The sequence below is a fragment of the Dendropsophus ebraccatus genome, chromosome 11 (assembly GCF_027789765.1).
Source record: "Dendropsophus ebraccatus isolate aDenEbr1 chromosome 11, aDenEbr1.pat, whole genome shotgun sequence".
Classification (NCBI taxonomy): Eukaryota; Metazoa; Chordata; class Amphibia; order Anura; family Hylidae; genus Dendropsophus; species Dendropsophus ebraccatus.
Genome location: NC_091464.1, coordinates 82,553,978 through 82,626,066, shown reverse-complemented (window position 1 = coordinate 82,626,066; position 72,089 = coordinate 82,553,978). Strand labels below are relative to the sequence as shown.

The following is a 72,089-nucleotide window of genomic DNA, read 5'->3' as shown; positions in this document are numbered from 1 at the left end:
TTATAGAGAGAACCCAATGATTTGAATGGCCCCCATGTAATGCTCTGTGAATTTTCAGTGAACGACTATTTGAGAACCTGTTGAAAGATCACGATGAACGATTTATCGTCCGTCGCTTGATCGTACACAGTGTTTACACAAGACGATTATTGATGTGATCGTTATGGTGAAAATTCTAACGATAATAGTTTCGTGTAAACGCATCATAACACTAAAGTTTTTACAAGTCAAACAAGTTATCCTGACTAAGTCATTGGACTCCATGTCATGTTATCCAGACCTCAAGCGCAGTGCCCGTTTGCCCAGGGGTGGGCTCCAACACCACACCTGTACACCGTGACAAACGCCCAAGTGACCCTACACCCGCACAGCAGCCACAACAACGCATAGCTACCCTGGCATATGGCAGGAGGACCTGAGACGTGATGTTCCAGGCCCACTCAGTCAGGTAGCGGCCATAGTGGGGTCCCAGCTCTGCGATTGACTGGCTGAGCCAATATAAAAAATAATGCGGAGATGACTCTCTGCCCTGCGTTCTGCATCTACTCCATACGGAGCAAGTGAAAACGAGTTCTTTAATAGGAGGCCTATTATTTGTCTGTGCATGGGTATTATACTGTAAAATATTCACATGCCATTTGTGATGGCTTTATAGTAATTTTACAATTACAGGCATCTAGTAAGTATATTATAATGAATGATTGTTCTCAGGACATAGTAGGTAAACAGTGTAATTTGTAACATCCTGTTTAACAAGAGCCGCTAAATGACTTGCATAGCCCAGAGCAGATAGAGCTCTTCAATGATTTATAATGAAATCGAAAATACATTTATACTCAGGCAAATAGACATGGGTTGTGAATTGATTCCGGTGAGGAGGGAAAATGTGGAACCCTGGCAATAAATCAGCTATATCCATGCTACAACATAGGAGGGTAATATCCGGCATGAGGGTCCTCGATGTATGGCAGGAAGGGCTGTAACAAGGAGGAGATGCTAAATTGGGACAGGTGCATTAAACGTAGCTGTAAAGACAATGAAGCAGGTGGGAGTTTCATGTATCAATCATTCTGCCCCGGATGGGAGAAGATTATACACATCGTCCAAGGGAGGATTATAATTTGATGATAGGAAATAAACTATTATATGACAGAAGTGTAGGCAGGTGGCATGAAGGGAAATAGAGGGAAAAACAATATCACATGTGATCCTACAGAAGCAGATAGCAAACCGGTAATGTTACTTATATATGAAAGATACTAGATACACACAGCAGTACAGGACATGTAGTATCACGCTATACTGTAGAGAGAAGATACTAGACACACACAGCAGCACAGGACATGTAGTATCACACTATACTGTAGAGAGGAGATACTAGACACACACAGCAGCACAGGACATGTAGTATCACACTATACTGTAAAGGAGATACTAGACACACACAGCAGTACAGGACATGTAGTATCACACTATACTGTAAAGGAGATACTAGACACACACAGCGGTACAGGACATGTAGTATCACACTATACTGTAGAAAGAAAATACAAGACACACACAGCAGTACAGGACATGTAGTATCACATTTTACTGTAGAGAGGAGATACTAGACACACACAGCAGTACAGGACATGTAGTATCACACTATACTGTAAAGGAGATACTAGACACACACAGCAGTACAGGACATGTAGTAACACACTATACTGTAGGGATGACCCTGAAAATGCTCTGGTCCTCTACATAGAAAGTAATGGACAGTCTCCAGTAGCTCAGTAGGCACCACTCTATCTATCTATCTATGCAGGACACACACAGCAGCTGTCATGTTTGACAGCTGTATCTAAATGTCCTAATTAGCAGGCACGGACGATCAGCCGCACCTGCTAATAGCCGTGGACCCGTGCTGCAGTAAGCAGCCGGGATTGCAGCAGTTCAGAGTGGGGCTGCAGGACATGCCGGTACGTCCTGCGGAGGGAAGGGGTTAAAGCAAATGTACTGATCAGCGATCAGCAAAAAGAAAAGTCCAACAGCACACTCATAAAGAGTCTCCATTGACATTGCCCCCTATAAAATTTGATTATGCAAAAAAGGGGTCTGTGGAGCCTCAGTTGCGAGTCTCAAAACACAGGAATAGCCAGATATCCCTCCAGGGAATGAAACCTGTTGCCAGGGGGGGCCTCCCAGTGGGGAGATCAAAACCACCCTGATATATAGCCCCTTTAGTCCCACTCTGGGACACAGGGAACCATCACAATACCAGGGTGGCCCCTTTTGCATCAAAGTCTAACTCTGTGGCGAGTATTGCAACATGACAAAGAATTACCAAAGCCAGGCATCCATCCACAGACAGCTGTTTTGGGGTATTTGCCTCTCATCAGTGTGGAGCAGGATTCTGGCTACTGGGGGCAATGAAAAGTAGACCAACAAATCACAGCAATCACTGAGCTGAGGGATATTAATATTTTATAGGGGGCAATATTTCAATGTAGACTCTTTAGGAGTACTGCGTTAAATTATTTTTACAGATCTGCCTGAGCTCAGTGATTGCTGTGATTTTCATCTATTTTTCATTTTTTCATTGCCCCCGTTAGCCAGAATCCTGCTTCACACTGATGAGGGGCAAATACCCCGAAACAGCTGTCTGTGGATGGACACATGGCTTTGGTAAGGATAGGAAGATAAATAGTTGTATATACACTATAACAACACTTAGCAATGCACAATATTAGCATCATAGAATAACTTTTTGAGTCTAGTAAGACACATAAAGTAGCTGTTATGTCCATAAGAAAGGGGGGAGCAGCAGACTGGAGTTTGTGCAGGTTCACTTAAAGGGATTTTCCAGAAACAGAAAAACATTGTTGCTTTCTCCTGTACACAGCACCACACCTGTCCTCTGTGTGTGTGTGTGTGTGTGTGTGTGTGTGTGTGTGTGTGTCTGTGTCTGTGGTAGTGAAGTTCAGTTCCACTAAAGTGAGAGGAGCAGAGCTGTAATACCCAACCCTCAGGCCAAAGGAGACCTCACCTAATATAACTTTTATTAGAACATATGAAAATATAAATAAAGATGAATGGTTTAAAAGGCGCTAAACCACCAATGCTCAATAGGAAGATGAATAGAGTATTGTCTGGAACTCCTCTCCCTAAATACTGTATATGTCAATCTTTTCTGCCACTAGCGGAGTCTGTAATACGCCGCTAGTCTAGAGAGCATGCTGGTGGATAGCTATATTAAAACTTTTTAACAGCCTCTGTAAAAAGGGTCTGTAAAAAAAGGTTTTACAGTTCTATGAGAGAGCTTTATTACATTTTGTGAGTTGTAATACCACACACAGTCTGAGGACAGGGGTGGTGCTGCTTGTGGCAGCCATTTAAAAAAAATCCTGGATAACTCTTGTAAGCAATATCCATATCCCAGAAATGAAACTGAATGTTCGCAACGTTATGTACAGTCATCCCAGCCATATATTCCTTGTGAAGAAAGGCAGTGGTCTCAGTAACTGACGTGTATGTAGTCTGTACAACTCTTATTTGTAGACAACAGGCAAAGAAGCTAAGATTGCTTAAAGGGAATCTGTCACTAGGTTTATGGTGCCTTAAATGAGATCAGCATAAAATAGTGACAGAAATGCTGTACAGATCGGTGTATTACTTACATCATTCTGTTCAGCCGTTCTTCTAATATGTAGGAGAATAGGATTCTTGCCACACCCCTCCCCGACCCTCTAGCTGCTGATTGACAGGTGACTGCCTATACACAGCATGGATAGATAACTGCCAATCAGCAGCTGGTGGGCGGAGTTTTCTGCTTCTCATGAATATCCAGGACTACTGGGCTCATGCATGGAGAGGACTACTTATTGTCCATGTTATTCAGGAGGAGATCCCTGGTTCAGCTGCACAGAACAATGTAAGTGATACATCATTCTGTTCAGCTTCTCTGTCACTAGTTTATGCTACTCATAGATAGGACACCATAAACCTACTACTGACTGAGTCTCTTTAAAAACAAACAGACCAATAAACAGTGAGTATTAAAGAAATGTAATTCGTTGGTTTAGATACAGGTATCAAAGCCAATTCTAATCAGTGGCGGCAAATTCACACCACATGCTAAACTTGAAGCCAAAGCCTTTATACTTGTCCTTCTTTTATGATCCATGCCTGGCTTTGTCTTCATAAACTGCATTAAAAAACCCGAACCTGAGAACACAGTCTATGATGACCCTATGAGGGTCCCTGGAGATGACTGCTGAGTAGTCGGTCCATGTCCATAACATCGGTCCAGTCTGTGCCACCCTGCTGGAAGTATATATTGCTTGTAATTTTATACCGTAATGGTTAAAACTAAATGTGATCATACTGTCTAGAACATCTCTTTGAGGATATCGTCATAAGTCAAGCGAGTGTTAAATGACATCAACCTGCTTAGTTTAATTACTTTCCATAACCCTGACATATAAAAAAAGGCTATAGCTATAGCACGGATTCATCCCATCATTGGAGGAGTAGAGCGGTGTTCCTGCCAGACCCTGCTTCACCCCTCAGCAAACTCATATAGATATAAGATTTATTGTGGCATGACAGATTGATGAGCTGATGCATGGAGCATGAAATGTGTTGCTGGGGCACTCCCTGAGCCCTCTCCCTGACTGATGACAGTGAGCAGTAATTATCAGTCGCCAGCACTAAATCACTGCTATGTCTACATAGCCCCGGGCACCGCTATCTCCAAGCACATTAACTCCATGATGAAGAGCTACCACTCGGCCATTACATATATACATTTATATTACATTCTATGCATAAAGTATTGTATAAGCTGTAATGGACAAATCACTAGTGTTATACCGTATACTCCTTATGGGTAAAACAATGATAACAAAAAAAGAGATGATCCTCTACCTATACTATATGTGATTAATCAAAAGGATGATCAGGAAATAGGAAAATATAGCTGCTTTTCCCCCCCAAAAAAATAGCACCCCACTTCTCAGGTTGTCAGGTTGTGTGTGGAATTACAACTTGGCCCATTTACTTTAAAGGATCGAAGCCAATATGCCACAAATAAACTGAAGAAAAGGAGTGGCCCTGTTAAAGGGAAAAAAGAAAAAAGCTGTTTTTTTTTTCTAATCCTGGATACGGAATGTGCCACCTAAATTCTCTTTCACTGATTAGAATCAGATCCTAAAACTTCTATTTTGTGACTAATTTTTTTTTATTTCTTTTTTTTTGTACATTGTCATTGCCTGAGCTGTTTTAACAGCATTTCATGACATACTTTACAGCAAGCCTCATGGACATAGACAACAATAGACAGATTCTGTCCCCTTGAGTTGAATGTGAGACATTACTGAGCGTACTCTGTGACCTGTGAAGAGGTCATTCCACGGGGAGGAGCTATTGTCTCCTCTATCTACTGGTGTCATATGACGCTGCAATGTTGTACAGAACATCCAGATGTTTTCACCATTCTTGATCTTCTGCGGCGTGGGGATAACTTTTGAGATGGGAAGACTCCTTTAATTTTTACAGCCATAAAATTAAATGCAATGACAATTTATGATTATATTTTCTTAAGTATTTTAGGCTTAAAATAAAAAAAAAAAAAACATTTTGAGGCTTTAACTTTTGCTACAGCCCATGAAACACCCAACATACGCCCAAGAAAACAACAGCAAAAAATAAAGTTAAAGAAAAGGTCAAAAACAACCATAAAGTAAAAAACTGCAGCTAATCTCTAATTTCTGTATAAAAAAGTAACTTTTTTTAGCTAAAAATGATGGTTTACGGCAGAGAGGGACCATATCCTAATAAACAAGTCAGTAAATAAAAAAGAAAGAAAAGGAGCAGCCATAAGATTTACGAATATATTATAGAAATAAAGATTTTATAAAAATGTTGAGTCAAAACTTTTCCATATTTCTCTCAATTTAGCCATATGCGGTCTTGTTCTACTGGAATGGATTGAGATTAAATTTTTGGGGTAGGAATAAAAAAAAAATAGCAATTATGCAATTTATTTTTTTATCTTTTGTAATACTTCATTTACTATTTTTATACAATGACAGCAATACAGTACAGCTATGTTTACCCAATAAAAATACTTAAAAAATAGTTTTTGTATTTGTTTTGTCTTGAGGGCCATACGCTCTGACAAGGCCTACTAGCTGTCCCACATTAGGTCCCCAGCTTCCAGGACAATTAATCAATACTCCAAGTATGCATTGCTGGAGGGCAATGGGGTAACAGAGGGGAGCCCCCTACCTTTCTTTAACCATTTAGATGCAAAGGCTATTACTGACTTCAGAATTTTACTGATAAACACCTGGGATTGGAGTTATCTCAGCTCCCAGCCACTAAAGCAGATGTAATATAATTCCAGAAATTTCTGTGTATATATGGCAGATATTGGAATAGGTTTACATTACATCTTCAGGTCAAATGCTAACAATGCATTTCGTGTGTACGTACAGCACATGTGCTGGAAAATGCTTCTGACATGTCCACCAAGCATGTCTATAGACTACAAATGTAGTTATAGCGGAGTTTTATGCACTGTTATTTTTTTTTTTACTTTTTTGTATTTTTTTTTAACAGGGGTATACACAGATACACATGCTAGACTTTATGTCTGGTGTATAGCCTTTCCCAGTGTAGTAATGAAACATACTGACTAAACCTAAGCCGCAAATGCATGTGTACATAGATATACTATGACACCTCGGACTGAATACAAGATACAGGTTTTACAGTATGTCGGGGAGAATAAAACGCCCTCATCTTACACAAAAGTGATGTAATCTTATATAAGTGGTCGCTGTATAATCTTATTATTCCTCCATGTCATACAGTCGCTGTGCTCATTACCCAGGGGTAGGTGTGAGAAGTTCAGGAATGATGTAACACTGGTAAAATGTAAAAATTATAAGCTGCATGGATGATGACTGCTACAAGAATCATCCTCCCTGAATGAGAGAGACCCCTGAAGAAGTGCTGCTGCTGCTGACGCTGTTCTTCAGAGGACGGGTCTTTATGACATGGCGTATAGGTCTGACAAGAGGGCCCTGAACCCTATCTCATTGGAGAGACAAGGACACGTGTAAAGATATCAGTAAAATTACATAAACCCATGAACGTAAAAAATGGAATTTAGTAACGCAGGCACCTCACCGGTACAATGGTTAAAACCTGATGAGAAAAAAAACGATATATTTTTTAATAAATTAACATTTTAATTGTAAATCTTCCCACAGTCCCATTTGCTTAGTTCTCCATGTAAAAGAATTCTTATCTTCAAGATAGGCCCCCAATTTTTGATCACCAGGGGTATGACTACTGGTACACGTGTTGATCAGCCACATCGCGACTACTGGAAGCTCCATAGCGTTCATTATAATTCCGTCCACCGCTACTTTAGGGTCTGCCCCTTCGTTCTAGTAAATGGGGGGGGTCTCAGCACCCGGACCCCAACTGATACAAACCTCTGACAGGTCGCCATGAAATGTGAGAAGTTTATTTAAATGATACATACCCTTTAATGGTGCGTTCACACCTACAGGATTTGCAGCTGATTTTCTGCAGCAGATTTCATTTAAATAACTGAACACAGCATCAAATCTGCTGCAGATCCTGTAGGTGTGAACGCACCCTAAAGGATGTTTCATGAAACCAGAATATTCAGCTACCAAACATTATGATAGTAAATCAATGTCTGCTGTACGGCTGTAAAAACCTGGAGGACCTTCCTCTAAGTGTGAGGATTCCATGATTTTTATCTAGGGTGGTAAAGACTGTAGTTTCCTATGACATTGCTGGAGGTCCTCAGCTACCTTGAGAGGGAAAATGTAGCCAGACACAATGTTGTTTATATATCATATATAGTGGTACCTTGGTATAAGAGCAGGGCCGTTTCTTGCACGGGGTGGGGCGGGCAACAGCATGGGGCGCCGACTGCTAGGGGGCGCTGGTGGCACCCCCGGGACCTCACACAGCCTGGCTTAGATAGCGCACGACGCGCCCCCACGCCCAGACCGTCACCCGGCCGCCCGCCCGCCGGTCTGCGCTTATCTCAGTTATCCCGCCCGCCCTGATTTGCCCCAGCTGCCCTGCGCCTCACCTACTGCCCGCACGCGCTCCTCCTATCCAATCAGCGCAGGGCGGGTGCGTGGGGCCGCTGCGGTGGGTGCGTGCACCAAGGCCGGCCGCAGTGGCTCCCCGCTCCCACCCTGCGCTGATTGGATTTGAAGAACACGTCGATTTGTCGGGCAGGCAGTAGGTGAAGCGCTACTACCGCTGCAGCACTCATCATGTTGGCACAGGTCGCAGGAGAAGGCAGCCATCTGATAAGTGGGGTACTGTGAGTGTGTGTGTATTGGGGGTCGGGGGGATAGTGTGTGTATGGGGTGTATGGGGGGTCAGGGGGGTAGTGTGTGCGTGTGTGTATGGGGGGTCAGGGGGGATAGTGTGTGTATGGGGGGGTCAGGGGGGATAGTGTGTGTATAGGGGGGTCAGGGGGGATAGTGTGTTTGTATGGGGGGCAGGGGGGATAGTGTGTGTATGGGGGGTCAGGGGGGATAGTGTGTGTATGGGGGGTCAGGGGGGATAATGTGTGTGTAGGGGGGGTCAGGGGGGATAGTGTGTGTATAGGGGGGTCAGGGGGGATAGTGTGTGCGTGTGTGTATGGGGGTCAGGGGGGATAGTGTGTTTGTATGGGGGGCAGGGGGGATAGTGTGTGTATGGGGGATAGTGTTTGTGCATGGGGGGTCAGGGGGATAGTGTGTGTGTGTGTGTGGGGGGGGGTAGTGTGTGTGTATGGGGGTCAGGGGGGTAGTGTGTGTGTGTATGGGGGGTCAGGGGGGATAGTGTGTGATTATGGGGGGTCAGGGGGGATAGTGTGTGTGTGTATGGGGGGGTCAGGGGGATAGTGTGTGTGTGTATGGGGGTCAGGGGGATAGTGTGTGTGTGTGTGTGTGTGTGTGTGTGTGTGTGTATGGGGGGGTCAGGAGGATAGTGTGTGTGTATGGGGGGTCAGGGGGGATAGTGTGTGTGTGTATGGGGGGGGTCAGGGGGGATAGTGTGTGGAAGAGGGGGGTCAGGGGGGATAGTGTGTGGAGGAGGGGGGTCAGGGGAGATAGTGTGTGCGTGTGTGTGGAAGGGGGGTCAAATGGCGTAGTGTGTATGTGGGGAGGGTCAGGTGGGGTAGTGTGTGTTGGGATGGTGGTCAGGTTAATTGCAGGCAGGAGGGCAACCTTATTAATATGGTGGGTACAGCAGGCGCATTATTACTTTATAGGAGGCACAGCAGAGGAGGCATTATTACTATATGGAGGGTACAGCAGGCGCATTATTACTATGTAGGATGTACAGCAGGGGACATTATTACTATGTATGTGCACAGCAGGGGACATTATTACTATATGGGGGCACATCAGGGACATTACTACTATTTGGAAGGCACACTGGAGGCATTATTACTATATGGGCGCACAGCAGGAGACATTATTACTATATGGTAGCACAGCAGTGGGCATTGTTACTATATGGGAACACAGCAGGGGATCCTATAGACATAAGTCAGTAGCTATGTGGGTTGCCCTAACACAAAAAAGTGGAAGTTGTTGTTAAAGTGCGGAGCCTAAAATGTTTGTCTGGCAGGTTCAGAAGAGACGAATTGTAGCTGGAAGAAAAAATCATGGTGGTCTAGGACGGATGAAGAGGAAAAGGAAAGTGACGCCTCAAATCAAAGAAGACATCACCTGTGAGTTACTGAATGACTTTTGAAAGGTTGGGTAACTGTGCCACAATACACACACTGCTTCTTTCTAGCGACAACCCAAATAAATCATTTCGGAAGAGGGGGGGCGCTTTTATCAAGATTCGCCCTGTAGTCAAAATTACCTGTATAAGAGTAACTTGGATTGAGGGCATTTTACAAGAAGAGCTCACAGTTTTTCAGAGCTCCCTGTACTGGGTGGGAGGGGGAGTGGGGGGGGGCATGGTCTCCATATTGTGGTCTACAGCACTGTACTTTGACCCAGAAAGTCTCCCTCACCTTCAAAATTATGTGTATAATGTGCCTACACTTACACTTAGCTATACACACTGCTGCTATAATGTGCCTGCATTCACACTCAGCCATTCACATTGCTATATACAAAATTTTCTGTTACTGTACTCCTGCACAGTTCTGTAATTTTCACGTCCTGATTGGTCCATGCTGAGCACACGCCACTTCACCATTGCTGTCATGAGACCACACAGACCTCTGACAGCAGCCCTGCTTCTGTGGTCTCCTACCACAGAAGTTACTATTGGTTACACCCTTCGTAAAAGCCTGTACTTATTGTGCTTAAGTGGTGATGAAGGTAGTGATAAAGTTTCGCCACTAGATGTTGCTGTATTAGATGTATGTAGTGAGATGCTGCATGGCTGAAGTGTGTAAAGGGTTATTGTTTGTTTGTGTGTCACATGGATCTGTGAACCTATGGGAATCTTTTCTTCTTCTCTCCTATCATCTCTCCCTTTACTTATTCTATTGCACTCTTCACCCACTCACAGCTGAGGAAGGAAGTCACATGGGTAGAGGAGGTGCATAGCTCTTTTGTGTTGGACATTGTAGAGGAAGGATGCAAGCAAGACAGCTCTCTACAGTGGTCCTCTCTTGGCCCTGGCCCTCTGCCAGGCCCCCTACTCTCAAGCAAGTCAGTCTTAGTCATTACCCCGTATGGGTAGGAAGCAGGACAATACACAGCTAACAGTTTCTTCTCAGTAACGCTACACGACACTATGCAGTGTTTAACTCCTTTCAGGAGAGGACAAGTCAGAGACAACCTCAAACCCCGTCGTGGACTAGGAGAGTCACAGAGCAGGACGGTATCCACAGACAGCAGTAAGCTAGGAACTGATCCGGATAGAGCAAAGTTGCTAAGGCCTAGGAACTCTATCTCGCAGTGTGGTTGTTAGCAGGAAATTCTCAGCATTCTGGTCATCCCAGGTAACAAGGTCTGGGGCCTTGTGTCACCCTCATAGGACAGGTCCCCCGACCCTGGTGGGCATTAGGTGGTGTAAAGACCCAAAGATCAATACACGGGCACAAGTATTCTTCTACATCCTCTGCCAACCTCTCGGCAGAGCACAGTACTACTTGGGTTGGGACTCTCACGACATCCTCCTCTCTGCTACTCTGATTCTTTGTACTTCTCCAAGGGTCTCCAAACTCCCTCCAGCTGTTGCGAAACCACAACTCCCATCATGCCTAGACAGCTAAAGCTTTGGATTTGGCTGCCCAGGCATGATGGGAAATGTAGTTTTGCAACAGCTTGAGGGCCACAGTTTGGAGACCCATGCTCTACTCAGTTCACGCGACTGCACTCTCTTCTACATTCCTATGACAGATCTGGTTGCTGTATTGTCAAGTATTCGTCTACAAGTATTATCAAGTGTATTATTAGGTGCTTTTTCAAGAGAAACCTATACTGTCAAAGGAAAGCTGTATAACCTGCCGCACACATGTACTTCTCAAGTAAAAACAAGTTTATTTATGGTAAAGAGACTCTGCGATTCTTCACCCCGCACCGACACAGTGTACACTACAGCCTTGGGACACTTCCCCTTTCTGTGGGTGTCAGTTCCAATAGTCCAGGAGGGTTACTACACCACTCCGGCCCACCGTGATACTATCCCAAGGGACCCCCTAGCAGCCCAGCAGGACACTGACCACAGGACAAAAGGGTACAACCTGCCTTCTAAAATAATAACAGGCGTGCCAGCATACCTTTGTACTTACCCAGAACTGGAGTCACAACAAAACATCTTAAGGCCCGGCTGTATCTCGGCCAACCACTACCGGAGTGGCGTCACACACTACTATCTAGCAAGTGACCAGGCGATCCTCCGACACAACATCACAGGGGGTTGTCACCACACTTCTCTATTCTAGCCTATTGTACTACGCTACTGCATTATGGGGATCTGCAGCTCCATCCTGTATCTACAAACTGCTGCTGTGTTATCAGGGTTATGCAGTTACTATACATTATACTCCACATGCTGATTGCTATACTCTACAGTAACTTATATATCACATATCCAGCTGCTGTGTTATCAGGGTTATACAGTTACTATACATTATACACCACATGCTGATTGCTATACTGTACAGTAACTTATATATCACATATCCAGCTGCTGTGTTATCAGGGTTATGCAGTTACTATACATTATACACCAGATGCTGCTATACTCTACAGTAACTTATATATCACATATCCAGCTGCTGTGTTATCAGGGTTATGCAGTTACTATACATTATACTCCACATGCTGCTATACTGTACAGTAACTTATATATCACATATCCAGCTGCTGTGTTATCAGGGTTATACAGTTACTATACATTATACTCCACATGCTGATTGCTATACTGTACAGTAACTTATATATCACATATTCAGCTGCTGTGTTATCAGGGTTATACAGTTACTATACATTATACACCACATGCTGATTGCTATACTGTACAGTAACTTATATATCACATATCCAGCTGCTGTGTTATCAGGGTTATGCAGTTACTATACATTATACACCACATGCTGATTGCTATACTGTACAGTAACTTATATATCACATATCCAGCTGCTATGTTATCAGGGTTATACAGTTACTATACATTATACACCACATGCTGCTATACTGTACAGTAACTTATACATCATATATCCAGCTGCTGTGTTATCAGGGTTATACAGCTACTATTCATTATACTCCACAAGCTGATACTATACTGTACAGTAACTTATATATCACATATCCAGCTGCTGTGTTATCAGGGTTATACAGTTACTATACATTATACACCACATGCTGATTGCTATACTGTACAGTAACTTATATATCACATATCCAGCTGCTGTGTTATCAGGTATATGCCCTTACTATACATTATACACCACATGCTGATTGCTATACTGTACAGTAACTTATATATCACATATTCTGCTGTTTCTGAATGTTTGTTTCATCTGTTCTACATGTTATTCAGAATAATTTAAAAAAATCATTATTTTTGGGATGTGGAACCAATTGTCGGGTTTTCAGTGATTTCTTATGGGAAAATTTGCTCTGGTATAAGAGTGGATTTGGATTACAAGCGCGGTCCTGAAACAAATTATGCTCGTAATCCAAGGCACCACTGTATACTATATACAGAGTGCCCAAGAATAACTAACCATTGATGCCAGGACACACAGAGCAACAAGGGGCTAGCTGGTGCCTGTGATGTCCTGCCAGTATAGTCAGGCCCAGCACATTGTGAATCCGCCAGCGTCCGGGAAATAATAGTACTTATTAAAAAGTGATATTTTAGGAATTCATTTATCTTCCCAACTAATCTAGCGCTTACCCTTCTGCTCGTCTGGGATTTGGAAGCAATGTTCCAGATGTCTCCATAGATATATTATCCTGTTCTTCAGTGTTCGAGCTGGGCCTTGGATATCTCTATGGTAATGCAACACAATGATTGACAGGTGATTATTCAGCCACTTCTCTCAGGTAAATAGCTTTTCATATTGGAAGAGTGATTACACTGTGGTTATGTACCCCCAGACTGCAAAGCACTTAATACATGTGATATTGAGATGTACCTGGGCAGATGCATTATACACTACATAAGTGGTGCAAATGCCAAGGTGTGCAGACAAATAGCACAATGATATATTTGTATAAATGTTATATGTATGTTATATGCTTCTGTATAATCAACCTTCCTGTAAAATTGGTTTTCTGTAGCATGTGTGTATGTGTACTGATCATATCATGGTTGGGACTCTGTTGCTGGAATATGCTCAAAAAGGTAGTGCAATGTGTACCATGGCATGAAAACAGAACAATGCAAAAGCACGCTGCAAATGCTAAAACGTGGTTAAATCTCTTTCAAATCAACTGGTGCCAGAAAGTGCCAGAGATCTGTAATTTACTTCTATAATAAAATCTCAAGTCTTCCAGTACTTATCAGCTGCTGTGTGTCCTGCAGGAAGTGGTGAATTGTTTCCAGTCTGACACAGTGCTCTCTGCTGCCACCTCTGTCCATGTCAGGAACTGTCCAGAGCAGTAGCAAATCCCCATAGAAAACCTCTCCTGCTCGCCAGACTGGAAAGAATACACCACTTTCCACAGGACATACAGCAGCTAATAAGTACTGGAAGACTTGGGATTTTTTGATTGAAGTAAATTACAAATCTCTGGCACTTTCTGACACCACTTGGTTTGAAAGATTTTTTTGTGAACTATCCCTTTAAAATAGTTACTAAGAATTGCAAAACTGCTATAAAAAAATTAGGTTCTTAGCATGCCATTCGATCAAACAGTGTATACGATCCCACCATGATAAAGTGACTTCAGAGGAATGGACCATACACTGTACATATTAAAGGCGTTGTCCAGGATAAAATGGTATTTAGAGATGCTGTCAGGACTGTGGAAGAGATGTCGGCGAGGTATACTTACCTGTCCAGCTCTGCTGCAGCTGGACAGGTAAGTTCCAGGCTGCCCGCTCCGGTAACATGCTGTTCCCCCCAGACATTAAAGCTCAGCATAGACAGTTTAGAATTTATACTGAGCTTCCATTTCTGCTGGGAGCAGCATTTTACTGAAATTACTGACAGTGGCAGAGAGCGGACGGCCTGGAACCCTGCAGCTGCGGCAGAAGGGACAGGTAAGTATACCTCACTGACATCTCCCCTGCAGCCTCTTCAGCATAGCTAAATATCATTTTATCCTGAACAATCCCTTTATACCTACACACGGGGCATGCAGTATCCCACTAATCTCTGCTTAAATCACTCATGGGGTGGGATGGGTGAAGTGCACGAGCACATTGGAGACAGCCACACCCCCAAAAAACAGACAAAACGGCCAGCACATCCATTACACCTATTCACACTATGCAGGTACACACTGCCATGCCTGAAATAGAAATGCAAAAAACAAAAAAGTGCACCAGCACACTGAAAATGTGAAGACATGTGGTCCATATAGATATGCCTAAAACATAATAGTAATACAGTAATTTAATTACTTCTATAGTGACAACATATTCTGCAGCGCTGTACATACCTTGTCATCACTGAAAACAGTCCCTGTATCCATTATGGCTCACAATGTAAATTCTCTATCGTCTTTTCTATGTGTTTTGGTGTTTGGCAGGAAACTCCTTACAGAATCCCAGCGCTGGAAGTCAATAGTGCTATCCATGAGCCGCCCATAACCTTTGGGATAGCTCTACTAGATTAAATGTAGTCTATATGGGGTGCTTTACAGCAGTAGAGGTTTTATTGTAGGACACAAAGCATTTGTTGATGACCTCCTAATGTATCCCGGTATTGGAGCACTGAAAATGATGTGACCCCATAAGACAGGTTATCACCACTCTGTCCATCAGTTACTTTACAAGTGAATAAAAAAAAGTCAGAGATAAGAAAGGTGCCCTCTCATCCAAATACTTCTATATAGGCATTGTGCATAATGTAAAAGTTAGGTTCCCACATGCATTACTATATACTATATACATGCATTACTATATTTAAGGCTAGGTTCACACTGCCTTTTTGCAATGCGTTTTTTGCAAAAAACGGATGAAAAAAACAGATGCATTTGTGTGCATCCGTTTTGATCCGTTTTTCAATTGACTTTCATTGTAAAAAAAACCCGGATCAAAACGGATCCGTTTTTTTAACGGACACAAAAGTAGTGCCAGCTCCTTTTTTTTTTTTTTACAATGGAAATCAAAACGGATCAAAACTGATGCACACAAATGCATCAGTTTTTTTCATCTGTTTTTTTTTGCAAAAAACAGATTGCGAAAATGCAGTGTGAACCTAGCCTTAGCAATCGAACACCCTTTCCTTCACACCTGTCACCACAGACTTCAAATGGACGTTTTGAGTTTCTTTTCTTTTCTTTTTGTTTTTTTTTTATAGAACCGAATAAAAAATAGTGCATGCTACATTTTTAAAAAAAGGAAAACAAATAAAGACCCATTAAAATCTATGGGAATTAAAAATCTATCAGTCCATTTCCATTTTTCTAAAGTCCAAATGAAACAGAGAAATGGAAATCAGGAGGACCCAACACCTAGGAATCAGGCCTAAACAGCACTCAGAAATGTTCCTTATCTTTTGGGGTGCATGTTGTATCATGCATCTTTTCTGAAAAGGAGTATTCCACTCAAACATAACTTTTCATATGTTGCTGCCCATGATGAGACTAATAATTCCTTCCATACTTGTTATTATCTATTTAGTCTCCTTCCCCCAGTTCTGAGCTGCTGCTTTCTGCAGAAAACACAAAAATCTGTCTATGAGCTTTTTTTCTCTGTCTCCTCCTCCCACTTCCCTTCTGAGACAGCTGATTTAAACAAGTCCCTGGCAGGCTTTATCTGCAACATTGTAGCCTCTTTGTAATGCTGGGAAGGATAATCTGAGGTCAAGTTGCTAATGAACTCGCTGTAATTAACCCTCCCAGCATTACAAAGAAGCTACCATGTTGCAGATAAAGCCTGCAGGGACATGTTTACATCAGCCGTCTCAGAAGGGAGGGGGAGGAGGGGGACATGGAGAGAAAAGCTAACACACAGATTTTTGTCTTCAGCAGAAAGTGGCAGCTGGGAACTTGGGAAAGGAGACTGAATATATAATAATAGGTATGGAAGGAATTGTTAGTCTCACCATGGGCAGCAATATATGAAATGTTACATTTGAGTGGAATCCCCCTTTAAAAGGACATGGCTACCATTAGACTTGACTAAAAAAGAAATATGACAAATTTGGCACATGGCATTTATGTAGGTCAAAACTACTGCGGCCAGAGGTTAGCTGAGAATCAATGGAAAATAATGGTGTTTTTACAGGCTAGTTTGGTGTTTTCAAAGCGCTTGGAGTTTTTTGAAATAGCAAAAGCCCTGCTTTCAGTGTTTTTTCCCCCATAATTTTTTTAGTGGGTAAAAAGATTATATGCATATTCACTTTTTTGCTCTAATTCTTTAAAAGGATTATACAGTGTTAGGGCCCTATTCCACGGAGCAATAATCTGCGGAATCAGGCCAATTCGGCAGATCATCGCTTTGTGTAACAAAGACAGCAATTATCGGCTGATCGTGTCTTCAGCTGCTCAGCCAATCACTGGCCAGGATGGGTTCAGCTCTGAAGTTCCACCAGACGCTGCAGGTAGAAGACAGGAGGACACAGGGGAGCATGGAGAAGACAGGAGGACACAGGGGAGCATGGAGAAGACAGGAGGACACAGGGGAGCATGGAGAAGACAGGAAGACACAGGGGAGCATGGAGAAGACAGGAAGACACAGGGGAGCATGGAGAAGACAGAGGGACACAGGGGAGCATGGAGAAGACAGGAGGACACAGGGGGGACATGGAGAAGACAGGAGGACACAGGGGAGCATGGAGAAGACAGGAGGACACAGGGGAGCATGGAGAAGACAGGAGGACACAGGGGAGCATGGAGAAGACAGGAAGACACAGGGGAGCATGGAGAAGACAGGAAGACACAGGGGAGCATGGAGAAGACAGAGGGACACAGGGGAGCATGGAGAAGACAGGAGGACACAGGGGGGACATGGAGAAGACAGGAGGACACAGGGGAGCATGGAGAAGACAGAAGGACACAGGGGAGCATGGAGAAGACAGGAGGACACAGGGGGGACATGGAGAAGACAGGAGGACACAGGGGAGCATGGAGAAGACAGAAGGACACAGGGGAGCATGGAGAAGACAGGAGGACACAGGGGGGGCATGGAGAAGACAGGAGGACACAGGGGAGCATGGAGAAGACAGAAGGACACAGGAGAGCATGGAGAAGACAGGAGGACACAGGGGAGCATGGAGAAGACAGGAAGACACAGGGGAGCATGGAGAAGACAGAAGGACACAGGGGAGCATGGAGAAGACAGGAGAACACAGGGGAGCATGGAGAAGACAGGAGAACACAGGGGAGCATGGAGAAGACAGAAGGACACAGGGGAGCATGGAGAAGACAGGAGGACACAGGGGAGCATGGAGAAGACAGGAGGACACAGGGGAGCATGGAGAAGACAGGAGGACACAGGGGAGCATGGAGAAGACAGAAGGACACAGGGGAGCATGGAGAAGACAGAAGGACACAGGGGAGCATGGAGAAGACAGAAGGACAGAGGGGAGCATGGAGAAGACAGAAGGACACAGGGGAGCATGGAGAAGACAGGAGGACACAGGGGAGCATGGAGAAGACAGAAGGACACAGGGGAGCATGGAGAAGACAGGAGGACACAGGGGAGCATGGAGAAGACAGAAAGAAACCGGGGAGCATGGAGAGGAAACGTATGTACGTTATTATTATACTTTTAAAGCAAGGGCCGCATGGACATCACTAACCATCTCTGTGCACCCCTTGCTGTGCAATAATCGAGCTATATAAGATTGGCACTCGTTTACTATATTGATTAGGCCATCTAATACGGCCCTTAGAGAAACATTCTGCCCAAAACTATATGACTCTTGTCTCCAGTTTGGGTATAGGTGGCTGCAGGTTTTGCAACTCGGTTCCATTGAAGTGAATGGAGCTTAATGGCAAACCACACCTGACCTGGAGACAAGAGTGGTGCTGTCTCTGGAAGAAAGTGGCCATGTTTTTGTAACGCTGGATAATCCCTTTAATAGCAAACCTGGAATTAGAAATTTAGTGAATTTACAGTAAGTTTGGGTTCGCGAAACCCAGAAGGCTTGACATGTGACTCCCAGTGGCTGGAGAAGATGGATGCAACCCTAGGACTGCCTGGAAATCATGGATACAGACTTTCATTAATCCAATGTCACTGCAAATCCACTCATCTTTACCTGGAATCATATGATTTGTATTAAAAAAAAAAAGATGCAAGGATAGAACACCAGAGAAAATACGCCTATAGTAATTTACACTAAAATGACAAAATAGCAGAAAAACTTCCAGAAATAACACTGTGCAAAATGTGCGTCTCAGGGAAGCCTTAGGCATATTTCTGTGGATAGATAACTGACTATGTCAGCAAGATATCATGCTGCGGCCCTATTCTTTCTGTATATGTAGCTCCACCACCTGCTGATCCCCCATGTCTCTTCTATCCATCCATGAATGACGATGATGAAAGACGCCACTGGGCCTCCTCCATAGCAATACGCTGCGGTCACACATGGAGGCACAATGACTTGTATGGTCACATGCTTCTCCATGGTCAGCCATGTATGCACAAAGCAGAGGGATGTGGGATCTTTTACAAAAACAGACAAAATGGTGGCCAACACCCTACACCTCAGAGATTCTCAGCCTTACAACTATTTTCTACAAAGGCCAGGATTGTAATCATATTCTATTTTTCTATGACTAGTTCCCAAGGGCTACAGAAAAGAAAAAAAGAAAATTGCAATGTTCCGCCGCGTACAAAAAAGTGAACCCCACACACCACATTTAAAGAGATCTTCTTCTCACATTCCAGGTTTTATGAGGACCTCAAGTCAAGTAGAGGGAAGAAGCGACTTTTATTATTCATTATCAACTCGCCTTTAGCTAAACTGAAATAAGCCCTTTATCCTAACTGCTTGTTAGCATACCAGCACTAGCACACTTACACCGCTGAAGGTGAGCTGTTGGGTCAAGCTTTCCCTCCACCCCACCTGTGGGAATATATACCATATCTATGTTTAGACACCATCTCTATCATTTGCTGTGGAACCCTTGGGCAAGAGAGAAGTTTAATTTTTCAGACACCACTCCAGTCATAACGCTTTAGTGGTCCTTAAGTGCCGGGTTATTCCCAATGTACAATACTGCATGTTAATGCTTGCTGGCCTTCAATAAAGCTACTGTATACTACTAGTCATATACTTCAAGGCATCTACATGAGTGCCACATGATCCAGGTATTGTATTTGATCAGTATACAATACAAAAAAAAATCTAAACATGTACTGTACAGCAAGTGCAAAACATATAATAAATAATAATAATAATAATAATAATAATAATAATAATAATAATAATAATAATGATATTTTATATATCCATATCTATCTATAATCTATATCCAATATCCAAGCAGAAATGCAGCACTCCAATGCGTATAAGTTGTGATGCTAGCGATCAGCACTTATGTGAGCAAATAAGTGCTAGTATACACCAAAGCAAGAGGATCGCAGCACTCTAAAATTGTGAAAAATTGTGTGTTTTTTTAGCAAATAAACAAATTTTTTTCACGATTTTTAGAGTGCTGCAATCCTCTTGTTTTGGTATAATCTATATCTATCTATATATAAAATAGTTATTTTCAGTTTTCCTTCATAGGAATTCTTAATCAAATTTTGTTTTTCTTGCAAATCAACTGGTGCCAGAAAGTGGCAGAGACTTATCAGCTGCTGTATGTTCTTCAAGAAGTGCTGTATTCTTCCCAGTCTGACACAGTGCTCTCTGCTGCCACTTCTGCCCAGGTCAGGAACTGTCCAGAGTAGCAGCAAATCCACATAGAAAACCTCTCCTGTTCTCCAGACTGGGAAGAATACACCACTTCCTGCAGGACTTACAGCAGCTGATAGATACTGGAAGACCTGAGATTTTTTTTTAATAGAAGTACAATACAAATCTCTGGCCCTTTCGACCACCATTCGATTTATAGGAAACAATTTGGGGTAAACTACCCCGTTAAAGTGTTCACACAGGGTTTTTTTTTGGCTGTCCTTTAACCCTCTTTTTAACAAAATTCTATGGACCTTTAAAACAGCCACACCCAAAAGGGTGCAGAACGTGTCCATCATTCAACCTTATTTTAAATAATGTACCAACGGAAACGTTGTGTGCACATAGCCTCTTGTCCCCAGTTTGGGTGTGGGGTTTTGCAGCTCAGTTCCATTAAAGTCAGTGGAGATTAATTGTAATAGCACACACAACCTGGGGACAGGAACAGCGCTGTAATTGCAAGAAAAGTAGCTGTAATCCTTCTAATCCTGAATAACCCCTTCACATAAAAAAAAATAAAAATTAAAATATGTTTTGTCAGTGTAGTCAGAGAAATTAATGTTCCCCATAGCACATAGAGGCAAAACGCTTCCAAACTGCCTACAGTATGTGGACCATGCATCTAAGACTCCCAATCCTCTGAGTGGCTGCTACAGATGATGATGATAGTTGCCTTATGGCTGTCTCCTTCACATCAATGTTGTCTAAGCAACATTATCTGCCTTAGGGCCGTGTTACACGGCCTGACATTTCCAAGTAAGCGGGTGCTCGATTACTGAGCCTATACACGGCCCAACAATAGTGCATGAAGCCTTTGCTTTTTGCATGAAAAATAATAAAGTTTATACTTACCTATTCTCCCCCGGGTTCCAGCAGATTTTTGCCTGTGTTCCTAGCTCAGAGCTGACACATCTGGCCCGGTCTCTTCAGTGACAGGCTGCTCAGCCAATCATTGGCCGAGATGGGAGACCACTGCAGCCAATGATTGACTGAGCGGTCTGTCACTGAAGAGACCGGGCCAGAAGCTTCATCGGTGAGCGGGGAACGCAGGCAGAAGTCTGCTGGACACCGGGGGGAGAAAAGGTAAGTATAAACTTTATTTTTACACCTTCATCAGCCGTCAGTTGCACAACACTATGCATAGCGATGCAATGATTTTTGAGCAAGCTTAAAGGGGAACTCTGGATAAGAAAAACTTGTTTTCTATTAAAAGTACATTAAAAGTTCTACAGATGTGTCTATACAATGTATGGCTGGGTTCACAGTACATATATTTCAGTCAGTATTGTGGTCCTCATATTGCAACCAAAACCAGGAGTGGATTAAAAACACAGACATGCTCTGTTCACACAATGTTGAAATTGAGTGTATGGCCGCCATTTAAAGGCAAATATTTGCTGTTATTTTAAAACAACGGCTGTTATATTGAAATAATGGCCGTTATTTACTGTTATATGGCGGCCATCCACTCAATTTCAACATTGTGTGAACAGAGCCTTTCTTTGTTTTCAATCCACTCCTGGTTTTGGTTGCAATATGAGGGCCACAATACTGACTGAAATATACGTAGTGTGAACCCAGCCTATTACTGTATCTGTGCGGTTCTGACACACTGGTAGCTGATAGAAATCCAGGAAGTGAAAAAAAAATGGCCCTTGTACCAATTCACATTGTCTCCTGCTCCCTCTGCTCTCCCCCCTTAGGAGACAAATATTCCATGCCTCTGTCTCACATTGTGTGTGTTTGCTGAGCACAGGCTGATGATGCAGAGAGGAGGCAGGGCGTGATGTCACAGGAGGCGCGGCTGGATCCCCCAATCCCCTGAGTGATTCACCATCTCAGACAATCCAGAAGCAGGTGCAGCACTAATTTTTCTGATTGTAATGGGTGGGGGCTGTGATGGTCACATGAGGGAAAGCATTGCATTCTGGGAAACGCTAAACCAGGAAAGACAGAAACACAATACAAAGCAACCCCCCCCCCCCCCCCCCCAAACAAATGGATTTTTGGTACTTTCAAAACTGGAATAGACAGGTAAGTAATGTGTTATGCTTCGGCAGAAGTTTAATTTTTTTTTTTTTTACCTCTACCAGTTCCCCTTTAAACAACGATCAGCCAATGATCACTTCTTCGGTGGATGCAGCACTTGGGAGTCCTGGAACTCATGGAGACAGCCATAGGCAGTGTATCAGTGAGGAGTAATAGTGATAGGGCCCAGGGAATAATAGGCTCCACCACTTTAAGGCTATGTTCTCACTGCGTATATGTCCAGCCGCATATTTTCGCCGCCGGAAATATACGCGGTAAACTCCGGCCGTAGATTTACGCTACTTGCGGCCGGCTACGTACGGACCGCGAACTTACGCCCGTAGTCTACTTACGCTTCCCGAGCGCCCTACGTAGCGATCTGACAGCGGTCTTTTACTTGGAAATCTTCGCCTAGCCACGGACACCCCACAGAACCTTTTGGATCGGCACAAAAAGCTGCAAAAATGAAGAAATCACCACTACGTACGGGACCGCATGTAACGCTACGGGCGTAAGTTACGGCATTTTCGTCCTCAAACAATGGTCTGGTTAATTTTTTACGGCGCCGCGTACGATCCGGGCGTAAGTTCGTACGTAGTGTGAACTGTGCAGCCGTACATCGTATACTTTCCATTGTACGCAAACTACGTAAATCTCCGGCCGCTTATTTACGGAACGCGCTACGGCCGGAAACTTACGTAGTGTGAACATAGCCTAAAGCTTCAGAACTCAAATAAAATTTATATTTTTTCATGAAAATAAAAACACAGAAAAACTAAGATATGCTTTCATATCTATCTAGCCAGTAGTGTAGGCAGTCAGGGCGTCACAGATTCGCTTTAACCCCTTAAGGACCGGGCTAATTTTCATTTTTCCTTCCTTGTGCTTAAAAGGCCATAGCAGTTGCATTTTTACACCTACGGAACCACATGAGCCCTTATTTTTTGCGTCACTTATTGTACTTTGCAATGACAGTCTGAATTTTTGCATAAAATATGCTGCACAACCAGAAAAAAATTATATGGGCGGTGAAATTGAACCCCCCCCCCCCCACACAATTCTTTTTCTTTGGGGGGGCTTTCTTTTTACGCCGTGTGTCCTATGGAAAAACTCATGTTATATATGTTCCTCAAGTCGGTACAATTAAAATGATATGCAACTTGTATAACTTATGTTAATTGATGGCTCACCATTCCGACGCTGAGCCCCGGCCGGCTCATTACAACGGATCTCAACGCGATCGCAGGGACAGGGGCACAGTCACTATTCAAATTTGACATGGACACTGGCTTCGTTAAAGGACACAACCCCCCCCCCCCCCGGTTCCCCACATTGAACCCGGAAGTGACATCGGGACACAGGGCGTCCAACCTGAAAAACAGGGGAAAGGGGACAACCCTTCCTTTTAATCTTGTCTGAAACAGATTATAGCACAACGGACCATTTCTTTCTTTTAACATGAATCACAATGCCTGTGAGAGTCCATAAATCATCACATAGTGCAGATCCCACAACTGCTTGGTCACATAGGCGTTAGGTTGCTGGTGTGATTCACTGAGGGTTGTGTAAGCCGTCATAGGAACACTGGTACATTCTTCTGTCTTACTCAGACAAGACTGGTGTCTGTCATGTTCTTATTGATAATAAAATTATTCTGATAAGGAAATACAAGAAAAAATATACGACCATGTCTTATTTTTGGATATACATGGCCAGATCAATATACGTAAGGTGGTGAATTACATCTATAAGGTCCTACAAATAGATATTTCCATTGTTTCAGCTATTCTTATTTTCACCTTTTATTTTTTATTTGTCCTATAGCTTTACATTTTTGGGTTTTTATGGACACCAAGAGAGACTTATAAAAAGTTTTCTTTTCCTATTATTTGGTATCTCACACCCCTTCTGGGTAAGGGCCCTATTCCACCGGATGTTTATCGTTCACATAATCGTTAACGATTAACGATCTCAACCAACCGCTATTGCGAAAGACCTGAAAACATTCACTCATTTCCATGGAACGATAATCGTCACTTATGATCGTATTTGTGATCGTTTTTTCTTTGCTATTGCGTTTGTATCTACTGCGAACGACCGAACGATGTCTTATTCAATGCGAACAATTTGCGAACGTTTTGCGAACGAGCAACGATAAAAATAGGTCCAGGTCTTATAAAGCGATCAACGATTTCTCGTTCGGTCGTTGATCGTTAACTGCATTTTAACCAAACGATTATCGTTTAGATTCGAACAATTTAACGATAATCTGAACAATAATCGTCCGGTGGAATAGGGCCCTAAGGTTACTGACTGACTTCCTAGCTAGCTGTTGGGCAGTCCAGCCTGTCTACATGCAGGTGAGATGGCTGTAAGGTACTTTGTTATTCACAGACAATATCCATTGAAGTTTGTTTTATTACCTGTATTGTTATGTTCTAATAGCAGAATGTATCTGGTCCCTAATGCTGCCCGACAGTGGTGTTCATCATTTCTCACTACATTTATAGCCTTCCCAACAGCGTCTTATCACTTCCTCACCCCTGTTCCATTTTTTCTATGCCCATTCTAATTGCTTTTAACCTCTTAAGGACATATGACGTACCCCTACGTCATATGTCCTCACTTGCACTTCAAAGCGGGGCCGCGCGGCGGCCCCGCTTTGAAGTGCCGCGATCCCGGGTGCCGCGTGTAGCCCGGGACCGCCGCTATTAGCGGGCACGGTCTGATCGCCGTGCCCGCTAATTAGCTAATCGGAGGCAGCTGTCAAAGTTGACAGCTGCCTCCGATTACCGGAGGCAACGTTTCCCTGGTGTCTAGTGGGGGAGATCGCTCCTCCGGGACCTTGTCCCGGAGGAGCGATCTTCGTTACTGATGCCGGCCGGGGACGCGTCCAAGATGGCGCCGTCCTCGGCTCGGCACTCGTTCGTTTTCGGCTGCAGCATTCGAAAGCAAACGAGTGCCGATCTCATGGATCTCTGCAGCATATCTATGCTGCAGAGATCTCAATGAGAGATCCAAGTGTATATACTAGAAGTCCCCCAGGGGGGCTTCTAGTATATGTGTAAAAAAAAAAAAAGTGTTGTTTATAGTAAAAAGCCCCCTCCCCTAATAAAAGTCTGAATCACCCCCCTTTTCCCAGGTTTTAAATAAAAGTAAACAAATAAATAAATATGTTTGCTATCGCCGCGTGCGTAATCGCCCGAACTATTAATTAATCACATTCCTGATCTCGTACTGTAAACGGCGTCAGCGCAAAAAAATCCCAAAGTGCAAAATTGCGCATTTTTGGTTGCATCAAATCCAGAAAAAATTTAATAAAAAGCGATCAAAAAGACGTATATGGGCAATCAAGGTACCGATAGAAAGATCACATCATGGCGCAAAAAATGACACCTCGCACAGCCCCATAGACCAAAGGATAAAAGCGCTATAAGCCTGGGAATGGAGCGATTTTAAGGAACGTATATTGGTTAACAACGGTTTGAATTTTTTACAGGCCATCAGATACAATATAAGTTATACATGTTACATATCGTTTTAATCGTAACGACTTGAGGAACATGCATAACCAGTCAGTTTTACCCCAGGGTGAATGGCGTAAAAACACATTTCCCCCAAATAAAAGAAATGCTTTTTTTTTTTCAATTTCACCACACTTTGAATTTTTTTCTGGTTTCGCAGTGTACTTTATGCAAAAATTCAGCCTGTAATTGCAAAGTACAATTAGTGATGCAAAAAATAAGGGTCATGTGGGTTTCTAGGTGGAAAAATGCAAGTGCTATGACCTTTTAAACACAAGGAGGAAAAACCGAAAACGTAAAAACGAAAATGGGCCCCGTCCTTAAAGGGTTAAAGGGTTATTTCACTCAAACATAACTTTTGATAAGTTGCTACCCATGGTGAGAGTAACAATTCCTTCCATACTTATTATCTATTGAGTCTCCTTCCCCCAGTTCTGAGCTGCTGCTTTCTGCTGAAGACAAAAATCTGAGCTTTTCTCTCCATCTCCCCCTCCCTTATGACACAGTTGATGTAAAGAAGTTCCTGGCAGGCTTTATCTGCAACATTGTAACTTCTTTGTAATGCTGGTAGGGTTAATCACAGTTCATTAGGAACTTGACCTCAGTATAACCCTCCCAGCATTACAAAAAAGCTACAATGTTGCAAATAAAGCCTGCCATCTCAGAAGGGAGGGGGAGACAGAGAAAAGCTCACACACAGATTTTTGTGTTTTCAACAGAAAGCAGCAGCTCAGAACTGGGGGAAGGAAATTGAATAGATAATTACAAGTATGGAAGGAATTGTTATGCTGGGTTTACACAGAGCGATAATTCGCCTGATCGTACGATTAACGAATTCAAGTAACAATATTTTTTTTTAAAGGATCAGCGTTTAGACGGAACGATATATCGCACGGAAAAATCGTTTTGCGATCGCTTAAGCCTATCTTGCACATAGGTAAATCGGTGAACGACTGTTTACACGGAACGATCTGCAAATTTTTTGGGAAAGACCAACAAGAACATGTTCAAATATCAAAAAGAACGATTTCTCGCTCGTCGCTTGATCATTCGCTGCGTTTACACGTACGGATTATCGTTCGAATTCAATCGTTATCGTGCAAATTCGCACAATCATCGTTCCGTGTAAACGCAGCAATAGTCTCGCCATGCGCAGCAACATATCAAAAGTTATGTATGAGTGGAATACCCCTTTAAAAGCAATTTGAATGGGCACAGAAAAAAATGGAACAGGGGTGAGGAAGTGATAAGTCGCTGTGGGGAAGGCTAGAAATGCAGTGAGAAATGATGAACACCACTGTCGGCTCAACAACGGGTCAGCATTAGTGACCAGATACATTCTGCAGTTAGAACATAACAATACAAGTAATAAAACAAACTTCAATAGATATTGTCAGTGAATAACAAAGTACCTGCATGTAGACAGGCTGCACTGCCCAACAGCGAGCTAGGAAGTCAGTGAGTAACCTTACCCAGAAGGGGTGTGAGTCACATCTATACATCACATACTTTCCCATTGCATCACTAAATTGTTGTTTCATTACAGTCACCTTCCATGAATCTCCAAGCACCAGCCTGCATCCCATAGATAGAAGATAAAAAATCTTATTCATCACTTTCTATAAACCTACAACATTCTATATAAATGGACATTCCAGAACAAGTTACAGCGATAGGTGCAGCACTTCAGCCTCCACCTCTCACTAAAGCAAACTAAATGATCCTTTTATTTTATTTGCTTTATTATATACAACCTTATACACTGTATGGAAAGCATAGCTCAAAAAGGCACCAAAACTTTCCTGGAGAAAGCGATTTATCAGTATTATTGGCATGCCCATACACATAACAGCAATGCTGACCCATTCTACAGGTGTCCTATGTGTATGCAGGTGTCCCAGGTCTCCCCACAGATTATAGTGGGATTGGGCATGATAAACCCTAACAGGCACCTGGAAGTGCCTTGTTCCTCTCTCCCCATAGAGAGCACATGGACACTCAATCATACTAATGCTGCGTTTACACGGAGTGATAATTCGCCCAATCGGACAATTAACGATTTCGAAGTAACATTTTTTTATAACGATCAGCGTTTAGACGGAACGATATATCGTACGGAGAAATCATTTTGCGATCGCTTAAGCCTATCTCGCACATAGGTTAAATCGGTGAACGACTGTTTACACGGAACGATCTGCAAATTCGAACGATAATCGTTCCGTGTAAATGCAGCATAAGCGTGCATGTCTATGGGGGGGGGGGGGGGGGGAAGTATGGCTGTTAGCTGAAATTTACTAAAAATATATGGCTTCTTTTAGACTCTGTACACATCTTATGTGGCGGTTACATTTGTAAATCTCCAGGCATATGAACTAAATCCCCAAGGCATGCTTCTGTATATCGTACAAAGCTCTATTGTAAACATATGTTTTATTTCCAGACAATAATTTATATTTTTTTATATATCTCCTTGTTACAGGGCTACGGAAAACACAAAAATATATGTATTCAGGAATAAGACACAATTATATAAACAAATCTTTAAAAAAATTATATATATACATACACGCACACACTTGAAAGGAACTCTCCAGTGCTATAAAAGCATGGCCACTTTCTTCAAGAGACAGCACCACTCATCTCCAGTTTGGATGCAGGTTTTGCTACTAAGTTCCATTAAAGTGAATGGAGCTTAAAGTGACTCTGTATCCCCCCCCCCCCCAAACCGCTTGTACCTTCAGATAGCTGCTTTTAATCCAAGATCTGTCCTGGGGTCCGTTCGGCAGATGATGCAGATGATGCAACTTTAAAAATACTTTTAAACTTGAAGCCCTGTGTCAAACGGGAGTATCTGTGCCCTAACTTTGCATCTCACCTCCGTCCCTCCTCCCCACCCTCTTCATCATTAGGAATGCCACTAAAGCCCCTATTCCACGGGTCGCTAAGAGGAGCAAACGAGCGCTCTCAGCGCTCGTTTGCTCCTCGTTCCCCGCTTGCTGCCGCCGCTATTGCAAGCGGGTGAGTGCGGGAGGGGGCGGCGGGGAGCTGCCCGAGTGATCGCTGATCGTCCGGGCAGCCCATAGGATACAGCAGCGTCTGCTGCCGATGCTCCTATTCAACGGAGCGGCGGCAGCAGATCGCTGCTATATCAGTCGCTTGTTTTTCAACATGTTGAAAAACAAACGACTGCAACGATCAGCCGACATGAATGATGTCGGCTGATCGTTGCACTCTATTCCACGGGACGATTATCGTCCGTAGCGGCCGATATCGACTGAATACGGACGATAATTGTTCCGTGGAATAGGGCCTTAAGGGTACAAACCCACACACCGTATACACAGCAGATACGCAACAAATACGCAGCAGATTTGTTGGTAAAGATTTGATGCTGTGTTCAGTTATTTAGATCTAATCGGCTGCGTATTTGCTGCGTGTTTGCTGCGTATTTGCTGCGTATCGCAGCAGTAAATACGCTGCTTATACGGTGTGTGGGTTTATACCCTCAAACATGTTCTCCATGCTGAACATTGCACAGGTCCTTAACGATCCGCTGAGCTGACACAGGTGGGGAATAGGAGGCAATCTTCCTGGAGCATTCCTAATGATGAGGAGGCTGGGGCGGAGGGACAGAGGGGTTGTGCCAAGTCAGGGCACAGATACTCCCGTTTGGCACAGGGCTTTAAGTTTAAAAATATTTTTTTTAGGACAATAACTGTATCACCTGCCGAGCAGACCCCAGGACAGATCTTGGATTAAAAGCAGCTATCTGAAGGTACAAGTGGTTTGGGGGGTCAGATAGTGGGTACAGAGTCACTTTAACTGCAAACTGCACCTGAACTGTAGACAAAAGTCTTTTTGTCTCTGGAAGTTACCATGTTCTTGTAGCGCTGGGTAACCCCTTTAATGGTAAAAGGAGAATTCCCCTTAAAAATATATTATTTATATTAAAAAAAAATAAAAAATTAGTGGATAGTCATAGTGTCGGTCACTATAATACCTTGTTCTCTGGTAGGGGGCTAGCAGCATAATGTTTTGGGTGGTGTTTTCCTTGTAGTGTTTTATTTCCTTACAGCGCCACCATTGGGGAAGCTCAAGTATTGCACAGCACTTATGGAAATCATTAGGTTGCCTGTGTAATGCTGGACTAGACAGGTCATCCTTACCGAGCAGGGGGAGGGAACCTTGGCTCTCCAGCTGTTGCAAAACTACAACTCCCATCATGCATGGACATGCTTTTGGCTAAAGCTTTGGCTGTCCAGGCATGATGGGAGTTGCAGTTTTGCAACAGCTGGAAAGCCATGGTTCCCTAACCCCGTTATAAAGAGACCCCTGTTTTCTAAATGAGACAACTCCTTTTATTCCAAAAATGTTAAAGTGTCAATGTCGTGAAATTTCTTTTTGCAGAAATCAATAGTACAGGCGATTTTAAGAAACTTTGTAATTGGGTTTATTAGCCGAAAAATGCATTTTTACCATGAAAAAGCAGTTTAAAGCTCTCCCCCTGTCTTAATTGTTCTCCTATGGAGAGAGCTAAATAAAAGACTAAAACAGAACAACAAAGAGTTAATCTACAAATACCTCAACCTTTATCTCCTCTGACAGTCACCACTGACCTCTCTGAGCTCTGATTACAGCTGTCACCCAGCTCCCTGCCTGTAATCCTCTGTTATCTGCTTTCTGCTGTCGGCTAACTCCCTCCTTCCTCCTCCCCCCTCTCCTCTCTATAGAACAGACTGGGTACGTCTGATGCAACAAGTCACAACTTCCTGATTTTTTGCAGTGGATTGAAAAGAGGGGGGGTACCTGGGGAAATGCAGATAATGGCATATTTGGCTAATAAACCCAATTACAAAGTTTCTTAAAATCGCCTTTACTATTGATTTCTGCAAAAAAAAAAAATATGACAGTCACTCTTTAACATTGTCTTGATTTTTCAGTTGCTAATTTCTCAACAGCGCTTCGTTCAGTTACGGCGGAAGACATATGGATCCACTGTGACAGCGATCAGACGGCACAACACAAGAGACTGTCTGCGTCACATTACCACGGAAGTTGTGTAGTATATCAGTTATGTACAATGAAGAGGTTATATCTTCAGATCAGTCTCCGCATACTGGAAATGAGCCCCATCACACAGCACAAACTGGGGATTCTTCCGCTTCCATACACTAAAGGAGTCCACTTGTCCTGGCCAGCTGGGCAACCGGATCCTCTTCACACAGCAGAAGTCCTCAGCCAGGGAGAGCTGGAAGGCACGGGAGGTGGACTGACCCCAGGGGTTAGATGACAAGGTTTCACCAAGGAGTTCCCCCACATGGAAAAGCGTGTGACCCCTGAAATAAGCCAGACAATCCAGAGAGAAGTGGGAAGACTCTGTAAAAGACGGCAGTAACACACAGGTCAGAGGGTGTATAGTATACCTCTATTACACAACTACTTTCCTTTTAATAAAGCTTCTTAAGCTACGATGATCTCAAGTTTTCCAGTGCTTATCAGCTGCTGTGTGTTCTACATGTCTATGTCTATGACATACAGCAGCTGATAGGTACAGGAAGACTGGAGTTTTTTTTATTAGAAGCAAATTACAAATCTCTGGTACTTTCTGCCACCAGTTGATATAAAAATTTACTGGAGTTGCCCTTTAAGAAGGGACGGTCTCATGACAACAAGATCTAGTACATGCGGCCTGTCCACGTATTCTGAGGTTGGGCAGAGTCTTCCAGACCATGTCATTCAATAGAAATGTCCAGCTAGCTGTATCTTCTGGCGGTAACAGCTGAATGCTAAGGATTAGAGGGGTAAGCGCCATGTAATGCTGCTGTCTGGATACAGTCAGCAGAATTAAAGACACTGAACACTGGTACTGTATTTCTTTATTCCCAGCTGCTTTTTTCCGCCATTACCGGAGGCAGCCATTATAGACAGAGAAATGCCTTCATGCCACTCAATGGGGGCACAGGGAGAGGGCTTTTTTTTTACATTTGGGAATGCATCCATTGTGGAGCCATCAGACAAAAGATGCTCCATACAGAATTTAGTTCCAGATTCCCCACAATAAACTGTATACAAGTAAGGACTAAACTAATAAAGTGTTCAACTGGCATTTCAAGATCTCGGGGTGCTGCTCCATTCTCACTGCAGCCTGAGGATTCTGTAAGGCCTTCCAGGATCAGCGATTGCTACAAGCGGTCTTCAACAACCTGTAGAAATCGAGTGCAGTGTGTAAAATTAAATAAATAAAAGTTTAAATCATCCCCTTTTCCTATTTACCAAATAAATAAAATAAAAAAAAATCTAAAAAATAAATAAATAAATATATATATATATATATATATATATATATATAAAATTTGGTATCACGGCGTGCGGAATTGCAAACAGTGAAATTATCACACTCCTGATCTTGCCGGGTAAACACAAGCACAAAAGCACAAAAACCCTTGAAAGCTAATGAGAATTAAATAAATAGTAATAGAAAAGTCGCATATATGCAAATAAAACTACAGATTATGGTGCCAAAAATTAATTTAAAAAAAATTTCAGATCCTTCCTTCTAAAAAATTTAATAAAAGTTCCATAAATTGTCTATTGTTTTCAGCTAAACCCACCCACCAAAAATTTGAAAAGTAGTTTTTTGGGGTTTTTTCCATTTCACCTCCCAAGTAATTTTTTTATAGTTTTGCAGCATATTTTACAGGAAAGAAAATGGTCTCATTACAATTTAAAAATTAAAAAAAAAAAAACTAATGGACTATAATGGACTAATAGTTTACCAAGACCAGATCCCCTTTGTTATTACATGACATTATATGTAATAGGATAATAAAGCTTATTTCAGAGATGATACTACTTACTTCTATACCAACAGCCTTTACTTTCATAGGGAGCAGGTGGAAGTACTCTATAGAAATATATTACAAATGCACATACTGACCTCTAGTGGCTAGATACGAAATGGCTACTAATCCTCCATAGCACATTTTTGAATATTAGCCTACAAATCACATCATCCAGCTTGTAGAAACACATACTAGTTTTTCTAAAAGGGCATACATAAAGCCATAGAGCTGATGTACAGGGCATTAGTAATGTGTGTATCACAATCATGGCAGTTTTCATAAAGTTTATAGAAGAGGTAAATACTGTCTTTAAAGTGGTACTCCAGCGAAAATCTTTTTCTTTCAAATGAACTGGTTTCAGAAACTTATATAGACTTGTAATTTACTTCTTTTTAAAAATCTCCAGTCTTCCAGTACCTATAAGCTGCTGTATGCCCTGCAGGAAGTGGTGTCTTCTTTACAGTTTAACATAGTGCTCTCTGCTGCCACCTCTGTCCATGTCAGGAACTGTCCAGAGGAGGAGAGGTTTTCTATAGGGGTTTGCTGCTGCGCTGGACAGTTCCTGACATGGACAGAGGTGTCAGCAGAGAGCACAGTGTCAGACTGCTATGAATACACAATTTCCTGCAGGACATACAGCAGTTGATAAGTACTGGAAGACTTGAGATTTTTTTAATAGAAGTAAATTACAAATCTATATAACTTTCTGAAACCAGTGGATTTAAAAGAAAAAGATTTTCGCCGGAGTACCCCTTTAACAGGAAAAAGCATACAAAGGTAATAAAAAATGATTACTGTAGGCGGTTAAGGAGAAGTCATAGTAGAAAAACTATTAAGCATAGCAAAACAAAACAAAAAAGTTCTTACCATCAGCATCAGGCCAGGCAAGAAACAAGGCTCTATCAGGGTAGTTCTCTAGCAGCTCAGGGCCTCCTGTCTGGATATAACAAGGTTAATATTTAGATGTTGCCCCTGACACCAGTGTAATAAATACAATACATATACTGTGTGCTCATTTAGTTTATGATGTAGTAATACATGTAATGTTACTGTAAATGTAATCCTGCTGTAATAGCAAGCAACATGGTTTTTGTTAAAGTGTTCCTGTTATTTAACAAAGCTTTTGAAGTGACATTCAGACCCTGTGATTATTACAATAATAAGGGAGAAGCGCTTATTTTTCTTATGATTGTTGAACACTTATTATAAGGGCCCTATTACATGGGATGATTATTGTGCGAAAAATCGCCAAATCGTTCATATTTAAACGATAATCGTTCTGTGTAATTGCAGGCAACAATCGAAAAATCGTATGCCGTTGATTTAGATCTAAACCTAAAATTTTCGCTAATTGTTCGCTATAATTTAACATTCGTTCGCTCAAGTTCCGCATTTGTTCACTAATTGTTCAATGTAATGGTGCGTTTACACAGGCAGATTTATCTGACAGACTTTTAAAGCCAAAGCCAGGAACAGACCATAAACAGAGAATGGGTCATAAAGGAAAGACTGAGATTTCTCCTCTTTTCTAATCCATTCCTGGTTTTGGCTTCCAAAATCCGTCAGATAAATCTGCCTGCGTAAACGCACCATTAGGGTCCATTCACACAGAAAGATTATCTGACAGATTATCTACCAAAGATTTGAAGCCAAAGCCAGAAACAGACTATAAACAGAGATCAGGTCATTAAGGAAAGCCTGAGATTTCTCCTCTTTTCAAATCCATTCCCTGCTTTGGCTTCAAATCTTTGGCAGATAATCTGTCAGATAATCTTTCAGTGTAAATGGACCCTAATTGCACATTGTTCATTGTTTTGCTGGGATCAGGAGTAAACAATCATAGTAACGAACATCGTTCTGTGTAATGCTGTGTTTACACGGAACGATTATCGTGCAAATCTGCACGATAACGATCGAATTCAAACGATAATCGTACGTGTAAACGCAGCGAACGATCAAGCGACGAGCGAGAAATCGTTCATTTTGATCTTTGAACATTTCTCAAATCGTCGTTGGTCGTTCGCAAAAAATTAGCTGATCGTTCCGTGTAAACAGTTGTTCACCGATTTAAGCTATGTGCGAAATAGACGGCTGATGTAAAAGAGTCCCTGACTGGCTTTATCTGCAACATTGTAGCTTCTTTGTAATGCAGTGAACTCAATGTGATTAATCCTCCCGACATTACAAAGAAGCTACAATGTTGCAGATAAAGCCTGCCAGGGACTTTTTTACTTCAGCTGCGTCGGAAAGGAGGGGTGAGGAGGAGGAGACAGAGAAAAAGGCTCACACGCACAGATTTTTGTGTCTTCAGCAGAAAGCAGCAGCTGAGGGCTGGGGGAACAAGACTAAATACATAAGTATAGAATAAATAGTTAGTCTCACCATGGGCAGCAACATATGAAAAGATATGTTTGAGTGGAATATCCCTTTAAAGTGAATCTGTGACCCCCTGACCACCTTCTGAGCTGACAGCATGGCTAGATAGATATGAAAAAAAGCATTCAGAAACATAGCTTTGTTGCCCCTGTCTGAGTTTTTAATTTTATTTTATTTTTAACCCTTGGAGGACCAGGCCAATTTCAATATTTGCGTTTTTTTCCTCCTTGTGTATATAAGGCCATAGCACTTGCATTTTTTCACCTAGAAAACCCACATGAGCCCTTATTTTTTGCGCCACTAATTGTACTTTGCAATTACAGGCTGAATTTTTTCATAAAGTATACTGCAAAACCAGCAAAAAATTCAATGTGTGGTGAAATTGAAAAAAAAAAACACAAAAAAAACGCATTTACTTTATTTAGAGGGTATTTTTTTTACGCCATTCGCCCTGGGGTAAAACTTACTTGTTATATATGTCTTAAAATCTCTCCATTCCCAAGCTTAGGCTGGGTTCACACTACGTATATTTCAGTCAGTATTGTGGTCCTCATATTGCAACCAAAACCAGGAGTGGATTGAAAACACAGAAAGGATCTGTTCACACAACGGTGAAATTGAGTGGATGGCCGCCATATAACAGTAAATAACGGCCATTATTTCAATATAACAGCCGTTGTTTTAAAATAACAGCAAATATTTGCCATTAAATGGCGGCCATCCACTCAATTTCAACATTATGTGAACAGAGCCTTTCTATGTTTTTAATCCACTCCTGGTTTTGGTTGCAATATGAGGACCACAATACTGACTGAAATATACGTAGTGTGAACCCAGCCTTATAGCGCTTTTATACCTTGGTCTATGGGGCTGTGTGAGGTGTAATTTTTGGCGCCATGATGTTTACTTTCTATCGGTACCTTGATTGCGGATATGCGACCTTTTGATCGCTTTTTATTACAATTTTTCTCGATTTGATGCGACCAAAAATGCTCAATTTTGCACTTTGTGATTTTTGGGCGCTTACGCCGTTTACCGTGCGAGATCAGGAATGTGATAAATTAATAATTGGGGCGATTATGCACGTGGCGATGTTTGTTTATAACATGGGAAAAGGGGGGTAATTCGAACTTTTATTAGGGGAGGGGTTTTTTTTATAGTAACAACAACACTTTTTTTTTTCTTTTACACTTATACTAGAAGCCCCCCTGGGGTTAGGGTTATTCCCCCCCTGGGGTTAGGGTTATTCCCCCCCTGGGGTTAGGGTTATTCCCCCCCTGGGGTTAGGGTTATTCCCCTCTGGGGTTAGGGTTGTTCCCCCTGGGGTTAGGGTTATTCCCCCCTGGGGTTAGGGTTATTCCCCCCTGGGGTTAGGGTTATTCCCCCTGGGGGACTTCTAGTATAAGCACACTGATCTCTCATTGAGATCTATGCTGTATATTTATACAGCATAGATCAATGAGATAGGCACTCGATTGCTTCCGGCTGCTGCAGTGGACGCTTCCGGCTGCTGCAGTGGGCCTGGACACTTAGTATACTCCTGCCTTTCATCTCAGTCACAGCCTCTATACAATAAGCTGTTTAACCACCAGCTTACTATATAGAGTATCAAACATGGTGTAAAGTGAGACTGGCTCAGTTGCCCCTAGCAACCAATCAGATTCCACCTTTCATTTTCCAAAAAGTCTGTGAGGAATGAATCTGATTCCCTTTACACCATGTTTGATAAATCTCCCACAGTGATTATGACAGGCAGGAAGGTGTAAAGACACACGACCCCCTCTTCCACCTCCTCCCTATGAGCCCATGCTGCTTCCTGCTCCCCTCTGATGATCAGAGGAGGGGGAGAAGCTGCAAACTGACAGCTGCTGCTGGAGGGGAAGGGGAGTCACTAACCAACATGAAGAACCCTGGAGCTTCCCTATATAACATGCAGGTGTACGTGTGTGTGTGTGTGTGTGTGTGTGTATGTATTGTGCCTGTGTGTATGTATATGTGCATGTGTGTATGTAGTGTGCCTATTTGATATGTGTATATCTACTGTATGTAGTGTGCCTATTTCTATGTGTATGGTTTGTACAATTTGTGTGTGTAGCTGGGGCGGGCAATCAAAAGTTTGCTATGGGTCCCAGTCATTTTTAGTTACCCCCCCTGATGTGATACCACAAAAATAATAATAAAAAAAAAGAACACAACACAATGTATTATAAAATAGGGAGACATGAACATACATGGTGCGATGCTTCACTTCCACTACGCCGCTCTTACCATGACCTCGGTGTAACGCATCTCTGGAGGAAAAATGGTGTTCTGGTCAAAAGCCACTACATCCAGCCCACGAGAGCGCAGTAAGAACTCCCAGTATCCTGTGCCCTGGACCAAGACAACAGAGGAATCAGGAGAGAGCAGTATACAGCAGAGAGGCCACACACCCATCATACACGTAGACATACTGTTCAGATCATAAGACTGAGGTCCGGCAAACAAAAACACCCACATAGAGGTCAGTGGCATGTTGTGAGGGTCTTAACTCATTATGGAGTTGGGGATAACAATGAGGACCTTCTTGTAATTTGGGCAGCATCAATGTGATAACAGGTTCCCTTTAAAGGGGTATTCCGAAAACCTAACTACTGCCTGCTAGGATTGTAAAAGAGTAAGTGTACTCACCTCGCCCTGGTCCTGCTGTTTACTTCCCCTGATAACAGACTCTCCCTGCTCTGCTGATGAGGTTTTGCAGCCAATCATTAAAGTTGTTTTGGTCTCAGAAGGTCATCAACAGAGCAGGGAGAGCACACCATCAGGGGAAGGAAACGGAGGAACCAGGGCCCCCGGCACTGGAACAGGAGAGGAGAGTAAATGCATGTTAAAAACACACTGCTTTAGGGCCTGTTCACACTGAGAAAAATCAGCGGAATTCCGCAGTGGAACTCTCAGGCAAGAAATCCCGCCTGCCTCAGTGTCAAATAGTGTGTCTATGGGAGGGCTCCCATAGAGACACTGTTTGTCACCGAGGTAGACGAAATTCCGCGGCTGAGAGTTCCGCAGTGGAATTCCGCCGATTTTGCTCAGTGTGAACGTACCCTCCTTTCTGAGACGGCTGATGTAAACAAGTGCCTGGCTGGCTTTATCTGCAACATTGTAGCTTCTTTGTAATGTTGGGAGGGTTATTTTGAGGTCAAGTTGCTGATAAACACACTGTGATTAACCCTCCCATCATTACAAAGCACCTACAATGTTGCAGATAAAGCCAGCCAGGGACTTGTTTACATCAGCTGTCTAAGAAGGGAGGGGGAGGAGGGGGAGACAGGGAGAAAGGCTCACACACAGATTTTTGTATCTTCAACAGAAAGCAGCAGCTGAGAACTGGGGGAAGGAGACTGAATAGATAATAAGTATGGAAGGAATTGTTAGTCTCACCATGGGCAGCAACATATCAAAAGTTATGTTTGGATGGCATAAGAAATGGGGCCCTGGTGAGAGATAATATAGGGTCATGGTCCTAGACACCGGCTGAATTGTATAATGAAGAGGCTGCAGATGGAGAGCTGGCAGGAGCAAAGCCCCTTCATTTTACCAATTGTTGGGGGTCTCAGCTCTGATGCCACCTATCACAACTTCTGACACGTCTCTCGGTGATACTGGATGTTATGTAAAATGACAGTGATGCTTCGGGAACATTCACACAAATATGTTGGTGATATTTCTGCGGCTGTCCCATTCATATAAATGTGACTTCATGTAAATCCACGTTCTGTCACGTGTGAACGCGCCTTTAAGCCTTGTTCATAGGTGTAGGATCCAATACAGGTGACAGAGATCAAGAACCTCTATTCACAAGCTATGGAAACTGCTCATGGTGGGGGGGGGGGGAATTAGTAAGAATAAGAAGCATGACAGCAGACACCAGGGCCAGGCTGAGGGCACACAGTATATGGGCACAGCACAGAGTATATGGGCACAGCACAGAGTATATGGGCACAGCACAGAGTATATGGGCACAGCTGCACAGCATGCAGTAAATGGGCACAGCTGCACAGCATGCAGTAAATGGGCACAGCTGCACAGCATGCAGTATATAGGCACAGCATGCAGTAAATGGGCACAGCTGCACAGCATATGGGCACAGCTGCACAGCATGCAGTATATGGGCACAGCTGCACAGCATGCAGTATATGGGCACTCATAGCTCCGGCAGACACCAGGGGCAGGCTAAGGGCACACGGTATATGGGCACAGCACACAGTATATGGGCACAGCACACGGTATATGGGCACAGCACACAGTATATGCACAGTATATGGGCACAACACACAGTATATGGGCACAGCACACACTATACGCACAGTATATGGGCACAGCACACAGTATATGGGCACAGCATGCAGTATATGCACAGTATATGGTACAGCTACACAGCATGCAGTATATGGACACTCATAGCTCCGGCAGACACCAGGGGCAGGCTGAGGGCACACAGTATATGGGCACAGCACACAGTATATGGGCACAGCACACACTATATGCACAGTATATGGGCACAGCACACAGTATATTGGCACAGCACACATTATATGCACAGCATATGGGCAAAGCACACAGTATATGCACAGTATATGGGCACAGCACACAGTATATGGGCACAGCACACAGTATATGCACAGTATATGGGCACAGCACACAGTATATGGGCACAGCACATAGTATATGCACAGTATATGGGCACAGCATACAGTATATACACAGTATATGGGCACAGCACACAGTATATGGGCACAGCACACAGTAAATGGGCACAGCACACAGTATATGGGCACAGCACACAGTATATGCACAGTATATGGGCACAGCACGCAGTATATGTGCAGTATATGGGCACAGCACAGTATATGGGCACAGAACACAGTATATGGGCAAAGTATATGCACAGTATATGGGCACAGCACACAGTATATGCACACTATATGGGCACAGCACACAGTATATTGGCACAGCACACAAAATATGGGCACAGCACACAGTATATGGGCACAGCACACAGTATATGCGCAGTATATGGGCACAGCACACAATATACAGTATATGGGCACAGCACACAATATACAGTATATGGGCACAGCGCACAGTATATGGGCACAGCACGCAGTATATGCACAGTATATGGGCACAGCACACAGTATATGCACAGTATATACACAGTATATGGGCACAGCACACAGTATACAGTATATAGGCATAGCACCGTATATGGGCATAGCACACAGTATATGAGCACAACATACAGTATATGCACAGTATATGGGCACAGAACACAGTATATGGGCACAGCATATGAGCAAAGCAAACAGTATATGCACAGTATAGGGGCACAGAACACAGTATATGGGCAAAGCACGCAGTATATGCACAGTATATGAGCACAGCACACAGTATATGGGCACAGCACACAGTATATGCACAGTATATGGGCACAGCACACAGTATATAGGCACAGTACACAGTATATGGGCATAGCACACAGTATATGCACAGTATATGGGCACAGCACACAGTATATGGGCACAGCATACAGTATATGGGCACAGCACAGTATATGCACAGTATATGGGCACAGCACACAGTATATGGGCATAGCACACAGTATGCACAGTATATGGGCACAGCACACAGTATATAGTATATGGGCATAGCACACAGTATATGCACAGTATATGAGCACAGCATACAGTATATGCACAGTATATGGGCACAGCACACAGTATATGCACAGTATATGGGCACAGCACAAGGTATATGGGCACAGTACATGGGCACAGCACACAGTATATGCACAGTATATGGGCACAGCACACAGTATATGCACAGTATATGGGCACAGCACACAGTATACAGTATATGGGCACAGTACGCAGTATATGCACAGTATATGGGCACAGCACACAGTATATGCACAGTATATGGGCACAGAACACAGTATATGGGCACATCACACAGTATACAGTATATGGGCACAGTATGCAGTATATGCACAGTATATGGGCACAGCACACAGTATACAGTATATGGGCACAGTAAGCAATATATGCACAGTATATGGGCACAGCACACAGTTTATGCACAGTATATGGGCACAGAACACAGTATATGGGCACAGCACACAGTATATGGGCACAGCACAGTATATGGGCATAGCACACAGTATATGCACAGTATATGGGCACAGCACACAGTATATGCACAGTATATGGGCACACCACACAGTATATGCACAGTATATGGGCACAGCACACAGTATATGAACAGTATATGGGCACAGCACACAGTGTATGGGCACAGCACACAGTATACAGTATATTGGCACAGCACACAGTATATGGGCACAGCACAGTATATGGGCATAGCACACAGTATATGCACAGTATATGGGCACAGCACACAGTATATGGGCACAGCACACAGTATATGGGCACAGCACACAGTATACAGTATATGGGCACAGCACAGTATATGCACAGTATATGGGCACAGCACACAGTATATGGGCACAGCACACAGTATATGCACAGTATATGGGCACAGCACACAGTATATGGGCACAGAACACATTATATGGGCACAGAACACATTATATGGGCACAGCACACAGTATATGAACAGTATATGGGCACAGCACACAGTATATGGGCACAGCACACAGTATACAGTATATGGGCACAGCGCACAGTATATGCACAGTATATGGGCACAGCACACAGTATATGGGCACAGCACACAGTATATTGGCACAGCACACAGTATACAGTATATTGGCACAGCACACAGTATATGGGCACAGAACAGTATATGGGCATAGCACACAGTATATGCACAGTATATGGGCACAGCATACAGTATATGCACAGTATATGGGCACAGCACACAGTATATGCACAGTATATGGGCACAGCATGCAGTATATGCACAGTATATGGGCACAGCACACAGTATATTGGCACAGCACACAGTATACAGTATATTGGCACAGCACACAGTATATGGGCACAGCACACAGTATACTGGCACAGCACACAGTATATGGGCACAGAACAGTATATGGGCATAGCACACAGTATATGCACAGTATATGGGCACAGCACGCAGTATATGGGCACAGCACACAGTATATGCACATTATATGGGCACAGCACGCAGTATATGGGCACAGCGCACAGTAAATGCACAGTATATGGGCACAGCACACGGTATATGGGCACAGCACACGGTATATGGGCACAGCACACGGTATATGGGCACAGCACACGGTATATGGGCACAGCACACGGTATATAGGCACAGCACACAGTATATGGGCACTCACAGCTCCGGCAGACACCAGGGGTAGGCTGAGGGCATACAGTATAAGCACAGTATTTGGGCACAGCACAGTACATGGGCACAGCACACAGTATATGGGCACAGGACACAGTATATGCACAGTATATGGGCACAGCACACAGTATATGGGCACAGCACACAGTATATGGGCACAGCACACAGTATATGGGCACAGCATACAGTATACAGTATATAGGCACAGCACACAGTATATGCACAGTATATGGGCACAGCACACAGTATATGCACAGTATATGGGCACAGCACACAGTATATGGGCACAGCACACAGTATATGGGCACAGCACACAGTATATGGGCATAGCACGCAGTATATGCACAGTATATGGGCACAGCATACAGTATATGCACAGTATATGGGCACAGCATGCAGTATATGCACAGTATATGGGCACAGCACACAGTATATGGGCACAGCACACAGTATATGGGCACAGCACACAGTATATGGGCACAGCACACAGTATATGGGCACAGCGCACAGTATATGGGCACAGCGCAAAGTAAATGCACAGTATATGGGCACAGCACACAGTATATGCACAGTATATGGGCACAGCACACAGTATATGGGCACAGCACACAGTATATGCACAGTATATGGGCACAGCACACAGTATATGCACGGTATATGGGCACAGCACAGTATATGGGCACAGCACACAGTATATGGGCACAGCACACAGTATATGGGCACAGCACACAGTATATGCACGGTAAATGGGCACAGCACACGGTAAATGGGCACAGCACACGGCATATGGGCACAGCACACAGTATATAGGCACAGCACACAGTATATAGGCACAGCACACAGTATATGGGCACAGCACACAGTATATGGGCACTCACAGCTCCGGCAGACACCAGGGGCAGGCTGAGGGCATACAGTATAAGCACAGTATTTGGGCACAGGACACAGTATATGCACAGTATATGGGCACAGCACACAGTATATGGGCACAGCACGCAGTATATGGGCACAGCACACAGTATATGGGCACAGCACACAGTATATGCACAGTATATGGGCACAGCACACAGTATATGGGCACAGCACACAGTAAATGCACAGTATATGGGCACAGCACACAGTATATGGGTATAGCACACAGTATATGCACAGTATATGGGCACAGCACGCAGTATATGCACAGTATATGGGCACAGCATACAGTATATGGGCACAGCATACAGTATATGCACAGTATATAGGCACAGCATACATTATATGCACAGTATATGGGCACAGCATACAGTATATGCACAGTATATGGGCACAGCATGCAGTATATGCACAGTATATGGGCACAGCATGCAGTATATGCACAGTATATGGGCACAGCATACAGTATATGGGCACAGCATACAGTATATGCACAGTATATGGGCACAGCATACAGTATATGCACAGTATATGGGCACAGCATGCAGTATATGCACAGTATATGGGCACAGCATACAGTATATGCACAGTATATGGGCACAGCATGCAGTATATGCACAGTATATGGGCACAGCACGCAGTATATGGGCACAGCACACAGTATATTGGCACAGCACACAGTATATTGGCACAGCACACAGTATACAGTATATTGGCACAGCACACAGTATGTGCACAGTATATGGGCACAGCACGCAGTATATGGGCACAGCACACAGTATATGCACAGTATATGGGCACAGCACACAGTATATGGGCACAGCACACGGTATATGGGCACAGCACACGGTATATGGGCACAGCACACGGTATATGGGCACAGCACACAGTATATAGGCACAGCACACAGTATATGGGCACTCACAGCTCCGGCAGACACCAGGGGCAGGCTGAGGGCATACAGTATAAGCACAGTATTTGGGCACAGCACAGTATATGGGCACAGGACACAGTATACGCATAGTATATGGGCACAGCACAGTATATGCACAGTATATGGGCACAGCACACAGTATATGGGCACAGCATACAGTATATGGGCACAGCATACAGTATATAGGCACAGCACACAGTATATGCACAGTATATGGGCACAGCACACAGTATATGCACAGTATATGGGCACAGCACGCAGTATATGGGCACAGCACACAGTATATGGGCACAGCACACAGTATATGCACAGTATATGGGCACAGCACACAGTATATGGGCACAGCACAGTATATGGGCACAGCACACAGTATATGGGCACAGCACACAGTATATGGGCACAGCACATAGTATATCGGCACAGCACACAGTATATCGGCACAGCACACAGTATATGGGCACAGCACGCACTATATGGGCACAGCACAGTATATGGGCACAGCACACAGTATATGGGCACAGCACACAGTATATGGGCACAGCACACAGTATATGGGCACAGCACAGAGTATATGGGCACAGCACACAGTATATGCACAGTATATGGGCACAGCACAGTATATTGGCACAGCACACAGTATATGGGCACAGCACACAGTATATGGGCACAGCACACAGTATATGGGCACAGCACACAGTATATGGGCACAGCACAGAGTATATGGGCACAGCACGCAGTATATGGGCACAGCACACACTATATGGGCACAGCACAGTATATGGCACAGCACGCAGTATATGGGCACAGCACGCAGTATATGGGCACAGCACGCAGTATATGGGCACAGCAAGCAGTATATGGGCACAGCAAGCAGTATATGGGCACAGCACGCAGTATATGGGCACAGCACGCAGTATATTGGTACAGCACGCAGTATATGGGCACAGCACACAGTATATGGGCACAGCACACAGTATATGGGCACAGCACACAGTATATGGGCACAGCACACAGTATATGGGCACAGCACACAGTATATGGGCACAGCACACAGTATATGCACAGTATATGGGCACAGCACACAGTATATGGGCACAGCACAGTATATGGGCACAGCACACAGTATATGGGCACAGCACACAGTATATGGGCACAGCACACAGTATATGGGCACAGCACACAGTATATGGGCACAGCACACAGTATATGGGCACAGCACATAGTATATCGGCACAGCACGCACTATATGGGCACAGCACACAGTATATCGGCACAGCACGCACTATATGGGCACAGCACAGTATATGGGCACAGCACACAGTATATGGGCACAGCACACAGTGTATGGGCACAGCACACAGTATATGGGCACAGCACAGAGTATATGGGCACAGCACACAGTATATGCACAGTATATGGGCACAGCACAGTATATTGGCACAGCACACAGTATATGGGCACAGCACACAGTATATGGGCACAGCACACAGTATATGGGCACAGCACACAGTATATGGGCACAGCACACAGTATATGGGCACAGCACAGAGTATATGGGCACAGCACGCAGTATATGGGCACAGCACACACTATATGGGCACAACACAGTATATGGCACAGCACGCAGTATATGGGCACAGCACGCAGTATATGGGCACAGCACGCAGTATATGGGCACAGCACGCAGTATATGGGCACAGCACGCAGTATATGGGCACAGCACGCAGTATATGGGCACAGCACACAGTATATGGGCACAGCACGCAGTATATGGGCACAGCAAGCAGTATATGGGCACAGCACGCAGTATATGGGCACAGCACGCAGTATATTGGTACAGCACACAGTATATGGGCACAGCACACAGTATATGGGCACAGCACAGAGTATATGGGCACAGCACAGAGTATATGGGCACAGCACGCAGTATATGGGCACAGCACACACTATATGGGCACAGCACAGTATATGGCACAGCACGCAGTATATGGGCACAGCACGCAGTATATGGGCACAGCACACAGTATATGGGCACAGCACGCAGTATATGCGCACAGCACGCAGTATATGCGCACAGCACACAGTATATGGGCACAGCACACAGTATATGGGCACAGCACACAGTATATGGGCACAGCACGCAGTATATGGGCACAGCACGCAGTATATGGGCACAGCACACAGTATATGGGCACAGCACACAGTATATGGGCACAGCACACAGTATATGGGCACAGCACACAGTATATGGGCACAGCACACAGTATATGGGCACAGCACACAGTATATGGGCACAGCACACAGTATATGGGCACTCACAGCTCCGGCAGACACCAGGGGCAGGCTGAGGGCATACAGTATAAGCACAGTATTTGGGCACAGCACAGTATATGGGCACAGCACACAGTATATGGGCACAGGACACAGTATACGCATAGTATATGGGCACAGCACAGTATATGCACAGTATATGGGCACAGCACGCAGTATATGGGCACAGCACACACTATATGGGCACAGCACAGTATATGGCACAGCACGCAGTATATGGGCACAGCACGCAGTATATGGGCACAGCACGCAGTATATGGGCACAGCACACAGTATATGGGCACAGCACGCAGTATATGGGCACAGCACACAGTATATGGGCACAGCACGCAGTATATGGGCACAGCACACAGTATATGGGCACAGTATATGGGCACAGCACACAGTATATGGGCACAGCACGCAGTATATGGGCACAGCACACAGTATATAGGCACAGCACACAGTATATGGGCACAGCACACAGTATATGCACAGTATATGGGCACAGCACACAGTATATGGGCACAGCACACAGTATATGGGCACAGCACGCAGTATATGGGCACAGCACGCAGTATATGGGCACAGCACGCAGTATATGGGCACAGCATGCAGTATATGGGCACAGCACAGTATATGGCACAGCAAATACTGCGTGCTGTGCCCATATACTGCGTGCTGTGCCCATATACTGCGTGCTGTGCCCATATACTGTGTGCTGTGCCCTATACTGCGTGCTGTGCCCTATACTGCGTGCTGTGCCCATATACTGCGTGCTGTGCCATATACTGCGTGCTGTGCCCATATACTGCATGCTGTGCCATATACTGTGCTGTGCCCATATACTGCATGCTGTGCCCATATACTGCGTGCTGTGCCCATATACTGCGTGCTGTGCCCATATACTGCGTGCTGTGCCCATATACTGTGTGCTGTGCCCATATACTGTGTGCTGTGCCCATATACTGTGCATATACTGTGTGCTGTGCCCATATACTGTGTGCTGTGCCTATATACTGTGTGCTGTGCCCATATACTGCGTGCTGTGCCCATATACTGTGTGCTGTGCCCATATACTGTGCCCATATAGCACAGCACGCAGTATATGGGCACAGCACGCAGTATATGGGCACAGCACGCAGTATATGGGCACAGCACACAGTATATGGGCACAGCACACAGTATATGGGCACAGCACACAGTATATGGGCACAGCACGCAGTATATGGGCACAGCACACAGTATATGGGCACAGTATATGGGCACAGCACACAGTATATGGGCACAGCACGCAGTATATGGGCACAGCACACAGTATATGGGCACAGCACACAGTATATGGGCACAGCACACAGTATATGGGCACAGCACACAGTATATGCACAGTATATGGGCACAGCACACAGTATATGCACAGTATATGGGCACAGCACACAGTATATGGGCACAGCACGCAGTATATGGGCACAGCACGCAGTATATGGGCACAGCACACAGTATATGGGCACAGCACACAGTATATGGGCACAGCACACAGTATATGGGCACAGCACACAGTATATGGGCACAGCACACAGTATATGGGCACAGCACGCAGTATATGGGCACAGCACACAGTATATGGGCACAGCACACAGTATATGGGCACAGCACGCAGTATATGGGCACAGCATGCAGTATATGGGCACAGCACAGTATATGGCACAGCATGCAGTATATGGGCACAGCACGCAGTATATGGCACAGCACGCAGTATATGGGCACAGCACGCAGTATAGGGCACAGCACGCAGTATAGGGCACAGCACACAGTATATGGGCACAGCACGCAGTATATGGGCACAGCACGCAGTATATGGGCACAGCACGCAGTATATGGGCACAGCACGCAGTATATGGGCACAGCACGCAGTATATGGGCACAGCACACAGTATATGGGCACAGCACACAGTATATGGGCACAGCACACAGTATATGGGCACAGCACGCAGTATATGGGCACAGCACACAGTATATGGGCACAGTATATGGGCACAGCACACAGTATATGGGCACAGCACGCAGTATATGGGCACAGCACACAGTATATGGGCACAGCACACAGTATATGGGCACAGCACACAGTATATGGGCACAGCACACAGTATATGCACAGTATATGGGCACAGCACACAGTATATGCACAGTATATGGGCACAGCACACAGTATATGGGCACAGCACGCAGTATATGGGCACAGCACGCAGTATATGGGCACAGCACACAGTATATGGGCACAGCACACAGTATATGGGCACAGCACACAGTATATGGGCACAGCACACAGTATATGGGCACAGCACGCAGTATATGGGCACAGCACACAGTATATGGGCACAGCACACAGTATATGGGCACAGCACACAGTATATGGGCACTCACAGCTCCGGCAGACACCAGGGGCAGGCTGAGGGCACACAGCAGCTCCAGCACCTGGGCACTGGGCACAGAGAAGGAGAAGAGGATCTGCAGGCGCTGGCAGCTGCTTCCTTCCTCCAGGCTCCGGAGCAGGTGCAGCAGCTCCTTCCTGCGGGGCAGTGACAGCTCGGGGTCACAGAACCTGTGCACGTCTGCAGGGAGCTGCTGCATCTTCCACAGGTACAGCTGGTAGTACAGGTTCTCTGCCTTGTGCTTCCGCTGCTCCAGCGTGTCCCACTGCAACTCGGGCGACACTGCAGCCGCCATGCCACAAGTGTGCGCACATTCAAAGTGCCGCCTCACACTGACAACAGAGGAACAGGAAGACGGCCAGGAGGCTGGGGCGGTCGGCAGTCTAGACTGGTGCTCTGCTGCCATCTGCAGGACGTGAGGGTAACTGCACGCTGCAGAGTCAGGTGAGTGACAGGCAGGTCCCATGTCAGTTATTAAAGGGATTGTTCAGCAACAACCTGCTGTATGTTCTGCAAGAAGTGGTGTATTCTTTCCAGTCTGACACAGTGCTCTCTGCTGCCACCTCTGTCCATGTCAGGAACTGTCCAGAGCAATAGCAAACCTCTATAGCAAACCTCTCCTGCTCTCCACAGTGGAAAAAATATACCACATCTTGCAGGACATACAGCAGCTGATAAGTAATAGAAGATTTTTTTTAAATAGAATGGTTAGATCAGCAAATCTAGAGGGAGCAGCAGAGGTCAGGATTCAAACTAAAAAGAATAACTGAAGCTAATACAAATCCAAGGGCGAGGCAAACAAAGCGTAGTCACATCCAGGAATGGCTGCTGTTATTGGGCCAGGAGACTATTGCCTGTTTACATAGACCAAGGATACGGAACCTTTGGCCCTTCAAGTGTCACAAAACTACAATTCCCATCATGCCTGGACAGCCAAAGCAAAGCCAACATAAACGATTTAGGACTGCTGCCATGGCAACCTGACGCTCAGGCCAGTGACATCATCACCATGCGCCAGGCTGCCATGGCAATGAGGCGCATATGTTACTGAATGTGAAATGGCAGTGTTAAAATAGTGTGCAACAGCCCCGAATTTTCTGTATTTCAGGGCCTATTCACACTACTTTCAAAAAGTTATTCAGACATATACAGCTGCGTATACACAACGCTACCATGGACTTTAATAGACTGATAGACTGAATCTAGACCACAGTCACTAGTAGACTCCATTCACTCTATTAAAGGGGTAGTTCACAAAAAAACTGATGCCAGATATTTAACTTCTATTTAAAAATCTCAAGTCATCCACTTCCTATCATCTGCTGTATGTCCTGCAGGAAGTGGTATTCTTTCCAGTCTGGAGAGCAGGAGAGGTTTTCTATGGGGATTTGCTGCTGCTCTGGACAGTTCCTGACATGGACAGAGGGGCAGCAGAGAGCACTGTGTCAGACTGGAGAGAATACACCACTTCCTGTAGGACATACAGCAGCTGATAAGTACTGGAAGACTTGAGCTTTTTTAATAGAAGTAAATTACAAATTTCTGACACTTTTGTTGAACTATCCTTTAAACAGCATATATCAGAATATGTTTTTTGAAGGTATTCCATGGTATCCATGGTGATGGAGCTCTAAAACATGAATGAATGTGAATGAGGCCTAAATGATAAAATTCTGTCTGCCCGCTGCCACCACTAGGGGGCAGTTACCTATGGATTTGTATAGAGCTCAGTAATAAATCAGGAGAGTTTAGTGAATTCCCCATAATGGCGACAGATTTGTCATTTAAAGCAAAGTGATAAAACATATGGCGGCATTGTGTGGTTTATGTAGCAGCTGACATGGTGGGATATACATCTAGATGGGGGGGGGGGGTCCTGTAGATTAGGGAAAGTATAGTTATATGACTATTATACTTACTCCTTAGATGGAAGTGGATTTATCGCTATCATCATGTTGTGGCTTCCTGATACGACCCCCACAGTCAGGATTTTATGTCGTGTCACTGGTTGTGTCTGTATTCCTTAATAATGGAGATATTTGAGATGGTGTAGTGAACAGACGTGAGGGTTAGTTAGTGCTATATATGTCATAGTATACACACATCTGCCAGCAGGTCATGGTGAGTTTATACATACAGTAATGCACACCGCTTTCCTGTGTGATAGAGATAATCACATTTACGGCTAAATCAGCAAATGTACAAATCCATCTTTGGTGCAGAAGCAGCGGCCATGCCATGTTAGCAGATCATGGAGATTGTGATGACGCTTTCAGGAAATTGCTATTCATAAGAAGGAAAGACAAGATTCCTGATACTGAAACGGTAGTGACTAAATGCCATAGCGTACAGGGACCTCGCCGGGGGCGCACACACGGCTCTCCAGGCAAGCCCCACCCCAGACAGATTTCATTGGCTGCTCCACTCCGGGCTTCCTAGCAGCCAAAATCAGACCCTGCCAGACCCCTGACCCTAATCCGAACGTTTAGTTTTAGGGTTAGGGTTGGGGGTCGGCTTAGGGTTACTACCAACATATTACTTAACTATCCCCTGCCCACACAACAACCCTAACCCTCGGGGTTGGTGCTAATCAGAAGGTTTAGGGTTAAGGTTGGGGCAGTGGGGAAGGTTAGAAAATGACAGATCAGTGGGACGTAACCCTAATCCGACCAAAAACGTGGTTGACCATGCAAATTGTATATGCTCCTAAATGTGCCTATCTACATCTGTCAATCAGGCAGATATCCCCCTGTGTAATAAGGTCAGAGATCAGCTGACCGATTACTCAATTCTTGCCAGTCCATTAGCCGGGTCATGACGTTGGCTCTGCTGGAGATCCTAGCCCTGTGGGAGTCCCGGAGCAGCCATCCATTGCTAGAGAGGCACGGGGAGAGGAGAGTTGGGATAGTTTGTTATGTTCCCCTCTGCCCCTGCTGTTTGAAAATGTTTTCCCTGTCGCTGGACTTCTCCTTTAACCTCTAAAAGAGTTGTATAAACTGTCCAAAACAGTCTCAGTGGCTGGAGAAGTTAGATGCCGGAAATCATGGATACAGCCTATAGCATCCAACTTCTCCAGCCGCCAGGAGTCAAATGCGTGTAATATTGATGCGTGGCTGACGGCTAATGATTGAATAAACTGTTACACATTACCTCTCCACGTTCCCATTGTTCTCCTGCTCTCTCCTGTGCTCTGCCTGTGTCCTGGAGCTGCGGCTGCACCTTCAGAGCGGCCTGTCTAAGCTGACAGACTGCTCAGCCAATCACTGGCCGTGGCGGTCCTGTCCCGGGCCAGTGATTGGCCGAGCAGCCTGTCAGCTCAGACAGGCCGCTCTGAAGCTCTGACACATGCAGAGCACAGGAGAAAACCGGGAACTTGGAGAGATAATCAGTAACAGTTTATGGCAAGGGCTGCACGGACATCACTAACAATATACATATATATATATATATATATATATATATATATATATATATATAGCCGTGTAATAGGCTCAGTAAACGAGTGCCCATCTTGCAGATCGAAGCTCATATACAATATTGATTGTGTAATAGAACCCTTAGGGTTTGGAGAACAGTTTGGCAAATTTGCTCAACACTAGCCATAAGGCATTAGCCCATAGGATGTAGTGGTCCCATTTTCATAGTATCCACAGTCTATTTATGTATTGTTGATGATGTTGTGCGCTCTAGTGCTAGATCCGCTGGTAAATTACTGGTTAATTCCTCTTTGTCCATCAGCGAGGAATAGATTAATACAATCTCTTAGAAACCGATGATCACATGAAGCTCCCTATTCTCGATTTGTTACTATACAGAAGGGGATAGTTGTTTTCTCCGTCACCGATAACATCAGCATTAGCGTTCACTGTATGACAGGAAGACGTTAGAGACATTTTAAGATTATAATCCTTTTAAACTGTAAGCAACGCAGATTGCAGAATGGGAACTGGAGATAATGTAACTCTATTATGTTCTATGAGCAAATCTGTAACGGTAGCAGAAGCTAATAAAATCCGGACTATATCCTCCGCCAACAGCAAGGGGAAAGACTTCTAGGCTGCTTTTCCTGCGTATCAATAACCAATGGTCTTCTGCTGCCAGCACTGTCTGTGCACACCAGATCTTCTTGGCTGTATTGATAACACATAACAATAGCAATATAGTTGCCACAGTATTTTTTAAGTGTATAAATTACTGTTTAAAAAAATGGCAAAATAGGCAAAAAAAAAAAAAAAGAATACAGCGAATGAGTTGCTCGGTTTTTCTGCATCTTCTTTACAGAAGTAACTAGGTGAGCAGGGTTTGGCACATGATAGGTGAGACTAATGTGATATATTAAAACTGTTTCAATTAGCGCTATCACACGAGTCTAAAAATACCTTACACTGCTTAACACTGAATATAAATAGCTGGCACTTGGCCTTCTATGCTAACGTATAAAGAACAGGCTCCATTGTAAGGTACAAATTTAGTTATTATATGGATGCACTCATTGCCTCTGTGTAAGTGTGAGTGCAGGCACATTATAGCAGCAGTGTGTATAGCTGAGTGTAAGTGCAGGCACATTATAGCAGCAGTGTGTATAGCTTAGTGTAAGTGCAGGCACATTATAGCAGCAGTGTGTGTGTAGCTGAGTGTAAGTGCAGGCACATTATAGCAGCAGTGTGTGTATAGCTGAGTGTAAGTGCAGGCACATTATAGCAGCAGTGTGTATAGCTGAGTGTAAGTGCAGGCACACTATAGCAGCAGTATGTATAGCTGAGTGTAAGTGCAGGCACATTATAGCAGCAGTGTGTGTGTAGCTGAGTGTAAGTGCAGGCACATTATAGCAGCAGTGTGTGTATAGCTGAGTGTAAATGTAGGCACATTATAGAAGCAGTGTAAATAGCTGAGTGTACGTGCAGGCACATTATAACAAGAATGGAGAGGATGGGAAACACAAGGGCTGACAGAGACTGCAGGGAGTATGAAGGAATGAGCAGGACAGATGTAGGCACAGTATAGCAGCAGTCTCTGTCTGGGGAGAGAGGGGTTACAGCTATGGAGCTATGGAGAGATTTGAGCCCCAGCCTGAAGTGGATCTGCTATGATTTGGAAGGTGAGGAAGACTTCCTGGGTCAGAGTACAGAGCTGTAGACCCCGCTATGCTGATTATTTTTGTGTACGTAAAAAAAAGGAATGCGTTTTGATCCGTTCTTTTTATAATGGAAGTCAATGAAAAAAACGAACCAAAACAGATGCACACAAATTCATCAGTTCTAACATCCGTTTTTCGCAAAAACGTTGTGTTAACCCGGCCTAAGATATTTCAGGAGATGTTTCTGAGTTTCCCTCAGAATAGCCATGTTCTGAGTATACAGACAATATTCACAATCTGCCCCCAGCCAGTGATTGGCTGATTTCTGTCAATATTGTGCATATTCAGTCTCTGGCAGGTAGATGGGCGGAAGTGGCAGCTCATAAATATTGTGGACCAATGAGCATGTGCACTCTGTACTCCATGGTAATAAGTAGTAATCCTATTTTATCATAACCAAGGAGCCTAAAAAAGTAAACTAGCATCACACTTGGGGTTCCTGCTAATAACTTTATGCTGCCGTCAGATAGGATGGATATGAACCCCCTTGTAGCATTGAACACCCTAATTCCAAGATTGCATGTTTACTTTTTTGCTGTGCCTCCTGATTCCCAAGACATAGGGATTTTACTATTTTTGGATTGTAGATTTTACTGAATTGTCAGAAAGGCGGCAACTTTATTGCAAAATGAGAACACTAGGCTCAGGGAGTGTGAGTAGAAGGCTCAGGGGGCATGGAACATGCTCAGGGGGTTGTGATCATCATGAAGCTCCAAGAAAGTTCCCAATCACCTGGGGGTGTAACAAGAAGCTAAAAACACCATCTGATGGCACTTGAGGCTAATGTATTTAAAGTGTCACTGTTGTTATAACTTTCAAAAACCTGTTTTCTGACTCTTTTTTCCCCCCCAAAAAACAGGAAAAAGTCAGAAAACAGGAGGTCCTGTGTATCCCAGGCCATCTGAGCACTCACAGAGAGAAGGCAGTCATGTGACTGATGGACACATTGAGCCGTGACTCTTTGTACTGGCTGGAATTCCTGTGTTTAGTCTGTTTTTTTCAACAAGCACAAGTCAGAAAATCTGCCTTCAGGAGACTGGACCTGGATTTCTGGTAAGTATAGCTGTTATATAGCTGCCTTCAGGAGACTGGACCTGGATTTCTGGTAAGTAAAGCTGTTAAATAGCAGCCTTCAGGAGACTGGACCTGGATTTCTGGTAAGTATAGCTGTTATATAGCTGCCTTCAGGAGACTGGACCTGGATTTCTGGTAAGTATAGCTGTTAAATAGCAGCCTTCAGGAGACTGGACCTGGATTTCTGGTAAGTATAGCTGTTAAATAGCAGCCTTCAGGAGACTGGACCTGGATATCTGGTAAGTAAAGCTGTTATATAGCTGCCTTCAGGAGACTGGACCTGAATTTCTGGTAAGTATAGCTGTTATATAGCTGCCTTCAGGAGACTGGACCTGGATTTCTGGTAAGTATAGCTGTTATATAGAAGACTTCAGGAGACTGGACCTGGATATCTGGTAAGTATAGCTGTTATATAGCTGCCTTCAGGAGACTGGACCTGGATTTCTGGTAAGTATAGCTGTTGTATAGCAGCCTTCAGGAGACTGGACCTGGATACAGTAAGTATAACTGTTATGTAGCTGCCTTCAGGAGACAGGACCTGGATACAGTTAAGTATAGCTGTTATACAGCAGCCTTCAGGAGACTGGACCTGGATACAGTAAGTATAGCTGTTATATAGCAGCCTTCAGGAGACTGGACCTGGATTTCTGGTAAGTATAGCTGTTATATAGAAGACTTCAGGAGACTGGACCTGGATATCTGGTAAGTATAGCTGTTATATAGCTGCCTTCAGGAGACTGGACCTGGATTTCTGGTAAGTATAGCTGTTGTATAGCAGCCTTCAGGAGACTGGACCTGGATACAGTAAGTATAACTGTTATGTAGCTGCCTTCAGGAGACAGGACCTGGATACAGTAAGTATAGCTGTTATACAGCAGCCTTCAGGAGACTGGACCTGGATACAGTAAGTATATCTGTTATATAGCAGCCTTCAGGAGACTGGACCTGGATTTCTGGTAAGTATAGCTGTTATATAGAAGACTTCAGGAGACTGGACCTGGATATCTGGTAAGTATAGCTGTTATATAGTTGCCTTCCGGAGACTGGACCTGGATTTCTGGTAAGTATAGCTGTTGTATAGCAGCCTTCAGGAGACTGGACCTGGATACAGTAAGTATAACTGTTATGTAGCTGCCTTCAGGAGACAGGACCTGGATACAGTAAGTATAGCTGTTATACAGCAGCCTTCAGGAGACTGGACCTGAATTTCTGGTTCAGCGCTGTTTTACAGCATGATAACAACAAATAAAATAATGAATGTATATTGCAAACTTGCTTTATTTCACATCTACTGCTGATTTAGATTTTGAAAGTTATAATGACAGTCACACTTTAAGAAGTAATTAAAAAAAAAATATTTACTGACCAAAGGTGCTGTTTAACATGGTTCCTAACCAGTAGTGCTGTCACATAAGGCTCCTGGGCCCAAAGAATAAAAGTTTGAATCTACTTCTTTGTAGACAAGGGGTTAGGGTCTAGGAATGGTTGTAACCTCTGCATTTCTTATAGCTACATCCTATTGTGAGGTCTACTCTCTCTGGACTTTTTCCTCATTTGTTTACCTTTGTAATGCTTGAATTAATGTGTCTGGTACATTGTTTGCATACATGTTTGCAAGGACCTGTGTGTGTACAGCTTTCTCGGCATTGGCATTGGCTGTTTCCCAAATTTCAGCCTGATTAAGGACAGCAGTATGGCAGCTCAGGCTTGGGCACTGGCCAATAGCCAGGCCTCTGGCCGAAGACTCACTGGCTCTGGACACGGTTGGTGTAGACTCAAAGAACTGGTAAAAAACTGACAGGAAAGAACCGCTAGGTCTGCTGTAGCCAATGTTTTATGCTACAAGGAGAATGCCTCCATTGGTGGAAAGAGAATTGAGGTAACTTGAAAGGTGACTGATGGAGAGGAATAAGGAGACTAGACTAAGGCCTAGATAAGGAAGGAAGCCTTGGACAGACCAGCTCCAACAAGCAGGTGACAGACATGTATGTGCAGTATACAGACTTTACAGTTAACCCATTACCATACTTTAGCATACGATGGCTGTCAGTGAATGGAAACCATTGAGAAATTCACGGCAATGCAGTATATACATCATACAGAATCCCCTTTAGACCTAAAATGAAGGTTGGAACAGTGCCGACCTGCACACGTACACCATTAGCAGCAACTAAAGCAGGGTTCTGGGACACTGCACATGTATGGAAAGTCAAATGTAAGTTCAGGCACACTTCAGGTCTTAATCAGAAGTATACAAAAAGTTAAAGGGGTAGTGCGGCGCTAAACCATTATTCACAAAATAACACACATTACAACTTTGGGCTATGTTCACACTCCGTAAAACTACGGCCGTAGTTTTGCGGAGTTGAACATAGCCTTGTGTGCAATTGGATCCCGGCCGGAGTGTACACACATCGTATACGCTCTGGCCGGGATCTGTGCGGCGCCGGAAAAAACTTACAGGTAAGTTTTCTGCGGCAGGAATTCAGTGAATTCCGGCCGCAGAAAGACCTGTCAGTTCACACAGTAAAGTGGGTGCGCGCTGATGCGGGGTCACGGAATGGCCGGTCTCATACGTAGTGTGAAAATAGCCTTGTAATGTATGTTATGTATGTGAATGGCCCCCTTCCCGGTGTTTCCCCCCACCCATGCTAGACCCGGAAGTGTGGTGCATTATACTCACCACATCTTGTGTCGACCCCCGCCTGCCATCTTGGGACAATGACGCAGTCTTCCAGAGGCCGGCCGAACCGCTCCATCCGTCCCTCATGCCGGCCCAGCTCTGCCGCGTCATAACTGTGCTCAGCCGCAATGGGCTGAGCAGTTATGCTCAGCCAATCGCGGCTGAGCAGCTAATGATGCGGCAGAGGGGGGCCTGCATGAGGGACAGATGGAGTGGTTCGGCCGGCCTCCCGAAGTCTACATCATTGTCCCAAGATGGCGGATGGGGGTCGACACGAGATGCGGTGAGTATAATGCACCACACTTCCGGGTCTAGCGTGGGGGGGGGGGACACAGGAAAGGGGGCCATTCACATACATAACATACATTACAAAGTTGTATAACTTTGTATTGTGTGTTATTTTGTGTATAATTGTTTAGCGCTGCACTACCCTGTTAAGAGGAACCTGAATAGCTAATGTACCACTTTATACACCTTTGTGTCATTTCCATCATCGGTAAGTGCTATGAATGTGTTTTTTTATTAGTCTGAGGAGAATAAGATCGAGCGCTTCTAATACACAGTGAATGAGTCAGCACCATAACTTGCTTTCTAAAAATATTGTGTAGGAGTAGATTCTGTAGGTCCTTGTACCTTATGCAATTATTCTCAGTGTACAGGAACAATTGTACTTATGTACCTATTACTCTGCACTCAACTAAGGAGGAGCAATATTAGAAGATATATTCAGATTTTGGAATCATGGAATTCTGTTGGGGAAAAATTAAAGGGGTATACGACTCAAACATAACTTTTCATATGTTGCTGCCCATGGTGAGACCAACAATTCCTTCCATACTTGTTATTATCTATTCAGTCTCCTTCTCCCAGGTCTAAGCTGCTGCTTTCTGCTAAAGACACAAAAATGTGTGTGTAAGCTTTTCTCTCCATCTTCCCCTCCTCCCCCTCCCTTCTGAGACAGCTGATGTAAACACTTTATTAGCAACTTTGTAGCTTCTTAGAGTCCTATTCCACGGGCCAATGGGGGCCCGATCAATAATGTAAATGAGTGGCGATCTGCTAGATTGGCGCTAGTTTACTGGGCCTATTACACGGCCTGATAATCGTTTAGCGAGGACTGCAGGGATATTGTTACCGATGTCCTTGCAGCCCTTGTTTAAACACAATAAATTACCTAAGCATGTTGCAGGTCTTCTCCTGCGCTTCTTCTTTCTCCCGTCCCGTGCATAGCAGCAACTTTGGAGTGGCCTGTCTGAGCTGATAGACTGCTCAGCAAATCACTGGTCCCGGCCAGTGATTGGCTGAGCGGTCTATCAGCTCAGACAGACCGCTCCGAAGCTACTGCTGTGCGCGAGAACGGGAGGTAGAAGTAGCGCAGGAGAAGACCTGCAACATGCTTAGGTAAAGTATGGTGCTTGTGGAATCGTCGGTCACCCACCACGCATCGCTATTACATGCAGAAATGCGCTGCCGGTGCCTGATGATTTTAGGTTTGAACCTAAATAAACAATCAACCGATTCGCCCGATTAACGCTTCGTGTAGTAGGGCCCTTAGTTTTGCCCGGAGGGTTAATCTGAGGTCAAGTTGCTGATGCACTCACTGTGATCCCTACCAGCATCACAGAGTTGCAGATAGGGACTTGTTTACATCAATCATCTTGAAAGGGAGAAGGGGGAGACAGAGACAAAAGCTCACACAGATAATAACAAGTATAGAAGGAATTGTTGGTCTCACCATGGGAACCAACAAATGAAAAGTTATGTTTGAGCGGAATACCCCTTTAAAAGCATATAATGTAGCATGGCAATCTTTTCCTGCAAAAGCCCCCCTTCCCCGCTAAATAATCTGACCATGCTGTACAAATCCTTCTGCCACCCAACAGACAGTATTATTTCTCAGCCTAGAATCCTACAGACATCAGGGTTTCATTTAGGCAGTGTGCTCGGGAAAGAAAAAAGTGTTAAAACAACATATAATGGAGGACTAGCAAGCCCAGCATGAGCATTAGCTGCTTCTGTTTGCGTACATGGCAAAAACTCCCATATATATGTTAAAGAGGCTATTATGACATTCTATACTGGATACATTGTATATGTTATAATAATTTATGGCTGACTGACGACGCTGACAGTTATGGCATCTCTATAATGGATATGCCTCAAAAAGATATCAGAAGCTCATGGTGTGTACATTAGGTAAATGCTTGAGATGGATCCATCATCCATAGACTAATAGGCATCATGTTTCACAAGTCTTTTCCCATGTACAGTAAGGAATGATGTAATTTACTTATTGTAATTGTTTGCAATATACTGACATATACATGCTCAGCCATTGTTAAAGGACACTCTATTGGCTTTTATCCAGCTACGGTACCCTTATAGATCCATGTAGTGTATATTTAAAGGAAGGTAGCTCATGTAACGTACACACTAAGGGGGGGCATTTATCAAAACCAGCGCACTTGTACCCCAGTCTTATATACAGCCCCACTCCATTTTAGTAAATCTGGATGGACTTACTAAAAGGTGTGCGCTAAGCATAGGCTCTACACAGTGAATCTACACTTGCTTCCAGCTGTTGTAGATTTGTATCATGATTTAAAGGGGTACTTCGCAAAATGTATTTTTAATATGTTATTACAAAAGAAAAGTTATACAAATCTCTAATATACACTAATTATGGGAAATGCACATATGGTGCTATTTTCCCTCAACTTAGAAGAACAGGCAGGCTCACGAGCGGCGGGTGAGCGCTCTTGCAAGGGACAGGGCGGCTCAGAGCACGGGCGGCTGGATGGGGAGGTACAGGAGCGCTCAACCTGCCAGGAACGAGCGGCGGGTGAGCGCTCCTGCACAGGACGGGTGGGCTCAGAGCTAGTTGGGGGAGCGCTGACCGGGCGGCAGGGTGAGCTAGTTGGGGGGAGGGGCCTCCACAGCGGGGTCAAGGTCAGCCTGCACAGAGAGGGAGAAGGCACTGATACATCTACATAGATGCATACATGCGCCCCCTGCTGGACCCGGCACTTGAGACGTGACGTGACGTCATCTTTTTTTTAGAGGAAGTGAGCCTGCCTGTTCTACTAAGTTGAGGGAAAATAGCACCATATGTGCATTTCCCATAATTAGTGTACATTAGGGATTTGTATAACTTTTCTTTTGTAATAACATATTAAAAATACATTTTGCCCGGAGTACCCCTTTAAGCCTGCGGGCGGGCATAAATCATGATAAATCAGGCACAAGACAGCCACTCCTCCAGGTGCTGCACATTGTGGGTGATATATCATATCTAGTAAATGGGAAATACATTGTTGCCAACAGTATCTAATAGGAGCGTAATCACATGTTGCAGGTTTTGTAACCTTTGTACAAACTGTGAGTTGTGGGAATTGGGGGAGATTTATCAAGGGGCGCCCCTTTTCTGTGGAGTACACCAGCTGTATCCCCCTCTTGTCTGATGGGCGAGCAAGGGGGTGTGTCTAAGCAAGGAGGAGGCGTGGCATCTTTTGAGCTGCCCTCAAAATCACTGTTTGGCTACGTTCACACAGAGCAAAAGGAGCGGATTACGCAAGGAAATATTTCCGCCTGAAATCAACTGACGCTGAATTCCGAGCAGAATATAAGCAGAATGTAAGCAGAATCCCTGCGTATTCTGCTAGGAAAGTGTTCAGCTCGTAATCAGCTCTTGACAAATTCAGCGCGGAATACTCGAGGAATCCGCGCTGAATCCGCATGCATTCAGCGCTGAAATTCAGCGAGTATTTGGTGAGTAAACTAGACTATACCAGAACATATACTAGAATCCTCCTCCCACCCCCTTTTCCCCATTTCCGCGCTGATTCAGCGAGTAATTTCCGCTTGTATTACGCTTGGGGGCTCGGTTCACACGTTGTAAGAGTGCGGCTGTATTTGCGGCTGTAATTGTGCGGCGGTATTTTTGGTGGTTCGTGTGTATGCTTGGAAGTATAGGATATGCGGCTGCACAGTGCACACTATCTCTGAATCTACGGCCCTATCGTAAACGGACCCGTAAAAAATGAACAAGACCATTGTTTGCGGCTGGACATGCGGCCGAGGATTGACAGGCGGTCCGTACGGAGTACTTCAAAAATAGCCGGCAATGATGCCGAATGCCGATGCCTCTAATAGTTAATATATTAAATTAATCAAACACATTTTCTTTGTAATCAAGACACTTTCGTTGATCAATAATTTATTTCTAACGAATCCATCATTTTGCAATTAAATATACTGTTAAAAAAAATAGATATATAAATAAATGTATATTTATCTATATATTTATTTTTTGACAGTATATTGAATTGCACAATGATGGATTCGTTAGAATTAAATTATTGACCAACGAAACTGAATTTATTTCAATGAAAATGTGTTTTATTCATTAAATATTAATTAGTACAGGAAGCTCCATAAGCCGTTAATTCATATGCCGGCAATAGAGCTTTCTGTAGTAATCATCACTTTACTTTAATGAAAATATCAAATGTTTCTTCTAATTATGTTATGACAATAGCATTATTAGAAGAAACATTTAGAATTATATGTGCGCTCAGCTGATTGGCTGTTTGGCTGAGCGCACATATAATGAGCCGGTCCGCAGTACAGTGACTTCATTGTGCTGCGGACCAGCGAAGAGGACACATCGGGGTGAGTATAGAGCTCTCCCCACCCCCTCCCCGGCACTGCACCCCTCCCAGCAAGGAAGGGGGGTCACTTAACCCCTTCCTTGCTGGGATGGGTGCAGTCTGACATCAGTCTGGCCCCCAAGGGGTTAAGGGGGATGCAATACATCCTCCCTTAACCCCTTGGGGGCCAGACTGTAAGCAGCGATCTGTAAAGATGCTGCATACTGTAAGGAGCACAACACCGCTCACAATGATGGGTGTTGTGCTCCTGTTTGTGTGTTTTTTGTGTGTTTCTCCCTTTTTGTTTTTCAGATATCGGTATCCTGGGGATTACGTCGGATTCCATGGACTACGTCGATGACCAGCGGTTGTTCTTTGAATTTTTTTTAATAAAATGGTCAATGAGGGGTGTGGGGGTGTTTTTATTTGAATAAAAAAATTTGTAAACTTGTGTCTTGTCTTTATTTCTTTACTTTATAGACTTAGTAGTGGAAGCCGTCTAATAGACGGAATCCATTACTAAGTTGGGGCCTAGTGTTAGCCGGTATAAAATGGCTAACACTAACCCCCTATTATTACCCCAGTACCCAATGCCACCAGGGGTACTGGGAAGAGCCGGGTGCCAGTGGTCCCGGAGCGTCAATATTGGCGCTCCTGGACCGGGCGGCAGCAGGCTGGTAAGACTTAGGCTGGGGAGGGCCTAAAACAATGGCTCTTCCCACCCTGGTGTTACCAGGCTGCTGTCGTTTGGTTTTTAACCCGGCTGGTTATAAAAATAGGGGGGACACTATGCGTTTTTTTTTAATTATTTATTTATTTACAAAAAAAACGCATAGGGTCCCCCCTATTTTTATAACCAGCCGGGTTAAAAACCAAACGACAGCAGCCTGGTAACACCAGGGTGGGAAGAGCCATTGGTTTAGGCCCTCCCCAGCCTAAATCTTATCAGCCTGCTGCTGCCCGGTCCAGGAGCGCCAATTTTGACGCTCCGGGACCACTGGCACCCGGCTCTTCCCAGTACCCCTGGTGGCATTGGGTACTGGGGTAATAATGGGGGGTTAGTGTTAGCCATTTTATACCGGCTAACACTAGGCCCCAACTTAGTAATGGATTCCGTCTATTAGACGCCTTCCACTACTAAGTCTATAAAGTAAAGAAATAAAGACAAGACACAAGTTTACAAATTTTTTTATTCAAATAAAAACACCCCCACACCCCTCATTAACCATTTTATTAAAAAAAATTCAAAGAACAACCGCTGGTCATCGACGTAGTCCATGGAATCCGACGTAATCCCCAGGATACCGATATCTGAAAAACAAAAAGGGAGAAACACACAAAAAACACACAAACAGGAGCACAACACCCATCATTGTGAGCGGTGTTGTGCTCCTTACAGTATGCAGCATCTTTACAGATTGCTGCTTACAGTCTGGCCCCCAAGGGGTTAAGGGAGGATGTATTGCATCCCCCTTAACCCCTTGGGGGCCAGACTGATGTCAGACTGCACCCATCCCAGCAAGGAAGGGGTTAAGTGACCCCCCTTCCTTGCTGGTAGGGGTGCAGTGCCGGGGAGGGGGTGGGGAGAGCTCTATACTCACCCCGATGTGTCCTCTTCGCTGGTCCGCAGCACAATGAAGTCACTGTACTGCGGACCGGCTCATTATATGTGCGCTCAGCCGAACAGCCAATCAGCTGAGCGCACATATAATTCTAAATGTTTCTTCTAATAATGCTATTGTCATAACATAATTAGAAGAAACATTTGATGTTTTCATTAAAGTTAAGTGATGATTAGTACAGAATGCTCTATTGCCGGCAATATGAATTAACGGCTTATGGAGCTTCCTGTACTAATTAATATTTAATGAAGAAAACACATTTTCGTTTAAATAAATTCAGTTTCGTTGGTCAATAATTTAATTCTAACGAATCCATCATTGTGCAATTAAATATACTGTCAAAAAATAAATATATATATAAATATACATTTATTTATATATATATTTATTTTAACAGTATATTTAATTGCAAAATGATGGAATCGTTTACATTTAATTATTGAACAATAAAAGGTACTTTATTACAAAGAAAATGTGTTTTATTAATTCAATATATTAACCATGAGAGACATCGGCTATAGTGCAGAGGATCGCAAACCCCGGTAATAGCAATTCATGTAAACTGTTTCCCTGCTTTCCCAGATGCATCCAGAGGTGTTTGCATCACTTTCTTAACATTTTATTTGTTATTTTTAGTTGAACCACATTTCCAAGTAAATGACCGTATGTTTTGAGCCGCATGTCTATTTTTTCCCACGGCAATAGTTTCACCCGCACATTTACAGCCGCATAAAAAATACAGCCGCACAGTTACAGCGTGTGAACCTAGCCTTAGGGTGCCTCCACATGTAGCGGATTTTCCGCTGCGGATCCGCAGCGGATTTGACTAAATGAATGAACACAGCATCAAATCCGCACCATTAAATCCGCAGCGGATCCGCAGCAGATTTGACAGTGCGGCTTTAATGCTGTGTTCATTCATTTAGTCAAATCCGCTACGTGTGAAGGCACCCTTAAGGGCCTTTTACACAGGCTGATTATCGTGTGAAAAATTGTTAAACAATTCAAGTCAACAATCAAACTACATACGCAAATCGCTTGTATGTCATTGGTCGCATCTTTTTAGCTGACCCTCAAAATCATTGATAATCGTTCCCAGACGCTGTATATAGATACAAACTCAATGATTATTCACAGTATATAATTATATAAGTTATTTTCATTGTGACATTTTAGAAGTTGTATAAAATTATAGTTTCCCTTTAAAGGAGTCTCTCAGCCCATTTTCACATCACAATGGACAGCGCTATCCACCACTGTCTGTGGTTTAATATACAAAAATTAGATGAAAAGAACACCACATAAAAGCCTAGAGAACATGTGACAACATAAAAACCATTAAAACACTGGCATGGTTAGAGGCCTATTTTATCAACAAAAAGACTTGATGAAAGTGATACATCTTCTACAATGACTTCATTCATTTTACTATATCTTGTAATGGTGTACTTACGCTCAGTCTGGAACCTTGTACTCGATGTCTATGTCAGTCCTGTTTACACATCAACAGTAATATAAAGACATATCAGGTGGGATACAGTTATAGAGAGGTAACAGTAGTATAAAACATATGATATAGGATACAGTTATAGAGCGGTAACAGTATTATAGAACATATGATATAGGATACTGCTATAGAGCGGTAACAGTAGTATAGAACATATGATATAGGATACAGTTATAGAGCAGTAACAGTATTATAGGACATATGATATAGGATACAGTTATAGAGCGGTAACAGTATTATAGAACATATGATATAGGATACTGCTATAGAGCGGTAACAGTATTATAGGACATATGATATTGGATACAGTTATAGAGCAGTAACAGTATTATAGAAACACTGATACACTGTCCATTTTGCAAGTTTTCCCACCCTCAAAGAATGGAGAGGTGTGGAATTTTTTTTATCATAGGTATAAGGCTCTGTTCACACAGAGTAAATCATTACTCTCCGTGCTGAAGAATTGACATTTCCATTCTTCAACCAGGATAGAGGAGGCGCACGAGCCTCCTATAGACTACCAGAATGTCACAAAGGCTGGCAGGATTTTTCAAAGGCTGGCCGCCAGTTTTACTCCTTGTGAATGGAGCCTCATACCTATGATAAAAAAATTACACAACTTTCCATTCTTTGTAGGTGGGAAAACTTGCAAAATTAAATTCCGCCAGTTTTGCTACATGTGAAAGGAGCCTTAAGCAAACTAGAATAAGGGGATGAGGATGAAAGAGAATAGCTAAATAATAATAAAACCTCAAGTCTCTGCCACAGTAGTGATGGTCCTCTAATGATCATAACTAGAGATGAGCGACTACTAAAATGCTCGGGGGCTCGTTACTCAAGACGAATATCTCCTGATACTCGGGGGCTCGTTTCGAGTAACGAACCCCATTGAAGTCAATGGGAAACTTGAGCATTTTTGCAGGGGACCAAAGCTCTGCACAAGGAAACTTGCCTAAAAACCTGGAAACCTCAGAAAATGATGGAAACACGATGGAAATGGACTGGAAACAGCAGGGACAGCATGCATGGACGCCTCTGGGGCTAATCGCAACATTACGCCATATTATGGCAATAGCCGGGTGGTGGCCCTCAAGACATTTTGCTGACCCAGACCAACATGGGCAAGGAACATGTGCTGGCACATGTTAGGAAAGCACCCAACTAGGTGCAACTGGGAGGACTATTGGTGTAGTCTATGGAGTCTGTGTGTACTTGGTACTAGGTGCTGTATGTTTTAGAGCACCCGTTACACTGCACAGCCAGGATAGGTGTAGCTGCACTACAGACCCCATCAAGCCAAAGTACAGCAGCAGCAAAAATTAATACTGAGAGGACTTTGGGCAATTTCTTTGGGGTCTTTGTGGACCACGTGCTGTCCCCTTTCTTGCACCACTCGCTCTGCACAGTGTGCAGCCAAGATGGAGGTAGTTGCACTACAAATCTCAGCCAGCAGTCAAAAGTTGCAAAAAAAATGTAGTTGTAGCCCTAGAAGGACTGTTGGGTTCTTTGTGGATGATTCCTGCCTAACAGACACTATTATTCCCACCCTAACCCTCTCCCTGACAGGCAGCAGCTCTCTCCCTAAGCTCATCGAGCCTGCGTCTGAAGCGAGCATCGCGGGACCTGATTCTTATATGCCCAGGTCATCTGATCCGGCCAGCCAATCGCTGCTATCGACATGTAGGGTTACCATGTGATGCTACAAGCTCCCAAAGAATCTCCTGCATGATGATTGGCTGAGAAAAAGCCGCCAAACATGCAGGAAGAGGAAGATGTCATTGTCTCGAGTATCACAAGATGCTTGACCGAGTAATGAGCACCATCGAGTACCCTAATATTCGAACCAGTACCAAGCTAGGACGAGCATGCTCATCTCTAATCATTACCATTAATAATTTTAAACTTGGTTTTCTAGGTTGAATATTGAAATTTTTTAATTTTTTTCACATAATGGAAGTAATTTACCAAAACAGTCTAAACAGTAAACCCGAGATTGTTTCCGATAGCAACCAGCGAAATCTCTCAGAGAATCGTTCTGAGACCTGGTTTGCGCTTCACCATCATTGCTCAATATAGGCAGCAAGAGAAACAACTATAGAAAAACTCTTGTAGTTACCCACAATCCTCTGCTCACATTGGGATAGGCCCAAATGATGGTGCAGTGATCAACATAAGTCATTTAGATACAGATAGACACTTCAACCGAAGAAAACATTCTAACACATGGTGAAACAATGGCTTTAGATCACCATATTGTAATACCAATAACATTGGTGGAATTGTGCTATGGCTGATGTGCTGGGTGAACTCCAATTTCTTAGGTACCATCTCGGGGCATCCAAAGCATGATTCCTTGCTTTAAAGGGAAACTAACAGCAGGTTCGGCACATTTAAAGGGGAACTATCAGTAGGTTAGATGAGTCCAACATGCTGATAGCTCCCTATTGTGCACGATGCACTGAGGGTGATAGTTCCTCTCCCCCCCTCCTCAGTGCACCAAATGGTCTTATTTGCATAGGGAATAAAGAACAAAAAATGACCCTTAGGATCAAGGTAAGAAAAAAAAACTTCATCCTCAGTGCCCTGCACAGGGACATATCAGCAGGTTAAAGGCTTCTATCTGTATTGTAAAATATCCATATTTTATTCTAGACAATCAGGGGCGTAACTACCACTGTAGCAGCCATAGCGGCTGCTATGGGGCCCATTGCATCAGGGGGCCCCATTGTCCGCTCCTGCAATACACTGGGCCCCCTGAGCCGTCATCATTTGCAGCACTTGGTGGGCGAGCAGGCCTCCCAGGTTCTTCAAATGTCCCTTTAACTGCAAACACTCCTGACGAGCACTTGCTGTTCACGGCTTAGTGGTAAGTCGGGAAATGGGGTGGGGGCCCACTCAAAAGTTTGCTATTGGGCCCAGCATTGTGTGCGTGTGCACTACAATAATGAAGCAAATGAAGCACGGCTGTCTAACCATGTAACAGACTCATATAAGTAGTAATGGAGTTATTGTCCCTCAGCAATATAGGTATTCTGGGAGTTGTAGTTTTGTATCAGCGGGAGTCGCACAGGTGTTAGTTACAACTCTGACAGTATATGCAGAAATCTCCTATGTAAACTTTCTGAGGCTGCGGCACCTAGAAAAACGAGACTTACCAGTTTTCTGTATTGCAGCAATGGTGCAGTAAGTCCCAAGGTGAAGCTGAAAAATATTTGCAGTAACTTTTTTCAACAGTTTTACATTTCAACCTGAAGACTGTGCGGTCTTGGTATATGATTGTTACTGATAAGTCGAATTAGTGGAATTTTAGTGATCTGGACGATTATAAACCCACACCTTTAGGCTAAGTTCACACAACTAATGAGACCGGCTGTTCCGTTCCGTGACTTAAGTACCGGCCGGATGATCTTTCCATCCGCAGAGCTCTGATGCAGAGCTTCCCATAGCACACAATGAAGCAAGCGGCCGGAGCCACTCGCTTCACTGTGTGAACTGACAGGGTTTCCTACGGCCGCATTTCATTGAATTGCGGCTGCAGAAAACTAACATGTCAGTTATTTGCGTCCCCGCATGGGATCCCGGCCGGAGCGTATACTAAGTGTATACGATCCGGCCAGGATCCCATTGAAAATAAGGCATTGTTCCACCCCGCAAAAAGTACGGCCGTTATTGCCGAAGGCCTAATAGTAATAGCTGCAGTGTAATACTACTACTACTACTAGTAGTAGATATGCTGATATGCTGTAGATATGCTGTGCTCACGTATAGTATTGTAGTCAGTATTTGTCAGTATTTGTAGCCGAAATCAGGAGAGTAACCAATAACGAAAAGATTTGCACAAGATAGCACTAAGTTTGGATATGTTCCCATAATGTCTTTTTATACAAAATAACAGCTGCAAGGATTGTTTATTATCATCGTTTGCATCCGTCATTATAAAGAAAAAAAAGGCTTATTTTTTTTCCTTAAAAAAGATGTTGTGTGAACATAGCCTTACTGTGTTTTTAACCCAGTACCTGGTCTTGGTTGCCACAATACAGATGAAAATAACTGTGTGTGAACATAGCCATAAGAAGTTTTTCTGAACAAGCATTTTTGGACTGCAGCCAGCGATCTCATGTATGAGACCCCTATTCTTGTGATCATTGAATTTTTTATTTTTTATTTCAATTTGGCAAAATGAAGCCATCCCTTTCTAATGATAATGAATGGAGCGGGCCAGCCGGGGGCCAGCCAGATCGGCGCTATGGCGACGGGCTGTGCTCCTTACGGTCTTACTCGACCATGCAACACACCACTAGGTGTTTATACTGTATAGTATTAGGCCCCTTTGTTTCTACCCCTGATATTAGCCCCCTTACAGCACTAGCCTCCTCTGTGCAGTCCCCATATAGTAAGTAGACCCCTATGTGCAGTCCCCAAATAGTAGATGGCGCCCACCACCCCAATGCAGTCCCCTATTGAAGATAAGCGCCCCTATGCAGTCCACTATAGTAGTTAAAGGACAACTCCGGCGGGACCCCCCCAAAAAAAAACACAGACACCATACTCACCATCCCTCCAGTGACGATCGCCACTCCATTCGTCCGCCGTCCGCCTCACCGTCACCTGCGTCCGCCGTCCAGCGATGTCTCTTACTTCCGGGTCCATGAGAGAGAAAAGGCTACCAGTGCGCTTGCGCACCGGCAGCCTTTTCATTGGCTGGAGCGCATCACATGGCTTCCAGCAAGCTCAGGGCCAATCAGGGCTGAGCAAGCTGGAAGCCATGTGATGCGCTCCAGCCAATGAAAAGGCTGCTGGTGCGCATGTGCACCAGCAGCCTTTTCTCTCCCATTTACTTTCAATGAAGACACCGAGGAGGAAGAAGACCCGGACCGCCCCCCCAGCGGGTCGGGGGTCGGAAAGTGGGGGAAGGGGGCCAGACCGGGTATTTAACCACATTACAAAGTTATATAACTTTGTAATGTGTGTTAAATAAGGCAAAACATTTTTTCGTGGGAGTTGTCCTTTAAGCCCCCCTGGCAGTCCACTATAGTAGATAAATCTCTCATGCAGTCCCTTATAGTAGATAAGCCCCCTTATGCAGTCCCTTATAGGAGATAAGCCCCCGATCCAGTTCCCTATAATATATAAGCCCCCCTACAGTCTCCTATAGTAGATAAGCCCCCTTATGCAGTCCCTTATAGGAGATAAGCCCCCGATCCAGTTCCCTATAATATATAAGCCCCCCTACAGTCTCCTATAGTAGATAAGCCCCCTTATGCAGTCCCTTATAGGAGATAAGCCCCCGATCCAGTTCCCTATAATATATAAGCCCCCCTACAGTCTCCTATAGTAGATAAGTCCCTCATAGTAGATAGTATATCGGCAAATGTGCGTTTATTGACAAGACATTGTGCACACATACAATCGGGCAGAACGCAAAGTCGCCTTTATCAACTGCCAGTAAAAGCACATTTGCAAGTTTAGCTGTGGTGGAGTGCCGGTATACTGTGACTGTATCCACGGGCACCACGTGACGGAGTGCCGACATTGTAGCTACACCTCATAGTAGATAAGCACCCTTATGCAGTCTGCTAAGGTAGGTACGCCTTCCCATTAAAATCCCCTATATTAGATAAGATCCATTATGCAGTCCCTTATAGTTAATTACCCCACCCGTTCCAGCCCCCTATAGAATACAAGCCCCCCCATGCAATCCTCTATAATGCCTGACCCCATGCAGTCCCCTTTATTAAAAAAGCCTAAGACACAGTCTTCCTCCTTGCCCAGCGACTCCTTCCACTTACGGTAAGGAAAGGGAAGGGAGTGGCCAGGAGCAATATGGGACCAGCCCACGGAGGGTACTGGCCCCTCTGGCATTTGCCTGAAATGCTAGATGGCCAGTCAAGCCCTGAGCCCTACCCACTTGACCAGCACAAAAAAAAATTAAAACTTTTGGTGCAGGGCTCAGCTGAACTCAGAAACGTTCAGTGGCCCCATAGACAATGAATGAAGCTGTGACCACTCAGGTGTGGTCAAAGCCATCAATTCTGTGGACAATAATGTTCCCTTTCCCATGTTCAGTTGGGTCCCGGCTGTCACACCTCCACGGATTATCTAGTTAGGGGGTAAGTTACTGAGATAGGATTACTCTCTGGCATAGGAAGCCA

General features: G+C 44.1%; 1 protein-coding gene across 2 annotated transcripts; it reads right to left on the bottom strand.

Annotated features, from left to right (window-relative positions):
- Positions 1-30,987: 30,987 nt before the first annotated feature.
- LOC138767688 (uncharacterized) lies at positions 30,988-49,603 on the bottom strand. Of its 2 annotated transcripts, none has more exons than XM_069945362.1 (4): positions 49,258-49,603; positions 37,578-37,682; positions 33,801-33,870; positions 30,988-31,467 (listed from the first exon to the last, which is right to left on the bottom strand). In XM_069945362.1, exons 1-4 carry the CDS (start codon positions 49,558-49,560, stop codon positions 31,181-31,183), a joined length of 765 nt encoding a protein of 254 aa, XP_069801463.1. In that variant the 5' UTR covers positions 49,561-49,603; the 3' UTR covers positions 30,988-31,180. The 2 variants fall into 2 exon arrangements, with proteins under 2 accessions (XP_069801463.1, XP_069801464.1); XM_069945363.1 differs by lacking the exon at positions 30,988-31,467 and adding an exon at positions 32,178-32,294.
- Positions 49,604-72,089: the final 22,486 nt, after the last annotated feature.

Coding starts and splice junctions, on each gene's coding strand:
- LOC138767688 (XM_069945362.1), bottom strand. CDS start 49,560: ATGGCGGCTGCAGTGTCGCCCGAGTTGCAGTGGGACACGCTGGAGCAG. Junction 33,871..37,577: donor TGCGTTACACCGAGGTCATG/GTAAGAGCGGCG, acceptor TGTTATATCCAG/ACAGGAGGCCCTGAGCTGCT. Junction 31,468..33,800: donor TGCCTGGCCTGATGCTGATG/GTAAGAACTTTT, acceptor CGTCTTTTACAG/AGTCTTCCCACTTCTCTCTG.